The following is a 70,904-nucleotide window of genomic DNA, read 5'->3' as shown; positions in this document are numbered from 1 at the left end:
GGAGGGGATGGAGAACACAGAGCCAGGCTCTTCACAGGGGGCTGGGGGGAGACAAAAGCCAATGGGTGGAAGGGGAAAGAGGGGAGATCAGCCAGGGCATGAGGAAATGAAATGAGTCAGGCTGCTTTCAGCATTTCCTCAACACCAAGAGCAGCCTGACCTCCCTTCTCCATCCACCACTGATAGATTTGCAAATCAGGAATTGTTTGAGCTGTTCTGTCCTCAGTCCAGGACAAGAATCCTGATACAAGAACGTAATTGTGTTTATATCTATCACAGAACCACACTAGTCAAAAATTAATTTTAGTATGCATATCAATTGTTAACAGTGGACTCATTAGACATACTGGGACATTGCACATAGCTCAGGGAAGAGTTTGTAATTGTGTAATTGTTATTTTAATGGTGTAATTTTTATTAAGTTATATCCTGTTCAGCTGTGGTCTGTTGGCTAGGTCCAGTGTGGGCTGGAGGGAGCTCAGATTTGCACAAGGCTGCTCTGAGTGCCAGCCTTGGATGTGGAAAATGGTGGGGTGGGGGTAGGGACAGAGTCTGATTGATTGTCAGCCATGAAAGGTCCTGATTTTCATACCCAGTCAAACTGCATGAGGAGGTACTTGGATTCAATGTCAATTGGAGATTGCACATTTCAATGAATTACTAGTAAAAAAAAAATTACAGGACCTAAAAAAATATTTTCTTGCTGTTTTTTTAAATTCAGGGTATTCACATTGAATTGGCTTCTGAAATCTGACTAATTAACCACACATTTGATTTCAACGCTTAAATCAAATTATTCCGAGAAGCTTAGCTTCTTTAGCTGTTCTGAATGTTAATGAGCCCTGGGACACTGAATTCCTGCACTGAAGAGCTGAAGGCTGAACAAGCCTCTGCAGCAGGAAAATTCAGCAGCAGCCTCCAAGGTGCTGAGGATGTCAGCAGCCCCCACTGAGGCCATCCTTGCCCAGAGACCATGGGGGAATGGGCAGACAAGGAGAGCGTCCCTGGGGCTGGGGCAGCACAACTCAGAGGCACCAGCGGCTCCAGCTGGGAAATGGAGTGTGGAATGTGGCTGGGAAAGCCCTGCCTGGGCTGTGCCAAGCAGGGCACTCAAGCCCTGACTTCCATCCAATAGAAAACTCTGTCAAGGAGATATTTAAAAGGAATTACAATTGTTTCTGTATTCTGAATTGGACTTCCTGGAGAAATACCAACAAGAGATCCTCAGGAGCTCAAAACAACAAAACAATCTTTACTGGTAACTTTGGAAATCCAGAGAATTTTTGGCAAAAGGTTTAATATGACATTCAATCAACAAAGAACACTTCTTAAAGCACTGACTTGGCCCATTCAACTACACAAACACTAAGCTATTTGAATTTTACATTACACAAATTTGCAAAAGGACCAAAATAGAAGAAAAGCACAGAAAGAGAGAGAGGCAAAAAGGATACAGAGGAGCATACACAGACGTACCAACTCCTGGATTCCAGTAGCGTTCAGATGGAAATTCCAAGAGGAGGTAGGGTCAAGATGAGTGCTTGTCTTGTGGTCAGCCTTCAATACCCCTTGGTCTTCCTGGGCCCTTCCCCCAGGTGGGCCTTGGGCTCATTTGGTCCCTCAGGAGCTGGGCTGGGGGCTGCAGAGGTGGCTGTGGAGCATTGCCTGTGCTGTGCCAGGGACTGGCAGACACTGCTGGGCTGGGATAGAGGCTCTGGGGGGATTGGGGTTCCAGGGCAGGGCAGGGCTGGGGTTCCAGGGCAGGGGAGGGCTGGACCTGCCCCTTCCTCCCCTATTGGAATAAGATCCCAATATTACCATGTAGATTGTGCCTGGGCTCGTCTGACCCCGGCTCCTGGGCCAAAGGCGGCAACTGTGGTGTTTCACCTCAGAGACACTTTTGGCTGGCTGGATGGTGCAGCTGAGCGCCGAAACAAGTCCAGGCTTTTAGAAACTCAGTTTGCCTCAGGTGCGAAGGTTTCAGGCTAAGGTGAGGAGGAAAAGGAGACAGATTCTGCTGGAGGGTTAATATCAAGAGTTTATTCCATGGTCACAGACATCTGAATCTTAGGTAACATCTCCAACAGAATCCTCACCGCATGGCCTGAGTGACTTTTTAAGCTCCGGGGGGAGGGGCAGGGAAGGGACAGGTGAGCCACCAACCAGGTGGGAGGGGCAGGGTCTCAGGAAACGATGACACCCAGACAGACCAATGACCTCTGGGCACAGGGGCATCTATTGAACCTCACCAACCACACGATGGCCTTGCTGGAATGTTAAGACTGATTGACAGCCCCGCAGGGGGCGAGGGGGAAGGGGAAGAGAGATATCGCCACACCTGGGAAGGGGCTGGGAAGTTTAAAACAGGAAATTGCAACACACTGCAACACTCCCCACACATGAAATGTCTTGAGCCAAGAAACTCCTCCACTCTGTCACAATAGGGAATACTGGAGGTGAAATCCCAATTCTGGCCATGGGCACCTAGATAAGGACAGTTCTTTTCCTTAGGAATGAAAGCCCCAGTTCTCAGTAAATTTCTGGTTTGATTGTTTGTATTCTGTTTGGTTTTGTTGTTGCTTTGTTTCATTGTTGTGCCTGAAGTGTCCAGTCACCAGCAGAGTGACTCTTGCCAAGGAACTTTGTGCTGCTGTCCCTTAATATTCAGTCTGGTTTTTGCTGCTCCCTTGCTGGGGATTTCTTCAGTGCTCTCAAGGCCTCGTTCATAACAGGGTGAAGGAGCCCTGGCCCAGGCTCTGGCCCTGGGGGACACAAGGACGCTGCTGGGGGGTCCCTGTCCCCCTGTGCCACCCCCAGGGCCCTGGCCCCCCGTCCCCGTGTCAGGCTCTGGGGTCGATCTCGTGGAACATCCTCTGGGGGAGGCTGCGGGGCTGGGAGCGGAGGGACCCAGGGGGACAGGGGACCCCGCTGTGCACGTGCAGGTTGGACTGCTCTGGGGGGAGCTGTGAGGGGGGCCGGGGCAGAGTGACCTCCCCAGGGATATCACACTGCCCCCGTGATGTCACACAGACCCCGTGATGTCACACTGCCCCTGTGATATCACACAGCCCCAGTGATGTCACAGTGCCCCTGTGATGTCACACATCCCCTGTGATGTCACACTGCCCCTGTGATGTCACACAGATCCCTGTGATGTCACACATCCCCTGTGATGTCACACTGCCCCTGTGATGTTCCAGAGCCAACTCTGAGACGCCACGCTATGATGTGATACAGCTGCTCTGTGATGTCACAGAAGTCTCTGTGATGTAAGAAAGTCACTTTATGATTTCACAGTCTCTACTGTGATGTCACAGCCTGCTCTGTGATGTTACACAGCCACCCAGTGTTGTCACAGCCCACTCCCTGATGTCATAGAGCCACCTTCTATGATGGCAGGATCTGCTCTATGGCCTCACACCCTAGTCTATGATGTCACAGCCAGCTCTGTGATGTAAAAACCCCCCTCAGTGATGTCACAAAACCCTCTCTGTGATGTCATACTGACACTCTGTAAGGTCACAGCACATACTTTGACCTCACTGCCAGCTCTATGACATCATGCAGCCATGCCATGATCTCACAGCCTGTTCTGTGATGTCACAAAGTCCCCTCTATGACGCTGTAGCTGCTCAGTGACCTCACACAACAAACTCTGTGATGTCACAGCCCAATCTGTGACCTTACACAGCTCACTCTGTGCTGTCACACAGCCCCTGGCTGACATCCCAGCTGCTCTGTGCCTCTATGACACAGCCACAGAGGTGCTGCTGTGACACAGCCCTCTCTGGACCATCCCACAGCCCCTGCCAGTGCTGAGCCCCTGTCAGCTCTGTCTGTGCCCTGCTGGTGTCCCTGAGGGGCCCTGGCAGTGCCCCAGCCCTCCTGGGCTGTGCACAGGAGCTGCTCCTGGCCAGAGCTGTCTCTCTGCAGCGCTGCCCTTGCCAGGAGCTGCCTCTGGGCCAGGAGCCCAGCCCAGCTCAGCAGCACAGACACAGCACAGGGACTTTAATGAGCCTCTGGGACTTTGCTGCTCTTTGCATCAGACTCAGTCCCTCAAAGTGTGCTCCAAAAACCTTCTCAGGGACTCAAAAAGAAGGTGAAACACTGAAGTTTCTCATACTTTAAATAGATCCATCTGAGAGACAGGACTGAGAAAATGTCCCCAGGTTCCAGGTAGAGAAGAACACTGGTGGCAGTGATGACAGATGGGGACAAGCAAGGGAAAGGTGTCTCTGCTGCTGAGCAAACCTTCGCCTCTGTCCCTGCAGGCTGTCAATATCCCCGGCTGCCCCACCTGGCTGGGCCCTTCCTTTGCTGACAGCTCTGCCTCCTGCCTGCCTCTGCCTGCCCACACAGAGCCTGGGGCTGCTCCAGGCTCCTGCTGGGGACATGCTGCACCACAGCCCTGCTCTGACAAGGAAATTCCTTTCTGCTGGTGTTCAGTCTGGACCTCCCAAGCTGCACTTGGTGCTATTAGGTCTTCTTCAGTCTTATTCCTACTATGAAGAAAAGCTCCAGCCTCTCTGAAACCACCCATCCATCCCTCCCAGGCTATTCCCTTTCAGTCCTCAGTCTCTACACCACTGACCACAGAGGCCGCAGACTCTCCCTGCTGGTTTTGTGATGAGGCCTCCAAACCCCATTCTGGGAGATTTTTGAGTCCTCTCCAAGGTCTGTGAAAAGGTAAAAATAGCATTCGAAGTTATTTTCTCCTAAATCCTACCGTGACAGGAAATGGGTCAGTATCTTTAAACTGAATGGGGACAAAATAACATTTGTTAGAAGGAGGAAATATTTTACAATTAAGAAAGTGGCAGGAAACTGCAGCTGTTTTTCCAGAGAACTGGATTCCCCATCCCTGGAATTGTCCAAGAGCAGGAGCTTTGTGCAACCTCTCCCATTGAAACCCGCTCATGCCCAGTGACAGAATTCCTGCATTGTGGGTTCTCTGATGTGCTGGGTGCCCTCCCAGAGCTTCTGGCCAGAATGTCTGCTGAGGGCAGCCAGGCTGCTGCAGGGGCAGTGACCTCACAGCCATCACCATGGCAGCCCTGTCCCCTGGGCCTGGCTCTGCCCTTTCCTCTGCCCCTGCCTTGGCTCTGCTGCCATGAAGAGTTTTGTCATTAATATCTTGTCCCCAAGGTGCTGGGGCCAATGGCTTCCCAGTCAGGCTCCTGGGGCAGAAGTGGCTTTTCAGAGCCCAGCCAGGAATGAGCCCTGAGGCAGCAGCTCTGCAGTGGTGGCCACCAGGTCGGGCTGCCAAGGGAGGCTTCTGGCCATGGCCTGCAAGCAGCTGCTGCCGCCAAGGTGCCTTTGGTGCCTCAGGCTCTCCCTGGCACAGCTCCCAGCATGGCGCTCTGCCCTTGTGCCCGAGCCCTTCCCTATGCTGGGGCTGGCCTGGGGCTTTTCCTGCAGCGGGACCTGCCCTCCTGATGGCACAGGAAAGGCAGTTCCTGCTGGAGCAGGAGGCTCTGCCTGCAATGGGCTCCAACAACTCCAGCAAGGTCCTGTTTGCAAAGCCCCCAGTGGGAAATGAAGGAGGGGAGTCACACTGCTTTGGGGGTGAATAATGCTGAAACCAGCCTGACTCCTCCATCTCAAAATTCAACATCCTCAGAGGGAGCTGAAGCTGTGGCAGAGCTGGAAAAATCCCCAGAGAAAGGAACAACCAAGTGACACCACTGAGAGCTTCTGCAGAGCTGCTGAGCTGGCCCAGGCTGGGCACATCTGACTGACAGGGAAGCACCTCAGACTGGAAAAGCCCCATCCCAAATTTTAATGGCAGCATCTCCTGACATTTCCCTTCTTGAGGGGTGTGGGGATTCCTCCCAGTGGTGGGGACACCCTGAAGGTCACTGCTCCAGGCTGAGCCAAAGGGAATTGCCCATGGTCATTGGTCTGGGGGAGTGACATAAATCTCTGCTTAATTACAGATTTTCCTTAATACAGTTGCTTTGAAATAATTTCCTAGTGCTCTGTATAATATATTTTACGTCTCTTGCATCCTGGCATGAATATTTCTGATTAAGGAAATTTTGTCTAATCATTACCATAATAGAGAAAATATATTTATATAAATATATCTGCCCATGACAGGAACCCTGTGAGTGTCTGGGACATCCCGGCTCTTTGGCAGCCTGAGGACTCCTGGGATGTCACCGTGGAGCCCCTGTGAGTGCCTGTGACAGATCGGTGCCTTTGCAGCACAAGATCCCCTGGGATGTCACCATGGAATGGCTGTGACTGCCTCTGACCACAGGGCTCTTTACCATCCCAGAAAGCCCTGGGAAGTCTCCATGGAGCCCCTGTCTGTGCCTGTGACATTCCAGCTCTGGAACAGCCTGGAGACTCTTGGAAGGTCTCCAAGGAACCCCTCTGAGGGCCTGTGACAAATCTGATCCTAAGCAGGAAACGATCACCAGCCCCCTGTTGCTATGGGCAGTTTTTGTGGCAACCATCACCAGCCCCCTGTTGCTATGGTCAGTTTCCATGGCAACCATCCCCAGCTCCCTGTTGCTATCGTCAGTTTCCATGGCAACCATCACCAGACCCCTGTTGCTATGGGATGTTTCCATGGCAACCATCACCAGCCCCCTGTTGCTATCGTCAGTTTCCATGGCAACCATTCCCAGCCCTCTGTTGCTATCGGCAGTTTCCATGGCAACCATCACCAGATCCCTGTTGCTATGCGCAGTTTCCATGGCAACCATCCCCAGCCCCCTGTTGCTATGGTCGGTCCCTTGGAAGCTCCATGGAGACCCCATGCCGGGGTGGTTGCCATGGACACCAGCTCAGGCCTGCAGCCACAGCCCGTTGCCATGGCAACCATTGGCAGCCCCATCCCCAGGCTCATGGGATCCCAGAACCACAGAATTGGCTGAGCTGGGAGGGACCCATCAGGATCCTCCAGTCCAACTGCTGGCCCTGCCCAGAACACCCCAACAATGCCAGCCTGGGCCTGGCAGCGCTGCCCAAACGCTGCTGCAGCTCCGAGAGCCCTGGAGCTGGGACCCTTCCCTGGGGAGCCTGGGCAGGGCCCCAGCAGCCTCTGGGCAAAAACCTTTTCCTGACATCCAACCTGAGCCTGCCCTGACTCAGCTGCAGCCGTTCCCTCCACTCCTGTCCCTGGGCACCAGAGGGAAGAGGTTCCCACAGCCCCAACCAGGGACCCGCTCCCAAGGCTGTTGCCATGGCCACCAGGGCTGGGACCAGCTGGGATGCTCGGTTTCCAGGGGCCAGGGTTCAGGAATGGGATTCCCCAATTTCCTGCTCTTGCTAAAACCGCGCTGCCCTCACTGCCCTCCCGCCTCCCATGGAAAGCACAAAGGCAAAGATCCCGGTCTGGGATAAGAACAATTTATTAGGAACAGGAACAAGATAAAGGACAAACAGAACTGAAACAATATTGATAACAGAAGGGATAAATTAAACAGTATACTGGGAAAACTAAAACACAACTCACTGGGTCTTCCTGGCCACAATTTCCCCTGTCTGGAAAGGACACCCTTCTTCTCAGGGAGAGAGAGAGTGAGTGTCCCTTTTCTGCACCTGGAAATTCTCTGAGGTGGGAGTGAATGTAATGACACAGCCATGGTAAGACCCTCATGTTTTTCAATGCTGCATCATGACACTGGTAGGGGCAGGGAAAGGGACAGGTGTCTTCCCAGCATGGATCATGGGGAACATGGATCAACACGGCTCTTCCCAATGTGGGTTCTCCCATGGGGGATGAAGCTGGAGTGGTGGATGAAGCTGTTCCTGCATTTGTGGCATTTGCAGGGATCCCTTACTGGTGGCTCCATTGGTGTCTGGTCAAGTGAGAGCTGGTGTTGAAGCTCTTCCCACACTGGGGACACTCGTAGGGCCTCTCCCCTGTGTGGATGCGCCGGTGGATGATGAGGATGAAGTTGTGCTTGAAGCCCTTCCCGCACTCAGGGCAGTGGAAGGGCCTCTCATCTGTGTGAATCCGCTGGTGCTGGAGGAGACTGGAACTGGTCTGAAACCTCTTCCCACATGTGGCGCACTGGTAGGGCCTCTCCCCAGTGTGGATGCGCCGGGGCTTGATGAGGTCGGAGTTGTGCTTGAAGCCCTTCCTGCACTCAGGTCAGAGGAAGGGCCTCTCCTCTGTGTGAATCCGCTGGTGCTGGAGGAGATTGGAGCTGGTCTGAAACCTCTTCTGACCCTGGGGACACTCGTAGGGCTTCTCCCCAGTGTGGATGCGTTGGTGGGTCACAAGGTTGGATCTGTAGCTGAAGCCCTTCCCACACTCCCCCCACTCGTAGGGCCATTCCCTGGTGTGGATCCTCTGGTGCCTGATCAGGTGGGAGCTCCACCTAAAGCTCTTCCCACACTGCAAGCACTTGTGGGGCTTCTCCCCATCATGAAGCTGCTCATGGACCACCAGCTCTGAACTCTGGCTGAAGCTCTGCCCACTTTCCTGGCTCAGGGTGGCTCTTTCTTCTTCAGAGCACCCTGGGCTGGGTTTGGAGCCCCTCCTCATGGGGGATGTCTGAGGTTTTTCTTCCCTGTTGGATTCCTGTGCGTTAGAATCACTCAAAACGGACTCTTTCACAAGGTTCTGCCATGCAGATTTTTCCTCCCTGGTCTCCATCCTCAGTTCCTTCCCTGGGGAAGGAAGGACAAGGACAGGATGGGATTCGCCTCCATGCCAGAGGGAAGGGGAAGGAGATTCCCCCAGTGCATCCCCGGCAGGATGGCTTTGGCAGCAAGGTTGTCCTGCAGCCAGGGGCTGTGCTGGGCTGGGAGATAGAGCAGGAGAGAGAGGGATATAGGAACTGACTTCCTCCTCACCTATCTGGGTGTCCTGGGGATCCTTCCTCTTCCTCACAGCCTCCTTCTCCATCCAATCAAGGTTTGGGAATGGGAAATCCTGTTCTGGGAAGAAAACAAAGGGTGCACACATTGTCTTTTGTACTGGTTTGAAGGCAAACCTGGGGAGGGTCAAAACCAGAATTACAATTTAAAAGAAAATGAAGATCAAGGCAATGATACAGAAACACTGCCTTAAACTGACAGAGTCAGGATATAACCTGACACCCTGTTATTCAGGGTAGTGGCAGCAGTCCCAGTAAATGGTGGCTGCAGTCCTGTTGGAGAGATGAACACGATTCTGTCGAAGCAGTGATCCTGTAGAAGGGTCTGGTCTTCCTATGGAGGTCCAGTGGTGGTTAGGGAGTTCTTGTCCTCTGGCAATCCAGTAGGCAAACTGCTCCTGGTGTAGCAAAGTGTCAGCTTATATCCAGGTACGAATGCTTGGATCCTCCCCCTGGGCGGAGCATCCCACAATGGGATGATGGAATTTTATCAGTCCTGCAGTGACACTCAATGGCCCATTCACAGGAGATATCTCCCCTGGAGGGCGTTATCAGGGCTGAGTCATGGAAGAGATAAAGAACACTGCCCCACCTGTTTATAACAGTTGCTGAAGGTGGGGATTGAAAACATGCATTTGGTTACATCTTGCATGGCAACCTGAAACAGTGGGGTAATCCCTGCTTGGGTGGGTGACCACCCCCCTTACCCAAACTGGCTCAGCTGTAAAACCCCCACCCTGGGAAGGCCACACACACAGGGGACAATGTCACACTTTGCCCCCTCCAGGGGAGGTCTCGTCCCTGTCACGCTTTTTCACAGGCTGGGCGACTTTGCCAAATGTTAGAATAATTTTTCTCTTTGTCCCTGTCACCTTTGTGACAGCTACACAGAGCTTCCCCTTCCTTTTCATATTCTGTATTGGGCCTAATTTCCACTTTTCTTTTATTGGAACCTGCCAGCAGCTGAGCTGGAGCTGTGCAGGACCAATAGAATTTAGATTTGCCACAAAACAGCTTCTATTGTCAGTTTATAAAATTTTGGGATTTGTTTGCGTTTTCATTACGTGACTTGTGGGAAAAGCAAATATTCATTGAAGTATTTTATGCAGAGTTAAGTTTGATTTCTGCAAAGTTTATTTTGTCCGGTGCCCAGGGGACGCTCTGTGCCTCTAACCCTGGGGGATGCTTGGAAGGGGCTGGGGAGGGTCCCTGTCCCTGTCACCCCAGGCCATTCCCCAGGCGTTTGTCCTTTTCACCCCAGGCCATTCCCCAGAGGGTCTCCATCATTCTCACCCCAGGGAATGCCTGGGGGGTCTCCCTCCCTCTCACCTTGTACCAGGGGTGCTCGGGGCAGTCTCTGTCCCTCTCAGCCCAGGGGATGCTCGGGGCAGTCTCTGTCCCCTCCCTCTGGGGGATGCTCGGGGGGTCTCCATCCCTCTGGCCTCAGGCAATGCCTGTGCAGGGCTGGGGACCAGGGGCTCTGTGTCCCTCTCACCGCTGAGGGTGCTCGGGGCTGGGGGGCTCTCCGACGTTCTCACGCCTGAGTGAAGGTGCAAATGACACCGTGAGAACGCAACCTGTCGATCTGCTCGAACTCGGATTGTACTGAACAAGAAATGGAAAGGAGCGAGGGAGAGAAAGAAATCAGAAATGTTCTCAGAGCGAAAGGAAGAGGAAAAAGCCCCAACCCGGACTCCGCAGCTCTCGGGGACACCCGCAGGGCGCAGCGCCTTTCAAAATTCCAGCCAATCAGAAGAGGCGCTAACCAATTTCCAGCCAACCAGAGCATTTCTCGCCGATGACTCACCGGTTGCCAGGCGGGCCCGCAGAGCCCGGCGGCCCCGGAGCGGAATTCGGGGCTCGGGCCGGGGGACGGATCCGCCCCGGGGGGGTCCCCGAGCCCCTGCCCAGCCCTGGGGCCGATCGGGGGCTCCCCCACCCAGCAGCCGGTGCTGCGGGGCCGCGGGGCAGAGCGGTGGGAAAGGGGGGTCCGGGCTGGCAGCGGAGGAAATGCGGGAGGAAGAGGAGGGAGAGGAGGAGCAGGAGCGGGAGAATCGCGGCGCTCGCAGCGCCCGCACGCCGAGCCTGCAGCACCCCCTGCCCCGGGAGCATCGCCCCCAGCCCCGAGCCGCAGGGGAGGGCGGAGGCCGAGCTCGCCCCGGCTCCAGCCAGGGGTCTCAGGGAGGATTTTTTGGAGAGTGTTCGGAGCCGGCAGATCCCGGACTCGAGCCCCGGATATCCCCGGGCTCCCCAAGAGGAGCTTTTTCGCGGGGAGAGGAGCCGCAATCGCCCCTCGGAGGGTCCCGGGGGTCCACGTGGGGATGGCCCGGTACCGACGGGGCGGGACATTGGTTTTGGGGATTCCCGTGAGAGCCGGGGCTGTGGAACGGGGGACCCCCGGGGCGGGGAGAGGGGAAGGGGCGATACCGGAGCTGGGGGACCCCCGGCAGCCCGGAGATGAGGCGGGGACGGGACCCCCTGACCCTGAGAGGGGTGTCCTGGGGTGACTTCATGATGCTCGTACCCCATCAGTCTGTTTAGCCCAGAAATGAGTTCTGCACCTTTAAGTTTGATTCTGAGAGCGCAGGGGAGAAGGGAGAAGCAGTAGTTTGTTTTCATACACTGCACTCACTCCTCCACATTCCTGCTCCTGGACTGTTGTGATGCCTTAAGGAGCTGGAACAGTGGCCAGATGGAGCTGATAGGAATAAAGTGGATTTTTACTGAAATGCTTTCAAAGGCCACACCCTGGCAGTACCGGAGGCACAGCTGTGGCTCTGCCTGGATGGCTCAAAGATGGGAGCAAAAGAGGGCTTGGTCATGAGATCTGACATTTTTATGAGTTTTAGTCTATTTGCATATAGGAGTTCACTGCCCAATTAATAGCTTCAAATTATGAAGTTTAATCCTCCTTGCTTGCTTGCCCGCCCTCCTCTTTTCATGTGGTTTATGCTTTGGGCCTGAAGTTTGAAGAGATTGTCCTTGAGTCTCCAGCTAGAAGATGATTGTTTTGTCTTCAACACTCTGTGAAAAGATCCCAGTAACACTTAATATAAAGCTAAAAGCTGCACACCAAAACAGAACAGAAAAACTTAAAACCTAAGGTATCAGTTGTCTGCTGACAGACAGCAGGACAGAGCTCTCCTTTGCTTTTCGTTAGTTTTAACTCTCCGAGGCAGAGAAGTTCCCTGGAGTATGGTTTTTCTTTTTCTTTGGAGCTGTTTAAACCTGCTCTGGACTGAACACCCAGAACACCGCTGGCAGCTCCCACCTGTGGCCCACCAGGCTGAGCCTGGGCCGCAGCATTTCCAGCAGTGGAAGGACTGACATGAGACTGATAAGAGACTGAGTGAGCAGAGCTACAGCCCACAGAAGGACTTTCTGAGATTGTCATCTCTTTTGTAGCGGCAAGAGGTTTTATTGTTTAATGTTGTTCATTTTTTGTGCTGATGAATGCTTTGCCTGTTAAATAAAGAGGTTTTTTCCCCTTTTCTCCGAGGAAGTCTTTTCCTGATCTGGTTGGGGGAGTGGCTGCTTGAATTTGCTTTTTAGAGAAAACCCCTTTGGAGGTTTTCTCCCAAATTTGCCCTAATCCAGGACAGGGTGGTGGGAAGAGGGGAGACCCCCAAGTGACTGGACTGGGGGGAGGCTGGAGTGGGGGACCCTGAAATCCCCCAGCATCCCTAAGCAGGACCCTGGAGAGAGGGATCCCCAGGACCCATGGGATCCCCAGCAGCCCTGAGACAGGGGACCACCAGAACCCCAGAGGGATGAGACTGGAAATGGGATGCTCCTGGTGGCTTTTTTTAATTCACTCTTGATTTTTGGAAATTTTTATGGGCACCAGATAACTTCTGGAGATGGATTTGGTTGGGAGGAATTCCCAATCCAAGGATTCACACCTTGTTTTACCCCAAACCAGGATTTCCTATTCCCAAACCTTCACCTGATGGAGGAGAAGGCTGCGAGGAAGAGGAAGATGCCCCAGGACACCCAGGCAGGTGAGGAGGAAGTCAGTGCCCCTTTCCCCCTTTCTCCTGCTCCATCTCCCAGCCCAGCATGGCCCCCAGCTGCAGGACAACCCTGCTGCCAACGCTGTCCTGCCAGGGATGCACTGGGGGGATCTCCTTCCCCTTCCCTCTGGCACGGAGGCAAATCCCATCCTCTCCTTGTCCTTCCTTCCCCAGAGAAGGAGCTGAGGATGGAGACCAGGGAGGACAAATCCCTGCACCAGAACCTCGAGGAAGAGGCTGTTTTTAGTGGTGCCACAGTGCAGAATTATAATGGGGAGGAAAAGTTCCAGAGATCCCACAAGAGGAGGGGCTGCAAACCCAGCCCAGGCTGCTCTGAGAAGGAAAGAACCGCATTGAGCCAGGAAGGTGGACAGAGCTTCAGCCAGAGCTTGGAGCTGGTGGCTCATGAGCAACTTCATGATGGGGAGAAGCCCCACAAGTGCTTGGAGTGTGGGAAGAGCTTCAGGCGGAGCTCCCACCTGATCCGCCACCAGATAATCCACACAGGGGAATGGCCCTACGAGTGTGGGGAGTGTGGGAAGGGCTTCAGCTGCAGCTCCACCCTCATCACCCACCAACGCATCCACACTGGGGAGAGGCCCTACGAGTGTCCCCAGTGTGGGAAGAAGTTTCAGACCAGCTCCAATCTCCTCCTGCACCAGCGGATTCACACAGAGGAGAGGCCCTTCCGCTGCCCCAGCTGTGGGAAGGGCTTTAAGCACAACTTTACCCTCATCAGGCACCGGCACATCCACACTGGGGAGAGGCCCTACGAGTGTCCCCAGTGTGGGAAGAGCTTCTCAGACCGCTCGTTCTTTACCCAACACCAACGGAGTCACTGGTAAGGGCAGCCCTGTGAGTGCCCCAACTGCAGGAGGAGCTTCATGCACTGCTCCAGCTTCATCCCCCATGGGAGGACCCACGTTGGTCAGAAACCTTGCACTCTACATTCTCTGTGATGCATGTTGGGAAGACACGGGGCTGGTTATTCTTTTGTTTTGGCCCTAATTTTCTTTGCATTCATCTTCATCCCTTTAAAACAGAGAAAATTGGGGTAAAAATCAATAAATTCATCAAAGGCATCTAAAGGCTCACTTTTTACTTGTGTTTCAGGGGAATCTGGGATTCAGGGAGATAATTGGGAGAATTTGGAGGTTTTGGGGGTATTTGGTGTACTTGCTTCCCTTTCTTGGCACTGAAAGAGACAAGAGGGTTCAATCTGTCACCTAAATGCCACTGAAAACTACTCAATCCCACCCCAAAATTCCTCGATTCCACAACTCTTTGGTGTGGAATGGTGTTGGAAGGGGATTGAGCAAAGTGGGCTTCAAATCAGGAGGGTTGAGATGGGCATTAGGTGGGGCAGGATGGGTGGGACGGGGTTTGGGAGGTAGGAAATGGGGGAAATATGCCTTGGGAAGGGGGTGTTGATGTTCAGGAGTGGTGGGATGTGTCAGGGTTGGGATTGGGGAGGTGGGTTGGGGTCTGCAATGAGACAGCCAAAGTTTGAGGATGATGAAGGGAGGGGGAGCCTATTACTGAGTGAGTTTTTTATTAATCCACATTCCTGAAGAGATTTTTAGGTATCTCATGTTTCTGAGGCAGTTTTGGGGCACTCCTCAGCTTTCAGGGGCTTTCCTGAGAGCAGCTCCATGGAGCCCCATTGCCAGGGGTGGTTGCCTTGGGCCAAGCTCAGAGCTGTAGGCAGAGTCCATTGCCTCAGTGCTGGAGAGCAGAGAAATGATGAATGGCCCCAGACATCTCCAGTGTGTGTTTGGGGCAGGGAGAGTTCTGCATAGGTGGGGTGGTCACTGCCCCACCCCAGCCACTGCAGCCTCTGGCCCAGCCCCAAAGTGGCTGCCAAGCCCCTGGCACCCCAAAAACCCCACCTGGGAGAGGGACCTGAGCAGGTCAGGCTGTGACAGGGGTGTGACACTGACACATCCCATGGCCCTGGAGCTCACAGCAGCTGAGATCCAAGACTGACTGTGGATCTCTCTATCCCTCTCTCTCTTCTCCTGACTTCCTCTTCTCAAAATCTGGATAACTTGAAGTTGGACAGGTTAGAGTTTGAGAAGTCAGTGCTTTGTCAAGTGATTTTCTGTAATTCAATGCTGTTTAAGATTTCCCAAGTACCTCATTCTCTGAAGTTTGCAACTAAAAGTTTGTTCTCCGCCCTCCTGAGAAGTTTGTTTTTTTCTCCCCTTGGCCATGTGTCCTGCAGGCTGTGCCCCCTGTGCATACTGCTCCTCTGCCCTGGCCGGCTGCACTCGCCCATCTCGCTGTGCCCCAGCATTTCTCACCCAGCGTGTCTGTGCCCTCCCTGGGCTCCCTGCACCCAGCGCTGCCGGGTCCTGGCACACAGAGCCAGGGCAGGAGCCCACCCTGCCAAGGGGCTCTGGAGCAGGGCGGGGGCTGCGATGGCTTCTGAGCTCAGCAGCTGCTCCTGGCATGGTTCCATGGGGATTGAGCACAGCAGCGCTGCTGAGCATTGTCCCTGCTGAGGGTCACACTCTGCCGGGGCACATTCCCTGCCTGCAGGATTGCTGAGCATTGTCCCTGCTGAGTGCTGAGGGTCACACACTGCCGGGGCACAATCTCTGCCTGCAGGATTGATGAGCATTGTCCCTGCTGAGGATCACACACTGCCGGGGCACATTCCCTGCCTGCAGGATTCGTGCCCGACCCAAGCACTGCACTGATGGCTCCAGCATTGCTTTCCAACAAAAACGGGAAGGCAAACTGTGTGTAGCTCATGGTATTTTAGAGTGTCTAAAACTCACCAAGTCATCGATCTTAGAGGTGAGATCCATTTGGAATTAACTGGATGGGAAAGTATTGCAAGATGGAAAAGGGGAACATGGAAATAAAGAGAGGAAAACATTTCAGATGGTTTCTTTCCATTTTCATTGCACTTCTGGAAAGCTGTTTCAGTTTTCCAGGAATCTTCTCCACAGTCCTGTCTGCTCTTTTCAAGAACCTTTCCTAGCAAACGAGGTTAAGCTCCTGTCACAAGCTGTGTCCCCAACTGCAGCTTCTCTTGGCTTTCAGCACTGTGCGTGCAGCAGGATTCTTGCAGCAAAGCAAGACAAAGCGTTTAGAGAACTGGACAATTTGTCCTTTCTTTTCCTGGTGGACTGGGGAGTTGTGCTGTTGGTGAGGTTTTCATTGTGACTGTTCCAACCTTGGAAAAAAGGATGTGGTACCAAGACTTGTTGGGGAATGCAACCCTGACTGAATTCAGAGAAAGAATCTCCAGAAGCTGCAGCCGGAAATGGAGAGTTGTGTGATAATCATTCACACATCTCCACAGACACCTGGAAAGTGATCTAGAACATGAAAATTGGTTGTCAGAGGCAGTTTCTTTCTGTTTTCAGTTTAGATGATTGTACATCTCTTGTGCTGGTATAAATCAAGAGCATGAAAACAATAGGTTCATGATAAGCAGCAGAACAAGCTGCATCTCCCAGAGTAGAAGACTGAAAGGATCTGAAAAGGAGAAATGAAGGGAATGACTTGGTGAACCTTGCCTCTAAGAAGGGTAATTTTTTCTAAGATTTTCCAATCCATTTCCTTTTGCTTTTCTCCTTCTTAATATGGCCATTTCCATCTCAGACTCACCATGAAATGAGTAGCCTGACCTTGTGGAAGTGCATGAAAAATGCCCTGTTCCTCTGCAGGGACAGTCAGGGTGGAACAGGAAGCAGTTTTGATATAATTGTGTGATAGATGAGTAATGCGATGGTTGAGTCTCACAATTAAAAGGCAGATATTATGGATATGTTAAGACAAGTTTTATAGATTTACAATTATGTTTTACACCTCCTTGTGTTGTTATCACAAGGTTACCTGGTAGTTGGGGTATTTGGGAGGGTTGGCTTGTTACTATGGCAACACCTGACTGTCAATCAAGATGTAAGGACATGACCTCCACCACTGGACAACAAAGAAAGAGTTGATTAACAAGATTTGAGAGGGGCTAAAGGGTTAAAAGGTGAAACATCCATTGTGTGGACAAGCACATAGTGGGAAAAAATCCTTTGCTCCCAGTGCCGTAATATTTTCTGTATTCAGTCTTCTGTTGTATTTTTTGAGAAGGTTTTAATAATCCTTTTAAATTTTTGGAAGTGAGCATCATTTCTCACAAATGGGGACTTGTCCAGGAAATACACCTGGTGGGCTTAGGAGTTTTCAAAAGGGGCGCCCCCCGCTACAGATTGGGCGTAGTCTGTCGGACTCTCCCAGTTCCACCAGTGGTTGCAGGCTGTAAGCCCCAAGACATCAGGAGACTGGATAATGAAAAGAGGGGAAGAGCGGTGGGTACCATCCACATAACTGATTCTGGCCAGATTGTGACTCTGTAATTCCAGTGTATGAAAGTGAGCTTCATATTAGTAATATACTGGATCCATCCTGGTCCCTTGAAGCATCAGGATATTGGACAGTAGAAAGGAAAAAGGAACAGTGGCATGCATGGCGGGGAGGAAAGCGGGGATCCCATAGACAAGGACCCCATGGCCGGCAGGACACGTAAGACTGAAGGGTTTGTGGGGACTTGTGAATGGGGTTCACCCATTGGGGAAACCGTGTTTGTGCCAGGACGGGGACCCACAGCGGGATTCCCAGCCGGCACACACCACGGGAGCCAGTGAGCTCTGTTGTTACCATATTTCTAGAGTCCGGTACCTTATGGGTGGTTTCCTCACAAGCAGCCCTTCACAGCAGTGTTGTTTCTGCTTCTTCATCAGGGCTCCTCTAAGGCTCTCCCTGACCGGCCAACCAACCCTTTTATCCCAGTTATCTTCATTAGCCACAGCTGCCGCCCATTTAGAACAACTAGGATCGGGGCAAAGCCACTTATGCAATACATATATTTTACTAGGATTCAAAGGCCACCTATACAATACACACTAAGATTCAATGGCCACCTATAAGCTCCACGTGACACTGTGGCTCGCACGGTGCTCAGAGCGGGGGCAGCCTCTGGGGTGCAGCCAGTGCTGTAATTTTCAGGGCCAGACAAAGCTGGGCTGGAAGCAGGGTGATCACCAAGGGGTTTGCTGCAGGGGATCACCCAGGAGCTGGTGCAGCAGTTTGTGTGCTGCTGAGCCAAGGGGGTCGGGGCAGCCTGGCCACCAAGCCAAGTCGCGTCAGGGCAGAGCTGCCAAACCGAGGAGGTCAGGCTGGGCCGGCTGCTGAGCCGAGCCAAATCAGGGCAGGCAGAGCCGCTGAGGCTGAGCCGAGTCAGGCCAGGGGCAGGACCGCAGCTGCCGAGCTGAACTGGGGCGGGCAGAGCCTCTGAGTTGAATTGGGGTGGAGAAACCACTGAAAGCTGAACCAAGTTGGGTCAGAAGTTGGATGGAAGCTGCTGAGTCGAATCAAGGCAGGCGGAACCACCAAAGCTAAGACAGGTCGGGCCAGGGGTGGGACTGCAGCTGCTGAGGGGAATTGGGCCAGGGGCAGGCCATAACCGAGCTGAGCCAGGCGGGACAGGGAGCAGAGTGTTACTGTGAGACCGGAGCATTGAACCAAGGAGGAGAGGAAGGGAAGGGACCAATCCGCTGATGCAGAAGCCCCTGGATCGTAAGTTTTTTAATTTTTATTTGTCAAAAGAGAAGTACAGGTTTTTGCTTGTTTTCTCTCTCTTCCCTTTCCTTCTCTTTCCTCCTTTCCTTGTTTCTTTTTTTCCCGCCCCCCTTTCCTTTTCCCTTCTGGGAGAGGCAGGCTCTGTCCAGAGGGCCTGTGGTTGGAAAGGTGAGCTCTGTCAGGGCAGGGCCTGTGATCACCAGTCAGGATGGGACTATGTGCAAATAGAGAATCCCCAAGGGGAGGAGTAGAAATTGAAGAGGTACCAATAGGTATACCCCCAGATGGCCCACTGGGAAGGAAACTAGCCCAATGGAAATATGACCCAAATACCAGAGACAAGGATCAGCTCAAAGTGATTCACTATTGCATGGTAGAATGGACCAGAAGGGAAATTAGGAGCAATCATGTATACTGGCCGAGATACAGGTCAGATGAAGGGTGGATGTGTCAGGCATTAAACATCCATGTAAGAGCTAAGAAACCATTCAATCAGGAAGAGAGTGACTACGCTGCCTGCTGTGGGAGGGGGAGACCTCACCCTCAAAGGTGAACATGTTTAAGGTGTCGTGGTCCACCCGAGTGAACGGGTGACGGATGATTTTTTTGTGCAAAAAAAATAACCAGCAAGGCACAGGGGCTTTGCTGTAACAAATCAACAAAATGCAATTTTATTGAAATAACCACAGCTGATATGCGTTGGTGAGGGAATCTGGGGAAGAGAAGGGTAAGACCAGGGAAGAGGGAGGAAAGGAGGACAGGTAGGGTATAGCTACTGAAACGAGTTGTTGTCCTTCGGGGGTCCAGCTGTCAAAGCTCACTGGTGCACGTCACAGGGAGATCTCAAAGCACAGTCAGATTGCACCCCAAAATATACCATTTTTCACTGGGGGAAGGGTAGCCGAAATAAGGTTTCCAAGGAGGGGAAAAGAATAGGAACAGAAAGAGGGGGGTTTATTCCATTGTTTTAATGGCCGAATGCTCGCAGGTGCATTTATTCTGGGCAGTATTCCCCTCTTCGTGCACACTTTCCCCCTGAGCTGGGGGGGTGTTCAGTCCCAGTCTCTGGAAGAGGGTGCCAAGGAGGTTTCTTGTCTTGTCTTGGTTCCTTGATGAGGGGATTCACATCTCTGTTTGTCTGTCACGGTGGTTGAAGGCAGGCAAGAGGGGTCTTCTCTTTGAGGGGGAAACCACGCCAGAGCTCAGACCAGCCAGGTCAGGAGGTAGGGAGAAAGTCCAGATCTATTGTTCAGAAAGGGCAGCATGCCCCTTTCGAGTTCAGCATGGCATGTTCTGCAAACAACCCCTGTGAACACACTGAATAAGCATAAGATTTTCTTTCCCAACTGGCTCAACAGTTTTTAACCTTTCAGTGGTCTTTTCTCTTCATGACAATCGTGAGGCAAAAATGAAAGATTTTCGGATAGACTCTCACATAAGGTATCAGAAAATAAAGAATGGGAGTCACTTACCCCCTCCACCTCCAATAGCTGCAGATACATCTCCCCTACCCCCTGATGGGCTTAGTCAAAACACCAGAAACAGAGTGGCACAATGAGAGGAAAGCAGATGAGGGGATGAGAACCAAGCAGCGGGATTATATGCCCTGAGGGAAGTACCCCTGTGTGGGATGCAGGGAGGAATTAGATTTGCAGTTGTGACTCTCAGCTCTTCTGATGTGAGAATGTTCATAAAATAATTGAAAGGATTACTAGAGGACCTCACTGGGTTAGTGGAACAGTTAGACGGGTTTCTGGGGCCCAATATTTATACATGGGAAGAGATGCAATCAATAATGACCATTCACACCAGAAGTAAGGCACATGATCCGGGCAGCTGGGATATGGATATGGGAAAGGGGGCATGTGCAAGGACCTCCTGGGGATCTGAACCTCCCCATAATGTGCCCCACCTGGGACCACAACAGCGCTGGGGACAGGCGAGACATGGAGGAATATGGAACATTGATTATAAGAGGTATCAAAGAGGCAGCTCCCTGTAATTAAAATGCTCATAAAGCTTTCAATGAGCAACAAAGAAAGAAAGAAACTATGACAAAGTGGCTAGAGAGACTGAGAAGGAATATGAGGCAATATTCAGGGGTTGACCCTGGAACAGTGGCCAGACAGATCTTACTAAAGATAAATTTTGTCACTCATGCCTGGCCAGATATATGGAGAAAGTTAGAAAAGCTTGATGGTTGGCAAGAAAGGAGGTTAGAGGATCTTCTAAGGGAAGCACAGAAGGAGTATGTAAAGAGGGATGAAGGTAAGACCAAGGTAATGCCAACTGCCATTAGGGAAGGAAACCAGCACATGAAGAACAACCCAGGTAAGGGAGGGGGATTCTAGTGTGGGAAGACAGAAGGAGGGGAGATGCAGCTCCTTGGAACTGGGCACAAAAAGGTGAGTTTGGGAAACAGGGGAACTTAGGACCAGTCTGCTTTTACTGTAAAGAGAATGGACATATTAGAAGGAATTGCCCCCAGAAGGAAAAGGGTCTATGAGACTGGGCAAAAAGGAGAAGTGGAAGACTAGGGGTGTCAAGGGCTCTACTTTCTCATGACAGACTACTATCAGGAGCCCTTGATAACTTTAAAAATAGATTCCAGGAGAAAGAATTTGAATTCTTAGTAGACACGGAAGCTGAAAGAACTTGTGTTTGTAGAATCCCAAAGGGGGCAAGTAGTAGGTGCAAAAGGAGAGGAGTTCAAGGTCTCAGTTTTAAAGGAAGTAAAGTTTGAAGGGGCAAATAAAGTAGGAATCAGGGATGTTCTATTAGTTCCAGAGGCAGGGTGCAATCCATTACGGCAGGATTTACAGGTGCATTAGCAGTTAAGCACTGGAATACTCTCAGAGGAAGGAAAAATGGTAATTAATCTTCTCCCATTAAGGGAAGAGGATGAGGGCAAAATTCATGAGATGATGTGGGCAAAACTGAAGAATCAAGGCAAATTGAACATGAAACCTATAGTAATAAAATGAATTGATGAGAGCCATCCAGTCCAGGTACAACAATATCCACTCTCCCTGGAAGGGAAATGAGGACTACGGTCGGTGATCCAGGACCTACTTGAGGACAGGACCTTAGAACCTTGTATGTCCCCTCATAATACACCCATATTGCCAGTAAAGAAGTCAGATGGGACTTACAGGCTTGTCCAAGATTTGAGAGAAGTGAACAAAAGAACTCTGAATGGATGCCCAGTAGTGCCTCACCCCTATACACTACTATTATCCCTACAGCACACCAGTGGTTTAGCATGACAGACCTAAAAGATGCTTTTTGTGTGTGCCCACTGGCAGAGGAAAGTAGGGATATATTAACCTTTGAATGGGAAGACCCTGATTCTGGGAGGAAGCAACAGCTTCAGTGGATTGGGTTATCCCAAGGGTTTTCTGAATCCCCAAACCTCTTTGGTCAAGCCCTAGGAGAAATAATACAACTCTTTTCCATTAAACCTGAGATAAAGCTCATCCAATATGTAAATTATTTGCTTTTCTCAGGATGGGAAGAAAAAGAAGTTTGGGAATCCACCATAGTGTTGTAAATTTTCTGGGGAACCAGGGACTTTGGGTATCAAAAGGTAAACTCCAATTTGTGGAGTGGGAAGTAAAATTCCTAGGACATGTGATTTGTCAAGGGAGCTGGTGGCTGAACCCTGAGAGAATTACAGGGATAGTGTCACACCCATGGCCAAAAACTAAGAGAGAAGTCAGAAGGTTTTTAGGCCTGTTGGGATATTGTAAGCTATGGATTGAAGAATACACACAGGCCATCCATTTCTTGCATGAAAAGTTCGTTGAAGAAGAGATTAGATGGGAAGAAGAACAAAAGTTTGAAGCTTTGAAGCAAAAATTAGTCAGTGCATTGGCACTGAGTCTTCCTGCCTTAGACAAACAATTCTATTGTTTGTCGATATAGAAAAATGGGTAGCACATGGAGTGTTAGCCCAGGACTGGGGAGGATCCAGGAAACCAGTGGCCAATTTATCAAAATTACGAGACCTTGTCAGCTGGGGGTGGCCAACCTGCATTCAGGCTGTGGCAATGACTGCCCTGCTCCTAGCAGAAAGCAAAAATTAACTTCTCGGGGAAAATTGAAGATATATATCCCAAACTCAGTAAGGAGTATCCTGAGCCAAAAGGCTGAGAAATGGCTCACTGATTCCTGAGTGCTAAATTAAGAAGCCGTCTTAATACCAAATGGTTTAGAGCTAATATTGAGTAACAAAATCAACCCTGCCCAGTTTTTGTATGGAGAACCTGATGAGAAACTAATACATAATTGCCTAGAGGTTATAAACTATCAAACTAAAATAAGAGAGGACCTAACAGATCAACCACTCCAAGGTGGAAAACAATTGTACATCGATGGATCTTCCCGGGTAATAAAGGGGCACAGGGTATTGGGGTACGCTATAGTGCATGAAGGGTTGGTGGCCGTAGAAAAGAGAAAGTTACTTTCCAACTGATCAGCCCAAGGTGTGAGCCATATGCCCTAAAGTGAGCTCTGGAAATATTAGCATGGAAATGGAGAACAATATATACAGACTCAAAATACACTTTTGGCATAGTGCATACCTTTGGAAAAATTTGGGGAGAGAGGGGTCTATTCAATTCAAAGGGAAAGGGACTGTTTCACGAAAAATTTATTTTACAAGAGTTAGAAACCTTACAATTACCAGAGGAAGTAGTGGTGGTTTATGTTAAAGGACATCAAAAAAGGGAGCAAGGGAACAACTTAGCCAATTTAGAAGCTAAAAATGCAACTGAATCAGAGACAGAAAAACTAATAATAGTACTAACACCCATGAGAGAAATGCAAAAAGTCCCCATATTCAGTGGGACATAAAAGGAAGAACTCCTCAAAATGGGAGCCAAGAAAAATAACAAAGGGAAGTGGAGATTAGCGCATGGGAGGAAAATGTTGAACAAAGCCTTTGCCAGGAAAATACTAGAATGCATACATATAACAACACACTGGGGTACACAAGTGCTAAGTGATCAATTTCTAAGGGATTGGGAATGCAAAGGAATTTTCAGAATAGCTAAGCAAGTAAGTGAATGGTGTGTGATATGTCAACAAGTAAGTAACAAAATTATGAGGAGAACACCCAGGGGAGGGTGATAAGTAGCCTTAAGGCCCTTTCAAAACAACCAAGTAGACTTTACTGAGCTTCCCCAGGTACAATGGTGGAAGTTTTTGCCAGTGATAGTAGAACAGATGACTCACTGGTAGAGGTGGTACCCACTGTGAAAGCCAATGCCAATGTTGTGAGTGAAACCCTTCTAGAATCAATCAGTCCCCGATATGGAATGGCAAACAGGATTGATTCAGACCAGGAAACTCATATGACATCGAAGATATTGCAGAAAGTTGTTCAGACTCTGGGAGTAAAATGGGAATTACACGCTCCATGGCATCCACAGAGTTCCGGTCAGGTTGACAGAATGAATGAAACTTTTAAAAGAGCTCTAGTTAAGCTAATGATTGAAACCAAAATGTCATGGATAAAATGTCTCCCTTTGGCCTTTTTAAGATTTAGAACCCGGCCTCAGTCAGGTCTGGGGGTGTCACCCTATGAAATGATGTTTGGGTTACCCTTCCTGACCTCACCCCAGAAGGTTGCCACATATGAGGAAGGGGAAACCAATGCCAAGAAATAAGTTATGTCCATAGCACAAACCTTAGAAGGGCTAAGACATAAAGGGGCAATTCCTCAAACTACCACCCTGGATTTCAGAATCCGTAATATTAATCCTGGGGATTGGGTGATGATTAAGTCATGGAGAGATCAGCCTCTAACTCCTCAGTGGGAAGATCCCTTTCAGGCACTGCTCACCACCAAATCAGCCATGTGAACTACAGAGCAGGGATGGACTCATGGCAACATCGTCAAAGGCCCAGTAGAAGAGCCCAAAGAGTGGACTGTAACATTCAGGCCAGGTGAAACAAGATTGACTCTCAAGCAGAGACTGAAAGACAACCAGAAAAACACCAAGATGCCCAAAAAGTGGAGTCAAGCTTCCACCAGATACCTGTTTTCCTGTTTTCATGGGTGAGAATTACCAGCATCTTTTGGGGAGAAGTACACAAGGGACTGTAAAAGGTAATAGGACAGCTTCTTTAAGAAAAGAAGACAAAGGAAGGAGGGCAAAGCTGGGTTGGCCTCATTGTTTGCTACCAAGAAGGCTCCATAGCCCTGCTGCGGGTAGCAACCCCGTAGGCATGGTAAGGTAGGGACAAAAGGCCATACTGGACCTCTATAATTCCTCAAATGTCTTTTAATTCAACAGGGACTCTTGAGCAGGACCGAGTTGGCCACTGCACTCACCCCTAAGATACACTGACTATGGGTAGCAGCCACATAGGCACGGTAGATGGGAGTCAAAGCCATACTGGACCTCTGGGATGTCCTTTTGTCCATTCCAAATAAGTGTGTCTGAGGAAAATCTGAGATTATTTTTCACCTGTTCCCACTGTCCTTGCCCACATCAACAGATGCTGGTGTGACTCGTTCAAGAGAGAGAGAAAATTTTTTACTTAATTGTTCAAGCAAAATGACTTAGAGAAAAAGAAAAGGGGGGAGTTTTATAGATGAGTGATTGTATGGTTGACTCTCACAATTAAGGGGTGAATATTACATATATGTAAAGAGAAGTTTTGTAGATGTATAATTATCCTTCCCCTGCCCCTTGCATTGTTATCACAGGACGGCCTCAGTAGTTGGGGCATTTGGGAGGGTCAGCTTGTTACTATGGCAGCACCTGACCTCCAATCAAGGTGTAAGACAGTGATCTCCACCACTAGACAGAGAAAAAGGAGTCGATTGACAAGACTTTGGGAGGGGCTAGAGATGTAAAAGACAGAGCATCCATTTTGTAGATGAGCACATGGTGACTGAATTCTTTGCTTCTGGCACTATATTCTTTTCTTTATTCAGTCTATTGTTGTATTTGAAAAGATATGAAAATCAAGACCCTTCTGTTGTATGTTGATAAGGACTTAATAAACCATTGAAAATATTGAAAGTGAAAATCATGTCTCACATGGGGTTGGGGAATCTGAGGCATGGCTGTCCACACTGGACTCCAGTTCCAATGTATAACTCTTCTGACGTGGCCAGACCTCCTTAGGAGCAGCACTACAGCAATATCAGGAACAGAATGCTGCAATCACCTCTTCTCAAAAGAGAAAAGTAATAAAATACAGTCTTTAAAATAGCATTACATATTTCTTAGAAGCTCATTGAAATATTTCTCCGTAACTGTAAAAGGAAATCTTCCTGATGAACTGCTCCAGACCAGAGGGAAATCAAGGCAGAGTCATGGTTTGGCAGGACTTGCCTGATCCTAATGAGCTCTGAGTGCATTTGAAGCTGAGCCCTTGAACCTCAGGGCCTGAGAGGAGATTGCACAAACCTTTCCAGGAGTCAAAGTCAGAGGAAAGACCCAAAGTGTCTCAAAGCATGAATGGGTCCCACTGAGGTCCCTCTCCAACACAGGCTCCTCATGGACTCCTTGGAGGAGAGAATTGGAGGCCAGGATGGCACAAAAACCTCTCAGAGATGGAGAGTGGAGAAAGAAAAATCCAAAGTACCTTAAAACCTTGAGTACCTCAAAGCATTAATGAGCCCCACTGAATGTCAGTACAAAGCTCTCAAGGGACTCATTAAAATAGATAATAGGGGCCATGATTGCACAAACCTCTCACAGAGTCTGTATCCAAAGGGCAACACCAAGTACCTTAAAATAACTGAAGTACCTTGAAGCATTAATGACCCCCAATGAGTGTTGTTACTGACAGAGCCTCTCCAGGGACTAATTATAGCAGATAATTGGAGGCCATGAGTACACAAACCTCTCAGAGACTCCAAGGCAAAAGCCAAACCCAAAGTCCTTTGAAAAACCTGCAGTCCCTGGGAGCATTAAGGAGCCCCCAGGGCCATTCCTGAGCAAGGCTCCCCAGGGACTCCTTCCAGCAGATCCTTGAGGCCACTGGGATGTGGGCTAGGGGGGGATGCTGAGGGCAGGACAAGGGGCTTACAGTGCCTAGCCTGGCTGGGGCTGTGCCAGGAGGCCCCAGTGCCTCAGGACAAGGTGTCTCCTAACAGCCCTTGGTGGCACGGACCCTGCTGTGCCCCAGGGCACCAAGACTTGGCTTCTCTTTGTCCCCACCTGTCATCACTGCCTCCAGTTCTCTGTTCGGCCTGGGGCCTGGGGACACTTTCTCTGTTGTGTCCCTCACTGGGACCCATTAAAAGTCCAAGAAACTTTGGAGTTGGATTCTGACTTGGAGTTCTGGAGACGTTTCTTCAGCTCCCTCTCAGGGACTGATGTTCAGGGCCTGAGCACAAAGCCCCCGAGGCTCATTAAAGTCCTGGTGCTGTGTCTGTGCTGCTGGCTGAGCTGGGCTGGGCTCCTGGCACAGAGGCAGTTCCGGGTAACCAAGCAAAGCTTCAAAAGCACATTTCTCTTGCTGAGCAGCTCTTCTGCCAGCCCAGCAGGGCTGGGGCACTGCCTGCAGCCAGCCCGGGCACAGCACAGAGGCACAGAGAGCTTCAATCAGTCAGGGCTGGGAAGGTTCTGAGAAGTGCCTGGGGCAGAATCACTGCCAGCCCTTGGCACAGGAACCTCTGGCTGCAGGACAATGCAGCTGCAGCTCCTGGAGCCATCTCCTCAAGCTGGAACATCCCAATGCCTACAGAACCTGTGAGTACTTTCTCTGATTGTCTCTTGTGCAGAGCAGCCAGGGGTGCCCAGGGCTGTCTTGCAGAGCAGGGTCCTGCAGCCCAGGGCGCTGTGCTGGGGCAGGGACTCTGCTGCCTGCCAGGGAACGCTCTCAGCCAGCCCTGGCAGCTATTCCCAGCACTGGGGGACAAGATCTGGGTGGGAGGTGACAGCTGGTAAGGCTTGGAAGTGTTCTCCTTGTGTGGGGAGGATGCTGCATTGTTCAGGGCTGCTCTTAGCATGGCATTTAACTGCAGCACATTTCCAAGTACATTATACAGGGAGCACAGCAAGGCAGGGGCTGCATAAAAGGGAAAATCTTGCTTTTTTAATATATTGCTCTGGGTTGCCTGGATGGAGCCTATAGATTTTCATCTCTCAGTTCAGAATGGAATAATAAAAACATTTTGTCTCAGATCTGAATAAAGCAGGCAGTGACAGATATCTGCACAGGGCCCCTTTGAGGCAGCATCAGTATCGCTTTTCCAGCCTCCTCAGGGTTGCTCGGACATTCCTATCAGAGCCTGCAGAGCCAGAGCATCCCCTGGAAAGCGCCAGAACTGGGAGGGGTCTTCAGGGCAGAGCTGAGCCCCCAGGGCTGGGCTGGGCTCTGGCAGCACTGGCAGGGCCCAGCCCTGGGCACAGGGAAGCAGCTGCTGGCAGGGACAGCTCCAGGCAGCAGAGCCCTGGGCAGGCAGTGGGGGGAAAGTGACCCCAAGCTGTGCTGGGATATTTAAAGTCCTCTCCAAACCCAACTATTCCATGATTACTTTTCTTACAGATCGCCATGCCAAGACAGCTCAAATGTCCAACAGCAGCTCCATCAGTCACTTCCTCCTTCTGGCATTGGCAGACACACGGCAGCTGCAGCTCCTGCACTTCTGCCTCTTGCTGGGCATCTCCCTGGCTGCCCTCCTGGGCAACGGCCTCATCATCAGCGCCGTAGCCTGCGGCCACCACCTGCACACACCCATGTTCTTCTTCCTGCTCAACCTGGCCCTCAGCGACCTGGGCTCCATCTGCACCACTGTCCCCAAAGCCATGCACAATTCCCTCTGGGACACCAGGAACATCTCCTACAAAGGATGTGCTGCACAGCTATTTCTGATTTACTTCTTCCTTGGAACAGAGCTTTCTCTTCTGACCATCATGTGCTACGACCGCTACATGTCCATCTGCAAACCCCTGCACTATGGGACCCTCCTGGGCAGCAGAGCTTGTGCCCACATGGCAGCAGCTGCCTGGGCCAGTGCCTTTCTCTATTCGCTGCTGCACACAGCCAATACATTTTCCTTGCCCCTGTGCCATGGCAATGTCCTGGGCCAGTTCTTCTGTGAAATCCCACAGATCCTCAAGCTCTCCTGCTCAAATTCTTCACTCAGGGAACTGGGACTAATTGCAGTTAGTGCCTGCTTGCTATTTGGTTGTTTTATGTTCATTGTTTTCTCCTATGTGCAGATCTTCAGGGTCGTGCTGAGGATCCCCTCTGAGCAGGGACGGCACAAAGCCTTTTCCACCTGCCTCCCTCACCTGGCTGTGGTCTCCCTGTTCATCAGCACTGTCATGTTTGCTCACCTGAAGCCTCCCTCCCTCTCCTCCCCATCTCTGGATCTGGCTGTGTCAGTTCTGTACTCAGTGGTGCCTCCAGCCCTGAACCCCCTCATCTACAGCTTGAGGAACCAGGAGCTCAAGGCTGCTGTGAGGAGACTGATGACTGGGTGCTTTCAGGAACATTAAACTGCTGGTCAATTTCTGCAAATCACTTGTAATAAAACTAGTTTTTGATACTTCTTGTTGGTTCATTTTGGAGATTTCTTTCCTTTGTTTTAGTTTTTCCATTCTGTCCACAAAGAAACATCATTGCTTGTGCCATTTCTCATTTCGTTTCTCTCCACCTTCCCCATTGACTGTGTCAATTGGGGACTGCACTCTTGGTGTATTTAAAGGAAGTAAAGGATGTCCCAGCAAAGTTTTCTGCAGAGATGCCCTTTTGTTGCCTTCTCTGGAGCTGCAGCAGCAATGTCTGTGTGCAGAGCTGGGGGCAGACCAGTGCTGGCACATCAGCCCTGCTCCTGCTGGCCACACCATTCCTGAGCCAGGCCAGGAGCCATTGGCCTTCTTGGCCACCTGGTCACACTGATGGCTCATGTCCAGCCTGCTGTCCATCAGTCCCTGCAGGTCCCTTTCTGCCTGGCTGCTGTTCAGCCACTCCATCCCCAGCCTATAGCACTGGGGCCAAATTGCAGGGCCGGGTACTTGGATTTTTTAAACCTGAAATTGCTGGATTCAGCCCCTCAATCCAGCCTTTCCAGGTCTCTCTGCAAAGCCCTTCTATGCTCCCACAGATCAACACTCACATCCAGCTTGGTGTCATCTGCAAAGATGTCCTAGGTTCCAAGGGGCCCCTCAGTGTCACAATGGCCTCTTGGTAACACAAGGCCATGCACTGTCACACTGTTCTCCTTGGGCCCATGAGACCATGCAGAGCAACAATGGTCTCCTTGGTTCCATGGGGCCCCAAAATATGACAATGGACTCCTTGGTTCCATGGGGCTTCACATGTTCTTGTTGGTGCTGCAGTTTCACAGTGGCCCCTTCGTTCCATGAGGCCCCAGAGTGTCACAATGGCCCCATGGGTACATGAGGTCCCACACTGTCACCATGGTCTCTGTAGTTCCACAAGTCCCCTCAGTGTCACAATGGACTCCTTGTTTCTACGAGGACACACAGTGTCACAACGTTCTTCCAGATCCTCTGAGGCCCCCTCGTGTCACAGTGGCCCCTTGGTGACACAGGATCCTGCACTGTCACAATGAGGCCCCACAGTGTCAGAAAGGCCCCTTGGTTCCACTGAGCCCTGGAGTCTCCCAATGGTCTCCTTGGTGTTCTAGTGTCAAAATGATGAAACCCCTTGGTTACACAAGGCCCTGCAGTATCACAATGGCCTCTGTGGTTCCACAAGGACCCAGAGTGTCACGGTGCACTGCCTGGTTCCATTTCGCCTCAGAGCACAACAGTGGACCCCTGGTTCTATGGGGCTGCATGGTGTCACCATGGTCCTCTCAGTTCCATGAGGCTTTGCAGTGTCACAATGGCCCCAGAGTGTCCCAATTATCACAGAATGACAGAATCAAATAGGCTGGAAAAGACCTTTGGGATCATCAAGCCCAACCAATGCCCTCATACTGCCTTGTCACACAGACCATGGCGCTAAGTGCCACTGAAGAGGGACAGGGACTCTGCCACCTCCCCCTGGCCAGCCCATTCCAATTCTCACTCACCCTTTCTGTGAAGAACTCCTTCCTATTGTCCAGCCTGAACCTCCCCTGGTGCAGCTTAAGGCTGTGTCTTCTTGTCCTGCCCTCCAGCAGATCCACACTCACACCCAGCTTGGTGCCATCTGCAAGTTGTGAATGGTGGACTCGATCCCCTCACCCAGATCACCAGTGAAGATATTAAACAGGACTGGGCCCAGCACAGATCCCTGGGGGACAGCACCAGTGCCTGGACACCAGCTGGGTGCAGCACCATCCCCACCACTCTCTGGGCCCAGCCTCCAGCCAGCTCTTAAATCTCCCAGCAAGGAGGGAACCTGCCCAAGCCGTGGGCTGCAGCTTTTCCAGGGAATGCTGTCAGAGACAGCATTAAAGGCTTTGCTGAATTCCAGGCACACAACATCTACAGCCTTTCCTGCATCCACAGGTGGGTCACCTGGTCATAAAAGGAATCACATCACTCAGGAAGGACCTGCCACTCCTAAATCCACGCTGGCTGGCTCTGACCCCTCGGCCATCCTGTGGGTGCCCTGGGATGGCACTCAAGGTGATCTGTTCCATAACCTCACTGGAAACCCAGGTCAGGCTGACAGGCCTGGAGGTCCCCAGATCCTCCTTCCAGCCCTTCTTGGGGATGGATTCACACTGGCACCTCAAGTCCTCTGGGAGCTCCCTGCTGAGCCAGCACTGATGGTAAATGATGGAGCGCAGCCTGGGGAGCTCATCCACAGCTCCCTCAACCTCCTAGGATGGATCTCATCCAATCCCATACACCTGTGAGCATCTGAGTGGCTCAGCAGGTCACCCACTGCTTCCACCTGGATTCCAGGGGCTGTTCTGCTGCCTGTGCCCATCTACCAGCTCAGGAGAACACTTGTCCTGTTGGCAACCTGTCCTAATATTGAAAATTGAGACAAACAAGGTGTTAAGTAGTGTAGGCTTTTCCTTATCTTTGGTTACTATATTCTCCACTGCATCCAATAAAGTGTAGAAGTTCGCCTTATCCCATGTTTTGCTAATAGTTCATTTATAGAAACATTTCCTATTTTTTTTGACAGAAGTGGCCAGGTTAAATTCTAATTGACCTTTCACATCTCAGCTTTTCATTCTGCATGACCAAACGACATCCTTAAACACTTCCTAAGTTGCCTGATCTTCTATCCAATGTTGATGCTTCCTGCTTAACATTACTTTCTTCAAATGTGTCCATCCTTCCTGGGCCCTTTTTGTTTTTAAGGGCTGTTTCCCTTAAAGCAATCAGTACCTGATTAGGTATTCCCCAAATCTGCCTCCTAAACAGGCCAAAGTCTGCCCTTCCTAATTCCAGTGCAGAAGTTTTGTTGCTGCCCCTCCCTCTTTCACAGAGCATTGAACACTTCATTATTTCATGGTCACTGTGCCCCAGGCAGCCTCTGAGCCCCACATCTGCCACCAGCCCTTCTCTGTTTGTGAACAGCAGCAGACAGAGCTTTCCTTGACAGTGGGAGTGTTACCAAAAATTCAGTAAAACAGAAAATTCCTTAATCCCAATGTAGCATTAAGAAGCAGCATTCTTTATTCAGCTGGATGCACGGGGGAGAGCTCCTCCCAAAGCTGTGCATGCTGAGTACAGGAAAGTTTCTGTTTATATTCTGTATTTTGCATACATATTCATTGATTGTCCTGGACTAAAAATACATATGATAATCATTTCCCCAAAATCATTAATATATTTCCCCTCCCCTTCACCCATGCATTCTCCTGTCCTGGAAGTCTCCCTGGTCATCCCTGGTGGTCGTGGACCCCAATGTTCCCATGGGCCTGGCAGAGCTGGCAGGACACTGAGGCTGCTGAACTTCCAGTTCCCTTCTCACACAATGGGCACTGTGTGGTTTCCACAGGCCTGGGGTTATGGAGAACAAGCTCCAGGTGTGAGCTCACCTGGTGAAGACAATTTATCATCTGGTACCATGTGGTCACAGAGTGGGCTATGACATCACAGAGTGGGTTAGGTGAGGTCATTGAGCAGCCATGGCATCATAGTCTGCCTCTGTGACATCAGAGATCCAGCTGTGACATCACAGGGCAGAGGTCTGATATCACAGTGCAGACTATGGCATCACAGACTCTGGTGTGACATCAGAGACCAGCTGTGTGACATTAGAGAATGGGCTGTGACATCACAGAGGGGCTGTGACATCCCAGAGGGGCTGTGTGACATCCCAGCAGGGCTGTGTCAGGTCACTGGGTTGGTCACTCTGCCCCAGCTCCCCCTCACAGTTTCTCCCAACAACTCCAATGCTGTCCATGCCCAGCAGGGTCCCTGTCCCCCAGGATCCCCCCGGCCCACCTGGAGCCACAGCCTCCACCAAAGGATGTTCCACAGGATCCACCCCAGAGCCTGACAGGGGACAAGGGGCCAGGGCTGTCTGACCAGGACAGCAAGGATGGGGATTATCCAGGTCACTGTGGCCTGGGTTGGGTTGCCCAGGGCAGGAAAGATGTCTGGCAGCTGGAGCAGGATCTGGGAAGGGCCTCCAAGGTGGGGCTGGAGCCCTTGGGCTGTGAGCAGAGGCTGAGGGAGCTGCGCTGGTCCAGCCTGGAGCAGGGAAGGCTGAGGGGCTCCCCATCCCAGCCTGGCAGTGCCAGCCAGGAGGGGATGGAGAACACAGAGCCAGGCTCTTCACCGGGGGGCTGGTGGGAGACAAAAGCCAATGGGTGGAAGGGGAAAGAGGGGAGATCAGCCAGGGCATGAGGAAATGAAATGAGTCAGGCTGCTTTCAGCATTTCCTCAACACCAAGAGCAGCCTGACCTCCCTTCTCCATCCACCACTGATAGATTTGCAAATCAGGAATTGTTTGAGCTGTTCTGTCCTCAGTCCAGGACAAGAATCCTGATACAAGAACGTAATTGTGTTTATATCTATCACAGAACCACACTAGTCAAAAATTAATTTTAGTATGCATATCAGTTGTGAACAGTGGACTCATTAGACATACTGGGACATTGCGCATAGCTCCGGGAAGAGTTTGTATTGGTGTGATTGTTATTTTATTGGTGTAATTTTTATTAAGTTATATCCTGTTCAGCTGTGGTCTGTTGGCTAGGTCCAGTGTGGGCTGGAGGGAGCTCAGATTTGCACAAGGCTGCTCTGAGTGCCGGCTTTGGATGGGGAAAATGGTGAGGTGGGGGTAGGGACAGAGTCTGATTGATTGTCAGCCATGAAAGGTCTTGATTTTCATACCCAGTATAACTGCATGAGGAAGTATTTGGATTCAATGTCAATTGGAGATTGCACATTTCAATGAATTACTAGTAAAAAAAAAAATTACAGGACCTAAAAAAATATTTTCTTGCTGTTTTTTTAAATTCAGGGTATTCACATTGAATTGGCTTCTGAAATCTGACTAATTAACCACTCGTTTGATTTGAACGCTTAAATCAAATTATTCCCAAAAGCTTAGCTTGTTTAGCTGTTCTGAATGTTAATGAGCCCTGGGACACTGAATTCCTGCACTGAAGAGCTGAAGGCTGAATAAGCCTCTGGAGCAGGAAAATTCAGCAGCAGCCTCCAAGTTGCTGAGGATGTCAGCAGCCCCCACTGAGGCCATCCCTGCCCAGAGACCGTGGGGGAATGGGCAGACAAGGAGAGCGTCCCTGGGGCTGGGGCAGCACAACTCAGAGGCACCAGCGGCTCCAGCTGGGAAATGGAGTGTGGAATGGGGCTGGGAAAGCCCTGCCTGGGCTGTGTCAAGCAGGACACACAAGCCCTGCTCCCATCCCTGAAACAAATCTCTCACTGAGACATTTGAAAGGAATTACAATTGTTTGTGCGCTGTGAGTTGGACTCCCTGGAGATATACCAACAGGAGATTCTCAGGAGCTCAAAACAACCAAACAGCTTTTACTGGTAACTTTACAAAATCAGAGAAACTTTGGCAAAAGGTTCTTTATGACTTTGTAGTGGTTTTGGTTTGTTAATTCAAGATTTTTCTAATCTTGAGATTTCTTAATTAATGGATTTGTGAATGTGGTGGTTTTTATTGTTGGTTAATTATTTATGTATGTATTTTGTTGTAAGATAGGATTACAAGAAAGGTAAAGTAGGCCTAAAATTTAAAAAGGGTATAAAGAAAATGTTATTAAAAGTAAATTAAAAACGAAAAAAAGTAGAAAGAATTAAAATAAACTCTTTATTACACTTTTTTTGTCTTTACAACTTTTTACTTACAATGTGGAGAAACTAAACTTAAAATTTCTAGTTAGTTTACTATTTCTAGAATAGTGGTTTTTTTAGATTACCTTGAGAGAGAAGTTTTGGTGTTAAGCTTATGGAGATTTTTTTACAAGAGGAAAAAATAGGGCTTTTGTGGTTCTTTATTTGGTCATGGATAGCAGTTGCTGGTGGAAGTTAGTTATTGTAAAAGTTGTTTTTATTGCTACAAGCTTTTTTACAGTTTGCTGATGGGCCATGTTGACTTATGGGGTATTGTTTAAAAGATGAGTTGTTTAAAGGTAAAAGTTTTTATTATTTACTTTTAAAATTATTTTTATCTCTGGGAATAGAGATTTTCTCTTGAGGATACTGGACTTTTTTTCCTGTTTAAACTTTTGATGAAATTCCAGTTATTTTAACATTTGTTTATTTTAGTATGGAGGTGTTGGTTTGATATTATTTTGAATTTATTTTTTTTTTGTATTTTAAAGAAAAAGAGTTTTTTTCTTTATAGTTTATAAGAGGATTATAGTTTTTAGATTTAGGTAATTTTTCTTCTTCTTTTATTTGGGATTTATTTTCTTGTTTACTGGCTTTGATGGTTTCATATTGTTTTTTATATGCTTATATTTTGCTTTTTTCCTTTACTCAAGGGAGGATTGACGTTTTGAAAGGACTGACACCTGACCTGCCAGTAAGTTGTGGTGGAAGTTGTGGTTTGGCTGTGTTAGGATTGGTTTTATGGTTTGTTTTTGACTTTTTTTTTGTGTTTCAGTTTTTAGTTGTAGGGTTATTTTTTCTGGGTTGTGGGTTGTAGGAGTTTTTGGTTTGAGTTGTGTTGGAGGAAAGGGACTTGATGGTAAGATTTTAATAGCTGTGGCTAGCTTTGTTTTGGTTGGGGTTTTGTAGCCTCTTTTGTTTTCCTGTTTGGTAGTTGTTGGGGTTTGGTTTGGTTAGAATGGGGCTGATGGGGGAAGTGGCCTGGGGATGGGGGAAGGGGCTCAGCCCATGGCAGGGTTGCTTGGTGTTGTATTCACATTGCTGTACAATTATATTTCCTGAGTCCCATACCTTCTCTCGATGGTCTTCTCACGGCAGATCTTCACAGCAGTGGTGTTGTTGCTTCTCGGTCAGGGCTCCTCTGCCAGGCTCTCCCTGACCACCCCGCCCCCTTTTATCTCAGCTACCTCCATGGGCTACAGCTGCTGCCCAATCAAGGACATCACAGCTGCAGCCCATTTACAATAACCAGAATCAGGGCAGGGTCACTAATACAATAGATCTTTAACTGCCATACATATATTTACAATACATAAGTTAACTCAGGCCCCCACATTTCCCCCTTTACTTTTACCAATTTTACAATTACCATAGACATTTTTGTCCCAGCTCTCAGGCTGCCACAGCTCGCAGCTGTCTAGTCCCAGCTCTCTGGCTGCCACAGCTCATACATAGAATATATACATATCCTCCTTTTTTTTTTTTTTTTCTTTTTTTTTTTTTTTTTCTTTTTTTCTCTTTTTTTCTTTTTTTCTCTTTTACTTCTAGCAACCCTACAACTACAATACACATATCTGTCCCAACTCTCAGGCTGCCATACACATATCTGTCCCAGCTCTCAGGCTGCCACACACACATATCTGTCCCAGCTCTCAGGCTGCCACAGCTCGCAGCTGTCTTTACCTCTATAGTCCCAGCTCTCAGGCTGCCACAGCTCGCAGCTGTCCTTACTTCTATAGTCCCAGCTCTCAGGGTCCCAGCTCTCAGGCTGCCACAGCTCGCAGCTGTCTTTACTTCTATAGTCCCAGCTCTCAGGGTCCCAGCTCTCAGGCTGCCAGAGCTCGCAGCTGTCTTTACTTCTATAGTCCCAGCTCTCAGGGTCCCAGCTCTCAGGCTGCCACAGCTCGCAGCTGTCTTTACTTCTATAGTCCCAGCTCTCAGGCTGCCACAGCTCGCAGCTGTCTTTACTTCTATAGTCCCAGCTCTCAGGCTGCCACAGCTCGCAGCTGTCCGGGGGATTCCATACCTTCTTTCCTTGGCTGCGTGTTCGAATCACGTCGGGGTCACCAGATGTTGTATTCACATTGCTGTACAATTATATTTCCTGAGTCCCATACCTTCTTTCCTTGGCTGCGTGTTCGAATCATGTCGGGGTCACCAGATGTTGTATTCACATTGCTGTACAATTATATTTCCTGAGTCCCATACCTTCTCTCGATGGTCTTCTCACGGCAGATCTTCACAGCAGTGGTGTTGTTGCTTCTCGGTCAGGGCTCCTCTGCCAGGCTCTCCCTGACCACCCCGCCCCCTTTTATCTCAGCTACCTCCATGGGCTACAGCTGCTGCCCAATCAAGGACATCACAGCTGCAGCCCATTTACAATAACCAGAATCAGGGCAGGGTCACTAATACAATAGAGAGATCTTTAACTGCCATACATATATTTACAATACATAAGTTAACTCAGGCCCCCACAGCTTGGTTTGGTTTGGTTTGGTTTGGTTGAGAACGGGGCCAGGGCCAGGGCCTGCTGCTGCTTTGTTGACTGGAAAAGAAAGAGGAGGTTCCTGGGTTTTTTTGTCTTTAACATTTGTGTTTAACAGAGACGTGTTCAGTATCTTAGTGGTTTAACAGATTGTCAGTTACACAAAAAGTGTTGTATTACTTTTTAAAATTCTTCTCATGTCAAACTACGACAGATAATCAGTCAACAAAAAACACTTCTGAAAGCATTGACTTGGCCCATTCAACTTAACAAACTCTAAGCCTGTTCAATTTTAAGTTACTCAACATTTCCAGGAGCACAGAAACAGAAGAAGAAGACACAGAAGAAACAGAAGAAAGAGAGAAAGGCAAAAAGGATACAGAGAAGCACATACACAGGTACCAGCTCCTGCATTCCAGCACTGGTAAGATGGAAATTCCAAGAGGAGGTAGGGTCAAGATGTGTGCTTGCCTTGTGGTCAGCCTTCAATTCCCCTTGGTCTTCCTGGACCCTTCCCCCAGTTGGGACTGTGGGTCATTTGGTCCCTCAGGAGCTGGGCTGGGGCTGCAGAGGTGGCTGTGGAGCATTGCCTGTGCTGTGCCAGGGACTGGCAGACACTGCTGAGCTGGGATAGAGGCTCTGGGGGGATTGGGGTTAAAGGGCAGGGCAGGGCTGGGGTTCCAGGGCAGGGCAAGGCTGGACATGCCCCTTCCTCCCCACATATGAAATGTTTCCAGCCAACAATCTCCTCCAGTCTATCAGAATAGGGAATGTTGGAGGTGAAATCCCAATTCTGGCCATGGGTGCCTAGAGATGCAGGACAGTTCTTTTCCATAGGAAGGAAAGCACAGAGCCTAATGTTTGTAAGGCAGGTGAGAGACTCACTAGGCCAAGGCCAGCCAGACTTGTCAGGAATGGTAGATTTTGTCTGGTAGCAGTCTTTGGATTATGGGAATTTTGGAGGTGGAAGCCCAATCTTGGCCATAGGCACCTGGAGAAGCAGGACAGTTCTTTTCCATGGGAAGGAAAGCATGGAGCCTAACCCAGTGGTTTGAGGACAGATGGGAAGTGACCCTTGTGAAACCACTGCAAGACAGACTTCTCCTGGCAATATTCCTATTGGAACAATCACTGGATATAAGGAAATTCGGAGGTGAAATCCCAATTCTGGTCATGGATGCTTGGAGGAGGAGAGATCATTTCCATAGGAAGGAAAACATGGAGCCCCAGTGTTCCAGCAGCAGAAGAAAAGAGACCCTCAACATGCTAAGGTCAGCTGAACCAGTCAGATGGTCCCTGGGAGGCTGAACCAGTCAGATTGTCCCTGGGAGGCCAAACCAGCCAGAGCTGTTCTGTGTTCCCTTGTTTTTATGGGGTCATACAAACAGTGCCATAATGGTGACTTGTTTCCAAGGGGTCCAGCAGTGTCACAATGGCCCCTAGGTTTCATAAGGCCCTGCAGTATCACAATGGTCTCCATGATTCCATGAGTCCCCTCAGTGTCACAATGGCTCCTTGGTTCCATGAGGCTGTGAAGTGTCTTAATGGTCTCCCCATGGTTTCATGAGGCCCTGCAATGTCATAATGGACCTTTGGCTCCATGGAGTCCCACAGTGTCCCAATGGCCCCTTGGTCCCATGCCACCCCAAATTGTCACAATGGTCTCCATGGTGCCATGAGGCCCCTTGGTGTCACAATGGACCCTTGGTTTGATGGAGCCTCCCAGTGTCACAATGATCCCTACATTCCATGGAGCCACACAGTGTCAGTACAGTCCCCTTGGTTCCATGAGACCCAGCAATGTCACAGTGCTCTCCATGATTCCATGAGGCCCCACAGTGTCACAATGGTCCCTTGCTCTCACAGGGCCCCAGTGTCACAATGGTCTCTTGGTTCCATGGGCCCTGTGCTGCTGCATTCCCCCCTCCCCTTCTCAGGCCGCCCTGCCAGCTCAGAAATGCTCCTTGGGCCTTGGTCTTGGCCAACAGCCCCTGGGCTCAGCTCCTCTGCAGCTCATCACAAACACTGTCTGCTCCAGGCAGTGTGCTGCCCAACCAGCTCCTGGGTCCTTAAGCAGCAGCCCTGGGACCTGTTTCTGTTCCCTCAGTGGCAGAAGATGCCTGTTCTCACACTGCCAAAGAAAGCTGTTGGTGCCAAGTGTGGCCGGGATGAACCATTGCTGGAACTGAAGCGCCTCTCTTGGGGCCCTGCAAACAGTGCTCCAAAAGGAGCCCTTGGAGCTCTCCTGGGCCAGCGACTCCCTCTGAGTGGGGCCTCTCCCAGCCGGGAACTTTCGGAGCCTGGGCCGATCCCCCCACTCCTCCAGGCTCAACCCTTTTTCCTTTGTTGGGGAGATGCCAAAGGATCCACAGTGAGCATTTCCTGCCCTCAGGGGAATTGCTCACAGGTGCCTTACACTGACTCTTGGTGTCTGTGTGCGCAGGAGTGCCTGTGCTGGGGAAATGTGGCAGAAATGCTGCTCTCTGAGGGGCTTGAATGCCTTGGATAGCTGAGTCAGTCAGATATCCAGATATCAGTAAGTAAGGTTGAGTCACAAGGTCTAAGCTAAATTAAATGCTGCTAAGAGTTGTTCTTTTGCTAAATTGTTACATTTTATTTAAGTTATTGGTTAAGTTAAATATTGTTAAGTGTTATTCCTCTGTTAAATTGCTAAGTCATAGGTTATAAGTTAGGTTAAAAAGTGTTAAATGCTATTGTTTTGCTAAATTTTAATGTTTAAGGTATCAGTCACATTTAAGGTATAAGTCCTGTTAGGTGTGAGGCCTGTTAAGCCTTTGGGCGGTATTCCTTTTATCTGTAGCCTCACTTGTGTCACACACACACAGGGACATTTCTTGGTTAATTTCTGGTTTGATTGCCTGGCTTCTGTTTGTTTTTGTTGTTGCTTTGTTTCCTTGTTGTGACGAAGTGTCCAGTCACCAGCAGAGTGACTCTTGCCAAGGAACTCTGTGGTGCTGTCCCTTAATATTCAGTCTGGTTTTTGATGATCAATTGCTGGGGATTATTTCAGCGCTCTCAAGGCCTCGTTGGTAGCAGGGAGAAGGAGCCCTGGCCCTGGCTCTCGCCCTGGGGGACACGGGGAGGCTGCCGGGGGGTCCCTGTCCCCCTGTGCCACTCCCAGGGCCCCGTCCCCCCGTCCCCGTGTCAGGCTCTGGGGTCGATCTCCTGGAACATCCTCTGGGGGAGGCTGCGGGGCAGGGGGGACCCAGAGGGACAGGGGACCCTGCTGTGCATGAGCAGGGTTGGACTGCTCTGGGGGAACTGTGAGGGGGGCCGGGGCAGAGTGACCTACCCAGGGACCTCACACAGCCCCCATGATGTCACACAGCCCCTGTGATGTCACACAGCTCCTGTGATGTCACACAGTTCCTGTGATGTCATACTGCCCCTGTGATGTCACACTGCCCCTGTGATGGCAGAGAACCAACTCTATGTCACCCTGTAATTTCATACAGCAGTGCTGTGACGTCACAGAAGACTGATGTCACAAAGTCACCCTCTGATGTCACAATCTGTTCTGTGATGTCACAGCCTGCTCTGTGATGTTACACAGCTACCAGGTGATGTCACAACCCACTCTCTGATGCCACAGAGCCACCCTCTATGATGGCAGACTCTGCTCTATGGCCTCAGCTCCTACTCTGTGATGTCACAGCCAGCTCTGTGATGTCACAACCCGCTCAGGGACGTCACAGGACCCTCAGGGGCTCAGTTCTATTGAAACCCTGAAGTTTCTTGTGTTATGAATAGATCCCTGTCAGGGACACAAGTGAGAAAGCGTTGACAAGTTCCAGGTAGAGCAGAACACTGGAGGCAGTGATGACAGCTGGGGACAAGCAAGGCAAAGGTGTCTCTGGTGCTGACCATACCTGAATGTGTGTCAGGAATGCAAAGGGCCCAGGCCTGAGCCCCAGCCCCTGGCCAGGCAGATCCTGTCTTTCCCTCCTTGCTCCGGGGTCTTCCCGGGATGGGCACTGGCATGTGGGCATGAGCAATGCCAGGGACAGGAGCATGGGGCGGCCCCTGCCAGGCTGCTGAGCAGGGACAAGGAGGCAATGAGGCCCCAGCCCTGCAAGGGTCACTTGTCCCCTCGTGGCCTCAGGCCCAAGCCCAGCAGCCATGGCCAAAGTGCTGCCCAAGTTGGCTCTGGCAGGGCTGTCTTGCAGCTGCTCCCCATCCCTGTGCCCTGTGCAGCCCAGGCTGTCCCACGGTGTCCCTGCCCTGTGCCTCTGTCCCTGCAGGCTGTCGGCATCCCCCGGCTGCCCCACGAGGCTGGGCCGTTCCTTTGCTGACAGCTCTGTCTCCTGCCTGCCCCTGCCTGCCCACACAGAGCCTGGGGCTGCTCCAGGCTCCTTCTGGGGGACGTGGTGCAACACAGCCCTGCCCTGGGAGAGAAATTTCGCTCTCGTCCTGTTGCATCTGGGCCTCCCCAGCTGCTCTTGGTGCCATTGTTCCTTTCTCTGGCTGTTTTACACAATGAAGAAAAGCTCCAGCCTCTCTGAAACCACCCTTCAATCCTTCCCAGGCTATTCCTGTTCTGTCCTCAGTCTCTACACCACTGACTACAGGGGCCGCAGACTCTCCCTGCTGGTTTTGTGATGAGGCATCCAAACCCTATTCCGGGAGATTTTTGAGTCCTCTCCAAGGTCTGTGAAAAGGGAAAAATAGCATTTGAAATTATTTTCTCCTAAATCCTACAGTGACAGAAAACAGGTCAGTATCTTTAAACTGAATGGGGACAAATTAACATTTGTTAGAAGGAGGAAATATTTTACAATTAAGAAAGTGGCAGGAAACTGCAGCTGTTTTTCCAGAGAAGTGGATTACCCATCCCTGGAATTGTCCAAGAGCAGGAGATTTGTGTAGCCTTGCGCATTGAAACCCTCTCATCCCTAGTGACAGAATTCCTGCATTGTGGGTTGTCTGATGTGCTGGGTGCCCTCACAACGCTTCTGGCCAGAATGGCTGCTGAGGGCAGCCAGGCTGCTGCAGGGGCAGTGACCTCACAGCCCCCACCATGGCAGCCCTGTCCCGTGGGCCTGGCTCTGCCCTTTCCTCTGCCCCTGCCTTGGCTCTGCTGCCATGAAGAGTTTTGTCATTAATATCTTGTCCCCAAGGTGCTGGGGCCAATGGCTTCCCAGTCAGGCTCCTGGGGCAGAAGTGGCTTTTCAGAGCCCAGCCAGGAATGAGCCCTGAGGCAGCAGCTCTGCAGTGGTGGCCACCAGGCCGGATTGCCAAGGGAGGCTTCTGGCCATGGCCTGCAAGCAGCTGCTGCTGCCAAGGTGCCTTTGGTGCCTCAGGCTCTCCCTGGCACAGCTCCCAGCACGGCACTCTGCCCTTGTGCCCGAGCCCTTCCCTGTGCTGGGGCTGGCCTGGGGCTTTTCCTGCAGTGGGACCTGCCCTGCTGATGGCACAGGAAAGGCAGCTCCTGCTGGAGCAGGAGGCTCTGCCTGCAATGGGCTCCAACAACTCCAGCAAGGTCCTGTTTGCAACGCCCCCAGTGGGAAATGAAGGAGGGGAGTCACACTGCTTTGGGGGTGAATAATGCTGAAACCAGCCTGACTCCTCCATCTCAAAGTTCAACATCCTCAGAGGGAGCTGAAGCTGTGGCAGAGCTGGAAAAATCCCCAGAGAAAGGAACAACCAAGTGACACCACTGAGAGCTTCTGCAGAGCTGCTGAGCTGGCCCAGCCTGGGCACATCTGACTGACAGGGAAGCACCTCAGACTGGAAAAGCCCCATCCCAAATTTTAATGGCAGCATCTCCTGACATTTTCCTTCTTGAGGGGTGTGGGGATTCGTCCCAGTGGTGGGGAAACCCTCAAGTTCACTGCTCCAGGCTGAGCCAAAGGGAATTGCCTGTGGTCATTGGTCTGGGGGAGTGACACCAATCTCTGCTTAATTACAAGTTTTGCTTAATACAGTTGCTTTGAAATAATTTCTTAGTGCTCTGTATAATATATTTTACATCTCTTACATCCTGGCATAAATATTTCTGATTAAGGCAATTTTGTCTAATCATTACCTAATGATTACCTAATGATTACCATAATCATTTGTCTAATCATAATAGAGAATACATATTTATATAAATATATCTGCCCATGACAGGAACCCCTGTGAGTGTCTGGGACATCCTGGGTCTTTGGCAGCCTGGGTACTCCTAGGATGTCACCGTGGAGCCCCTGTGAGTGCCTGTGACAGATCAGTGCCTTTGCAGCACAAGGTCCCCTGGGATGTCACCATGGAATGGCTGTGACTGCGTCTGACCACAGGGCTCTTTACCATCCCCAGAAAGCCCTGGGAGGTCTCCATGGAGCCCTGGTCTGTGCCTGTGGCATTCCAGCTCTGGAACAGCCTGGAGACTCCTGGAAAGTCCCCATGGAGCCCCTCAGAGGGCCTGTGACAAATCTGATCCTTAGCAGGCAATCAGGATCCTGTTGCTATGGTCAGTTTCCATGGCAACCATCACCAGGATGCCCTGTTGCTATGATCAGGTTCCAGGGCAACCATCACCAGCCCCCTGTTGCTATGCGCAGTTTCCATGGCAACCATCACCAGGCCCCTGTTGCTATGGTCAGTCCCTTGGCAGCTCCATGGAGACCCCATGCCAGGGGTGGTTGCCATGGACACCAGCTCAGGCCTGCAGACCGAGCCCGTTGCCATGGCGACCATTGGCAGCCCCATCCCCAGGCTCATGGGATCCCAGAACCACAGAATTGGCTGAGCTGGGAGGGACCCATCAGGATCCTCCCTCCAGTCCAACTGCTGGCCCTGCACAGAACACCCCAACAATGCCAGCCTGGGCCTGGCAGCGCTGTCCAAACGCTGCTGGAGCTCAGAGAGCCCTGGAGCTGGGACCCTTCCCTGGGGAGCCTGGGCAGGGCCCCAGCAGCCTCTGGGCAAAAACCTTTCCCTGACATCCAACCGGAGCCTGCCCCGACTCAGCTGCAGCTGTTCCCTCCCCTCCTGTGCCTGGGCACCAGAGGGAAGAGGTTCCCACAGCCCCAGCCAGGGACCCGCTCCCAAGGCTGTTGCCATGGCCACCAGGGCTGGGACCAGCTGGGATGCTCGGTTTCCATGGGCTGGGCTTCAGGAATGGGATTCCCCAATTTCCTGCTCCCACTAAAACCACGCTGCCCTCACTGCCCTCCCGCCTCCCATGGAAAGCACGGAAGGCAAAGATCCTGGGCTGGGATAAGAACAATTTATTGGGAACAGCAATGAGATAAGGAACAAACAGAAACAGTAATAATATTGATAGCAGAAGGGATAAGTAAAACTGTTTACAGGGAAAACCAATACATCAACAACAGGCTCTTCCTGGCCATGCATTTCCCCTGCCCGGAAATTTCACCCTTCTCCTCAGAGGGAGAGAGAGAGTCCCTTTCCTGCCCCTGGCAATGACCTGAGGTGGGAGTAAATGTAATGACACGGCCATGGCCAGACCCTCATATTCTTCAATCCCACATCATGTCTTTGCAAGGACAGGAAAAGGGACAGGTGTCTTCCCAGATGGATCACAGGGAAAATGGATCACCAGGGATCTTCCCAATGTGGGCCCTCCAATGGGGGATGAAGCCAGAGTGGTGCATGAATCTGTTCCTGTGTTTCTGGCATTTGCAGGGCTTCCCTTACTGGTGCCTCCGTTGGTGTCTGGTCAAGGCAGAGCTCTGGGTGAAGCTCTTCCCACACTGGGGACACTCGAAGGGCCTCTCCCCAGTATGGATGCGCCGGTGGGTGATGAGGGTCGACTTTTGCTTGAAGCCCTTCCCACAGTCAGGGCAGTGGAAGGGCCTCTCCTCTGTGTGAATCCGCTCATGCAGACGGAGATTTGATCTGGTCTGAAACCTCTTCCCACACGTGGGGCACTCGTAGGGCCTCTCCCCAGTGTGGATGCGCTGGTGGATAATGAGGTCAGAGCTGCGCTTGAAGCCCTTCCCACAGTCAGGGCAGGAGAAAGGCCTCTCCCCAGTGTGAATGAGCTGGTGCCTGAGGAGATCGGAGCTGGTCCAAAAGCTCTTCTGACAATGGGGACACTCGTGGGGCCTCACCCCAGTGTGGATGCACAGGTGGGTGACGAGGGCGGATCTGTAGCTGAAGCCCTTCCCACACTCCCCACACTCATAGGGCCATTCCCCAGTGTGGATCATCTGGTGGCAGATCAGGGTGCTGATCTTCCTGAAGCTCTTCCCACACTCCAAGCACTTGTGGTGCTTCTCCCCATCATGAAGCTCCTCATGGACCACCAGCTCTGAGCTCTGGCTGAAGCTCTGTCCACCGTCCTGGCTCAGGGAGGGTCTTTCCTCCTCAGCGCACCCTGGGCTGGGTTTGGAGCCCCTCTTCCTGCAGGATCTCTGGGGATTTTCCTCCCCATTAGAATTCTGCACTGTGGAGTCAATCAAAACAGCCTCTTCCATTTGGTTCTGCCAAGGAGATTTTTCCTCCCTGGTCTCCATCATCAGCTTTTTGTCTGGGGAAGGAATGGCAAGGAGAAGATGGGATTTGCCTCCATTCCAGAAGGAAGGGGAAGGAGATTCCCCTAGTGCATCCCCGGCAGGACGGTCTTGGCAGCAGGGTTGTCCTGCAGCGGGGGGCTGTGCTGGGCTGGGAGATGGAGCAGGAGAGAGGGGGAAAGGGGCACTGATTTCCTCCTCACCTGCCTGGGTATCCCAAGGCTCCTTCCTCTTCCTCTCAGCCTCCTCCTCCATCCAATCAAGGTTTGGGAATGGGAAATCCTGTTCTGGGAAGAAAACAAAGGGTGCACACATTGTCTTTTGTTCCGGGATCTGTGCTGGGCTGGGAGATGGAGCAGGAGAGAGGGGGAAAGGAGCACTGACTTCCTCCTCACCTGCCTGGCTGTCCCGGGGCTCCTTCTTCTTCCTCGCAGCATCCTCCTCCATCCAATCAAGGTTTGGGAATGGGAAATCCTCTTCTGGGAAAAAAACAAAGGGTGCGCACATTGTCTTTTGTTCCGGGATCTGTGCTGGGCTGGGAGATGGAGCAGGAGAGAGGGGGAAAGGAGCACTGACTTCCTCCTCACCTGCCTGGGTGTCCCGGGGCTCCTTCTTCTTCCTCGCAGCATCCTCCTCCATCCAATCAAGGTTTGGGAATGGGAAATCCTGTTCTGGGAAGAAAACAAATGGTGCGCACATTGTCTTTTGTTCTGGTTTGAAGGCAAACTTGGGGGAGAGTCTAAGTCGGAGTTACAATTTAAGAAGAAAATTTAGATCAGGGCAATGATACAGAAACATTGCCTTAAACTGACAGAGTCAGGATATAACCTGACACCCTGTTGGTCAGGATGGTGGCAGCAATCACATTAAATGGTGGCTTCAGTCCTGTTGGAGTGATCAACGTGATTCTGTCAGAGCAGTGATCCTGTAAAAGGGTCTGGTCTTCCTCTGAAGGTCCAGTGGTGGTTATGGAGATCTTGTCCTCTGGAAATCCAGTAGGCAAGCTGCTCCTGGTGTTGCAAGGCTCAGCTTATATCCAGGTAGGAATGCTTGACTCCTCCCCCTGGGCGGAGCATCCCACAATGGGATGATGGAATTTTATCAGTCCTGCAGTGACACTCAATGGCCCATTAGCAGAAGATATCTCCCCTGGAGGGCGTTATCAGGGCTGAGTCATGCAAGAGATAAAGAACACTGCCCTGGCTTTTTATAGCAGTTGATGAAGATGGGGATTGAAAACATGCATTTGGTTACATTTTGCATGGCAACCTGAAACAGTGGGGTAATCCCTGCTCAGGGGTGAATAACCCCCACCCTGGGAAGGCCACAGACAGTGGACAATGTCACACTTGCCCTGCTCCAGGGGAGGTCTCTGTCCCTGTCACTCCCTTGCTCTCTCCCCCTTTTCTCTTTCTTTCCATCTCTCTCTCTACCTCACATTTACTGTTCAATAAAATGCATTTTGGATTTGGTCTCATTAGCACCTTCCTGGCTGCAGAGGCATCTCTCTAATAATTTTCTTAACCAGATCGTGACATTGTTTTGGCACAGTGAGTTTAGGCACTATTCTCTGACTCCAAGTGCATTTAACAACAGCATGGTTCCCTCCACTTAGGATGGTTGTGGTTCTCTCTGGAAGAACTCTTGGAAACTTGGATGCAGCTTCCTCTGAACGACTTATGGGAGAATTGATGAAGAAAATAGGTGTTGTGGGTGGCACGTGTAAAGAAAATATTTTGTTGTCCTTCCTTGAAAAGTTTGTTAAAATTGCTGGAGGAAAGGGAGCAAATGCTACCAGCCAGACTGACAAGGTTCATTCACCCCACGATGAGGAACACAAGGCTGCAGAAAGTCCCACAAGAACTCCAGCTCAAGTAGCTAAATTCCAGAATAACTTCTGAATTCACAGGCTTGGGGGCTTTGCCAAATGGGAGAATAATTTTTCTCTTCATTCCTGTCAGCTTTGTGACAGCTACACAGAGCTTTCCCTTCCTTTTCATAATCTGTATTGGGCCTGGTATTGAGGGACAGGGTGGGAGCACCTGGATCTTGGAGCACCCAGCTGCTCCTCATGTTTGGAGGTGCCTGAGGAGGGCTGGGACGATGCCAGGGACATCCTGCAGTGACATCCCTCTGTCCTGTTCTGGGTGAGCTCAGTCCCAAACATGACCCTGACCCTGGTCTCAATCTCACTCCATGTTTAGACACACTCACAGTTCTGTATTTAATCTCATCCCAGTGCCAGACTTGTCTAGCCCCAGACCCAATCCCAACCCCAGTCATAAAGCCAATCCCATGTGTAGCCTTAACCCCAATCCCAGCTCTAATCCAAATCTCAGCCCCAACTCCAACCCAGCCCCAATTCCAGCCCCTTCCTTAATCCTCAGCCCCAAACCAAATCCCAGGTTCAGCCCTTCTGGGGCTTTGGGGGTGTCTCTGTCCCTCTGACCCCGATGATGTTTGGGTGGGGTCACAGCAGGGCTGAGAGGGACAGAGACCCCCCCGGCCTCCCCAGGTGTGAGAAGGTCGGAGAGCCCCCCCAGCCCCGAGCACCCTCAGCAGTGAGAGGGACACAGAGCCCCTGGTCCCCAGCCCTGCACAGGCATTGCCTGAGGCCAGAGGGATGGAGACCCCCCAAGTATCCCCCAGGGCAAGGGGACAGAGAGCCCCAAGCATTCCCTGGGCTGAGAGAGACAGAGACTGCCCCGAGCACCCTTTTCAAGGAAGGACAACAAAATATTTTCTTTTTCACTGGTCAGTCAGGACAGCCATTTTCTTAATCATTTCTCCCATAAGTTCCCCAGGAGGAAGGAGGGACAGTTTCCAAGTCCTTCCAAGTTACCAAGAATTCTTCCAGAAAGAACCACAACCTCAACAGAGAAGGGAACCATGCTGTTGTCAAAGGCATTTGGAGTCAGAGAACAGCGCCCTGATCTCACTGTGCCCAAATAATGTCACAATCTGGTAAAGAAAATTATTAGAGAGATGCCTCTGCAGCCAGGAAGGTGCTAACGAGACCAAATCCAAATGGATTTTATTGAACAGTAAATGTGAGGTAGAGAGAGAGATGGAAAGAAAGAGAGAAGGGGGAGAGAGCAAGGGACAGAGACCTAGCCTGGAGCAGGGCAAGTGTGACATTGTCCCCTGTGTGTGTGGGCTTCCCAGGGTGGGGGTTTTACACCTGAGCCAGTTTGGGTAGGGGGAGGGTTATTCACGCCCTGAGCAGGGATTACCCCACTGTTTCAGGTTGCCATGCAAGATGTAACCAAATGCAGGTTTTCAATCCCCATCTTCATCAACTGCTATAAAAAGCCAGGGCAGTGTTCTTTATCTCTTGCATGACTCAGCCCTGATAACGCCCTCCAGGGGAGATATCTTCTGCTAATGGGCCATTGAGTGTCACTGCAGGACTGATAAAATTCCATCATCCCATTGTGGGATGCTCCGCCCAGGGGGAGGAGTCAAGCATTCCTACCTGGATATAAGCTGAGCCTTGCAACACCAGGAGCAGCTTGCCTACTGGATTTCCAGAGGACAAGATCTCCATAACCACCACTGGACCTTCAGAGGAAGACCAGACCCTTTTACAGGATCACTGCTCTGACAGAATCACGTTGATCACTCCAACAGGACTGAAGCCACCATTTAATGTGATTGCTGCCACCATCCTGACCAACAGGGTGTCAGGTTATATCCTGACTCTGTCAGTTTAAGGCAGTGTTTCTGTATCATTGCCCTGATCTAAATTTTCTTCTTAAATTGTAACTCCGACTTAGACTCTCCCCCAAGTTTGCCTTCAAACCAGAACAAAAGACAATGTGCACACCCTTAGTTTTTTTCCCAGAACAGGATTTCCCATTCCCAAATCTTGATTGGATGGAGGAGGAGGCTTTGAGGAAAAGGAAGGAGCCCTGGGACACCCGGGCAGGTGAGGAGGAAGTCAGTGCCCCTTTCCCCCTCTCTCCTGCTCCATCTCCCAGCCCAGCACAGACCCCTGGATGCAGGACAACCCTGCTGCCAACACTGTCCTGCTGGGGATGCACTGGGGGGATCTTCTTCCTCTTCCGTCTGGCACATAGGTAAATTCCATCCTCTCCTTGTCCTTCCTCCCCCAGACAAGAGGCTGAGGATGGAGACCACAGAGGACAAATCTCCTTGGAAGAACCTCATGGAAGAGACAGTTTCGAGTGACTCCACAGTGCAGAATTACAGTGGGGAGGAAAATCCACGGAGATTCCAAAGGAGGAGGGGCTTCAAACACAGCCCAGGTTGCTCTGAGGAGGAAAGACCCACTCTGTGCCAGGAAGGTGGACAGAGCTTCAGCCAGAGCTCAGAGTTGGTAGTCCATGAGCAGCTTCATGATGGGGAGAAGCGCCACAAGTGCTTGCAGTGTGGGAAGAGCTTCAAGCAGAGCAGCAGCCTGATCTGCCATCAGATGATCCACACCAGGGAATGGCCCTACGAGTGTGGGGAATGTGGGAAAGGGTTCAGCTGCTGCTCTGTCCTCATCACCCACCTGTGCATCCAGACTGGGGAGAGGCCCTACGAGTGTCCTGAGTGTGGGAAGAGGTTTTGGACCAGCTCCCATCTCCTCCAGCACCAGCAGGTTCACACCAAGGAGAGGCCTTTCCTCTGCCCTGAGTGCGGGAAGGGCTTCAAGCAAAACTCCCACCTTGTCACCCACCGGCACACCCACACTGGAGAGAGGCCCTACGAGTGCCCAACCTGTGGGAAGAGATTTCAGAGCAGCTCCAATCTCCTCCTGCTCGAGTGGATTCACATGGATGAGAGGCCCTTCCACTGCCCCAACTGCGGGAAGGGCTTAAAGCAAAATTTCACCCTCATCATCCACCGGCGCATCCACACTAGGGAGAGGCCCTACGAGTTTCCCCAGTGTGGGAAGAGCTTCACCCGGAGCTCTCACTTGACCAGACACCAATAGATTCACTGGTAATGGAAGTCCTGTAAATGCTCCAACTGCAGGGGGAGCTTTATCCCCAGTTCCAGCTTCATCCCCCATGTGAGGTCCCACATTGGGAAGAGCCATGGTGGTACATGTTCCTTGTGATTCCGTCTGGGAGGACACCTGTCCCTATTCCTGCCCCTGCCAATGACGTGATATGAGATTGAAGAACATGAGGGTCTGGCCACAGCCTTGTCATTACATTCACTCTCACCTCAGGTCATTGCCAGGGGCAGGAAAGGGTCTCTCTCTCTTCCTGAGGAGAAGGGTGTCCTTTGCAGACAGGGGAAATTGTGGCCAGGCAGTCCCTGTGAGTTGTGTTTAACTTTTCCTTGTAAACAATTTTATTTACCACTTTTGTTATCAATATTGTTTCTGATCCATTTGTTTCTTATCTTGCTGCTGTTCCCAATAAATTGTTCTTATCCCAGCCCGGGATCTTTGCCTTTTGTGCTTTCAATGGGAGACAGGAGGGCAGCGAGGGCAGCAAGGTTTTAGCAGGAGCAGGAAATTGGGGAATCCCATTCCTGAACCCCGGCCCGTGGAAACCAGGCATCCCAGCTGGTCCCAGCCCTGGTGGCCACGGCAACAGCCTTGGGAGCGGGTCCCTGGCTGGGGCTGTGGGAACCTCTTCCCTCTGGTGCCCAGGGACAGGAGTGGAGGGAACGGCTGCAGCTGAGTCGGGGCAGGCTCAGGTTGGATGTCAGGGAAAGGTTTTTGCCCAGAGGCTGCTGGGGCCCTGCCCAGGCTCCCCAGGGAAGGGTCCCAGCTCCAGGGCTCTCTGAGCTCCAGCAGCGTTTGGACAGCGCTGCCAGGCCCAGGCTGGCATTGTTGGGGTGTCCTGTGCAGGGCCAGCAGTTGGACTGGAGGGAGGATCCTGATGGGTCCCTCCCAGCTCAGCCAATTCTGTGGTTCTGGGATCCCATGAGCCTGGGGATGGGGCTGCCAATGGTTGCCATGGCAACGGTCTCTGCCTGCAGGCCTGAGCTGGTGTCCATGGCAACCACCCCTGGCATGGGGTCTCCATGGAGCTGCTGAGGAACTGACCATAGCAACAGGGGGCTGGGGATGGTTGCCACGGAAACTGACCATAGCAACAGGGAGCTGGTGATGGTTACCATGGAAACTGACCATAGCAGCAGGGTCCTGCTGATGGTTGCCTGCTAGATCAGATTTGTCACAGGCCCTCAGAGGGGTTCCATTGGCATTTCCAGGAGTCTCCAGGCTGTTCCAGATCTGGAGTGTCACAGGCAGAGACAGGGGCTCCATGGACATCTCCCAGGGCTTTCTGAGGATGGTAAAGAGCCCTGTGGTCGGAGGCAGTCACAGTCATTCCATGGTGACATCCCAGGGGACCTTGGGCTGCAAAGGCTCCAATCGGTCACAGGCACTCGTGAGGGCTCCACAGTGACATCCCAGGAGTCCCCAGGCTGCCAAAGAGCAGGAATGTCCCAGACACTCACAGGGGTTCTGTCATGGGCACAGTGGGAGCTTCAGGCAAAAGCTTTATTTCTTTATTGGAGAAACTCCTGCTGAGTTATGACATGGGGAAAATACACCCAACAGCCACCATGGATCCTCAGAACCCTGCAGGGCCCCCAGACTTCTAAAATTCCTTCAATGAGAGGAGACTGTAAGTGGCTGGATGCAATCCTAGCCCCAGAATTTTTCAAAGATTTATATGTAAAATATTGGACAGATGGAATTGAACTTTAACCAAATTTGTCCCACAGGATTAATAATGGAATCCCAGTTAAATTTATATAAATATGGCTCTAGCTGATTCTGATCATGATTGGACAGAAAGATCTTTACCAGAGTTATTTACTCCACAGTTCAGGAGCTATAACTAATATTAGAATAAAGTGCTCTAGGAAGCAGTTTTGAAGTCAACAGGGCCTGTCTGGAGTTGTTGGAGCCCATTGCAGGCAGAGCCTCCTGCTCCAGCAGGAGCTGCCTTTCCTGTGCAATCAGCAGGGCAGGTCCCGCTGCAGGAAAAGCCCCAGGCCAGCCCCAGCACAGGGAAGGGCTCGGGCACAAGGGCAGAGTGCCATGCTGGGAGCTGTGCCAGGGAGAGCCTGAGGCACCAAAGGCACCTTGGCGGCAGCAGCTGCTTGCAGGCCATGGCCAGAAGCCTCCCTTGGCAATCCGGCCTGGTGGCCACCACTGCAGAGCTGCTGCCTCAGGGCTCATTCCTGGCTGGGCTCTGAAAAGCCACTTCTGCTCCAGGAGCCTGACTGGGAAGCCACTGGCCCCAGCACCTTGGGGACAAGATATTAATGACAAAACTCTTCATGGCAGCAGAGCCAAGGCAGGGGCAGAGGAAAGGGGATAGCCAGGCCCAGGGGACAGGGCTGCCATGGCGATGGCTGTGAGGTCACTGCCCCTGCAGCAGCCTGGCTGCCCTCAGCAGACATTCTGGCCAGAAGCCTTGTGAGGGCACCCAGCACATCAGAGAACACCGAGCACGGGAATTCTGTCCTTAGGGATGAGAGGGTTTCACTGGGTCAGGTTGCACAAAAGTCCTGCTCTTGGACAATTCCTGGGATTGGGCATCCACTTCTCTGGAAATACACTTTCTTATAATTGTAAAATATTTCCTCCTTCTAACAAATGTAAATCCATCCTCATTCAGTTTAAAGATATTGACCCTTTTTCTGTCTTGGCAAGATTTGAGAGAAAATACCCTTAACCACTGCCTCTCCATTTTCACAGACCTTGGAGAGGACACAAAAATCTCTCAAGATGGGGTTTGGAGGCCTCATCACATAAGCATCAGGGAGAGGCTGAGGGGTCTGGGCTCAGTGGTGTGGAGACTGAGGACAGAACAGGAGTAGCCTGGGAGGAATGGAAGGGTGGTTCCACAGATTCTGGAGCTTTTCTTCATGGAGGATATAAGCATGAAAAGGAAAAAGTGGCACCAAAGGAACATAGGGAGGCCCAGACTGGACACCAGGAGAAAGTAATTTCCCTGCCAGGGCAGGGCTATGGTGCCCCACATCCCCAGCAGGAACCTGGAGCAGCTCAAGGCTCTGTGTGGGCAGGCAGGAGGCAGAGCTGTCAGCAAAGGAAGGGCCCAGCCTCGTGGGGCAGCTGGGGGATGCCAACAGCCTGCAGGGACAGAGGCGCAGGGCAGGGACACCGTGGGACAGCCTGGGCTGCACAGGGCACAGGGATGGGGAGCAGCTGCAAGACAGCCCTGCCAGAGCCAACTTGGGCAGCACTTTGGCCATGGCTGCTGGGCTTGGGCCTGAGGCCACGAGGGGACAAGTGACCCTTGCAGGGCTGGGGCCTCATTGCCTCCTTGTCCCTGCTCAGCAGCCTGGCAGGGGCCGCCCCATGCTCCTGCCCTTGGCATTGTACATCCCCACATGCCAGTGCCCATCCCGGGAAGAGCCCTGAGAAAGGAGGGAGGAACAAGATGTGCCTGGCCAGGGGCTGGGGCTCAGGCCTTGGCCCTTTGCATTCCTGAAACACAGCCAGGTTTTGCTCAGCATCAGAGACACCTTTGCCTTGTTTGTCCGCAGCTTCCATCACTGCCTCCAGTGTTCTGCTCTACCCGGAACCTGGGGACACGTTCTCATTTGTGTCCCTGAAAGCGATCTCTTCAAAGCACAAGAAACTTCAGTGTTTCAATGTCACTGAGTTCTTGAGTGTTCTATGAGATCACAGAGCTGGCTGTGATGTCACAGAGTAGGGTGAAATGCCATAGAGCAGAGTGTGCCATCATAGAGGGTGGCTCTGTGGCATCAGAGAGTGGGCTGTAATATCACCAGGTGGCTGCATAATATCATAGAGGAGGCTGTTACATCACAGATCAGACTGTGAAATCACAGTGTAACTTTGTGACATAGAAGTCTTCTGTGACATTGCAGCACTGCTGTATGACATCACAGGGTGACATCATAGAGTTGGCTCTGTGACATCACATGGGCTTTGTGTCACCTCTGGAGGCTTTGTGACATCAAAGGGGCAGTATGACATCACAGAGATGTCCATGTGACATCAAGGTGGGCGTTGTGATGTAACAGGGGTAGTATGATATCACAGAGATAGCTATGTGACATCCCAGGAGGCGATGTGACATGACAGGTGGTTCTATGACATCACAGGGGCAGTGTGACATCACAGGGGCTGTGTGAGGTCACAGGGGCTGTGTGAGGTCACAGGGGAGGTCACTCTGCTCCAGTCCCCCCTCACAGCTCCCCCCAGAGCAGTCCAACCCTGCTTGTGCACAGCGGGGTCCCCTGTCCCCCTGGGTCCCCCCGCCCCCGGCCCCGCAGCCTCCCCCAGAGGATGTTCCACGAGATCGACCCCAGAGCCTGACACGGGGATAGGGGGCCAGGCCCTGGGGGTGGCACAGGGGGACAGGGACACCCGGCAGCGTCCCCGTGTCCCCCAGGGCCAGAGCCTGGGCCAGGGCTCCTTCACCATCATGAATGAGGGCTTGAGAGCACTGAAAAAATCCCCAGCAAGGGATCAGCAAAAACCAGATTTAATATTAAGGGACACGGCACAAAGTTCCTTGCCAAGAGTCACTCTACACCTGAGTGGACACTTCAGGCACATGAAAGAAACAAAGCAACAACAAAACCAAACATAATCCAGGCAATCAAACCAGAAATGAACCCAGAACTGTCCCTGTCTGTGTGTGTGACACAAGCACAGTAAGGGCAAGGATAAAAGGAATATGGCTTAAAAGCTTAACAGACCTCAAGCTTAACAGGACTTATCTTATACCTTATATTTAACTGATACAGTCAAGTTCACAATTTAGCAAAAGAAAAGCACTTAACAGTATTTAACCTAACTGAAAACCTATGTTAGAAATTTAACATAGGAATTACACTTCACAATATTCAACTTAGCTTATAAGTTATATTAAACATAACAACTTAGCAAAAGAACAACTCTTAGCAGCATTTGACTTAGCTGAGACTTCATGACTTTACCTTACCTACAGGCCGGACTGACTCAGCTATTCAAGGCACTCCAACTCCTCAGAAAGGAGCATTTCTGCCACATTTCCCCAGCACAGGCACTCCTGTGTACACACAGACACCAAGAGTCAGTGCAAGGCACCTGTGAGAAATTCCCCTGAGGGCAGGGAATGCTCCCTGTGGATGCTTTGGCTTCTCCCCAGCAGGTGAAGGGTTGAGCCTGGAGGAGTGGGGGGATCGGCCCAGGCTCTGTGGCTGTTCAGGATCCCTGAGTGCAGCAAACGGGAGAGTTCCCGGCTGGGACAGGACCCACTCAGAGGGAGTCACTGGCCCAGGAGAGCTCCAAGGGCTCCTTTTGGAGCGCTGTTTGCAGGGCCCCAAGAGAGGGGCTTCAGTCCCAGCAATGGTTCATCCTGGCCGCACTTGGCACCAACAGCTTTCTTTGGCAGGGTGAGAACAGGGATGTTGTGCCACTGAGGGAACAAAAACAGTTCCCAAGGCTGCTCCTCCAGAAACCAGGAGCTGGTTGGGCAGCAGCAGTGCCTGGAGCAGACAGTGTTTGTGATGAGCCGCAGAGGAGCTGAGCCCAGGGGCTGTTGGCCAAGGCCCAGGCCCAAGGAGCATTTCTCAGCTGGCAGGGCAGCCTGAGAAGGGGAGGGGGGAATGCAGCAGCACAGGGCCATGGAACCAAGGGACCATTGTGACACTGTGGGGCCCTGTGACACCAAGGGAGCAATCTGACAATGTGGTATCTCATGGAATCCATGGAGACCACTGTGACATTTCTGGGCTTCATGGAACTGAGGGGGCTGTACTGACACTGTGTGGCTCCATGGAGTTTAGGAATCATTGTGACACTGAGAGGCCCCATCAAACCAGGTGTCCATTGTGACACCACGGGGCCTCATGGAGACATGGAGACCATTGGGACACTTTGGGGTTTTATGGAACCAAGGGGCCATTGTGACACTGCAATACTCAATGGAGTCAAAGGTCCATTGTGATGTTTCAAGGCCTCATGGAACCATGGAGAGACCATTAAGACACTTCACAGCCTCATGGAACAAAGGGGCCATTGTGACACCGTTGGGCACCATGGAACCAAGGAGATCATTGTGACACTGAGGAGACTCATGGAATCATGGAGACCATTGTGAAACTGAGAGGACTCATGGAACCAGTGAGACCATTGTGGCCCTGGGAGTCCCCACAGAACCTAGAGGACCATGGTGATACTGTGGGGCCTCATGAAACCAAGAGGTTTTTGTGACACTGCAGGGCTGCATGGAACCAAAGCTCCAGGGTGACACAGAAGGGCCTCCTTTCATCAATGGTCCATTGAGACATTGTGGAGCCAAAGGAGACCATTGTGACACTGCAAACCTCCAGGGTCCAAAGGTCCATTGTGACATTGCAGGGCTCATGGAACAGAGGAGTCATATGACATTGTGGGGCCTGGGGAACCACGGAGACCATTGTGACACTGCAAGGCCTCATGGAATTGCTGGGACCCCCAGGGTCATTGAGGGGCTGTATGGAATCAAGTGGCCATTGTGAAAATACGGGGCACCATAAAACCAAGGGAACACAGAACAGGTCTGGCTGGTTTGGCCTCCCATGGACTGCCTGACTGGTCCAGCTGACCTTGGCATGTGAAGGGTCTCTTCTCATCTGCTGCTATGACACTGGGGCTCCATTCTTACCTTCCTATGGAAAAGATCTGTCATTCTCCTCCAGGCACCCATGTCCAGAATTGGGATTTCACCTACAAATATCCTTATTTCCAAAGATTGTTTCCATAGAAATATTGCCAGGACAAGTCTTTCTGGAAGTGGTTTCTCAAGGATCACCTCCCATCTGCTCCCGAAACACAGGGGAAGGCTCCATGCTTTCCTTTCTATGGGAAAAAATTGTGCTGCTTCTCCAGGTGCCAATGGCTGAGATTGAGATTCTACCTCCAAAATTCCATAAATCTAAAGACTGCTCTCAGACAAAATCTGCCATTCCTGATAAGTCTGGCTGGCCTTGGACTAGTGAGGCTCTCACCTGCCTTCCAAACACTGGGGATCTGTGCTATGGAAAAGAACTGTCCTTCTCCTCCAGGTGCCCATGGCCAAATTTGGGTTCCACCTCCAACATTCCCTGTTGTGACAGACTGGAGGAGATTGTTGGCTACAAACATTTCATGTGTCAGGCAGTAAGGGGCAGGTCCAGCCTTGCCTTGCCCTGGAACGCCAGCCCTGCCCTACCCTTGAACCCCAATCCCCCCAGAGCCTCTATCCCAGCCCAGCAGTGTCTGCCAGTCCCTGGCACAGCACAGGCAATGCTCCACAGCCACCTCTGCAGCCCCCAGCCCAGCTCCTGAGGGACCAAATGACCCACAGTCCCACCTGGGGGAAGGGCCCAGGGAGACCAAGGGGTATTTAAGGCTGACCACAAGGCAAGCACACATCTTGGCCCTACCTTCTCTTGGAATTTCCATCTGAACTGTGCTGGAATCCAGGAGTTGGTAACTCTGTCTGTGCTTCTCTAAATCTTATTTTTATTTTCCTCTTTCTAATTCCCTCTTCTTGCAAATTTTTATTAACTTAAAATGCAACAGGCTTAGAGTTTGTGAAGTTGAATGGGCCAAGGTAATGGTTTGAGAAGTGTTTCTTGTTGATTGAATGTTGTATTAAACCTTTTGCCAAAATTTCTCTGAATTTCTAAAGTTCCCAGTAAAGGCTGTTTTCCTCTTTTGAGGTCTTGAGAAACTCTTGATAGTATTTCTCCAGTGAATCCAAATCAGAAGACACAGACAATTGTGATTTCTTTTAAATGTCTCCTTGAGTGAGTTGTTTTGGGAGATGGCAGTCAGGGCTTGACTGTCCTGCTGGGCACAGCCCAGGCAGGGCTTTCCCAGCCACATTCCACACTCCATTTCCCAGCTGGAACCCCTGGTGCCTCTGAGTTGTGCTGCCCCACAAGGGACACTCTCCTTGTCTGCCCATTCCCCCATGGTCTCTGGGCAGGGATGGCCTCAGTGGGGGCTGCTGACATCTTCAGCACCTTGGAGGCTGCTGCTGAATTTTCCTGCTCCAGAGGCTTGTTCAGCCTTCAGCTCTTGAGTGCAGGAATTCAGTCTCCCAGGGCTCATTAACATTCAGAACACCTGAAAAACCCGAGCCTCTGGGAGTCATTTGATTTAAGTGTTCTAATCTTTTGTGGTTGATTATTCAGATTTCAGAAGCCTATTCAATGTGAATACCCTGAGATTAAAAAGACAGCAAGAAAATATTTTTTTAGGTCCTGTAATTTTTTTTTCACTAGTAATTCATTGACATGTGCAATGTTCAGACTGAATCCCTGTACCTCCTCATGCAGTTTGAATGGATATGAAAATCAAGACCCTTCATGGCTGACAATCAATCAGACTCTGTCCCTACCCCAACCCCACCATTTCCCCCATCCAAGCCCTGGGACTCAGAGCAGCCTTGTGCAAATCTGAGCTCCTTCCACTCCACACTGGACCTAGCCAACAGACCACAGATGAACAGGATACATTTTAATAACAATCACACAATTAAAATAACAATCACACAATTACAAAGTCTTCCCTGAGCCATGTGCAATGTCCCAGCAGGGTCTGATGAGTCCACCGTTCACAAGTGATTTCCATACTAAAATTTATTTCACACAAACATGGTTCTCTGATGCATATAAACACAATGAAGTTCTTGTATCAGGATTCTTGTCCCGGAGTGAGGACAGAACAGCTCGAACAATTCCTGATTTGCAAAGCTGTCAGTGGTGGATGGAGAAGGGAGTTCAGGCTGCTCTTGGTGTTGAGGAAGTGCTAAAACCAACCTGACTCATTTCATCTCCTCCTGTCCTGGCTGATCTCCCCTCTTTCCCCTTCCATCCATTGGCTTTTGTCTCCCACCAGGACCCCTGGTGCAGAGCCTGGCTCTGTGTTTTCCATCAGCTCCTTGCTGGTACTGCCAGGCTGGGATGATGAGTCCCTCAGCCTTCCCTGCTCTGGGCTGGACAAGCCCAGCTCCCTCAGTCTCTGCTCACAGCTCCAGACAAAATTGGTACTTCTTCCAAGTTCCCTACATGCAAGGGTTTCTCGTGGACAAAAGCTGCAAGGACAGACAGGCCTGGCTCAATTTGGCCTCTGGTGGTTGCCTACAATCTGCCCTGGAAACACTGGGGCTCTGTCCTTTCCTTCCTGATGAAAGAACTGGCCTTCTCATCCAGGTGCTCATGGGCTGAAATTGGGATTCTTCCCCCAAAATCCCGTAAATCTGAGATACAGAATAGTTATATCTGAGATACAAGATATTTATTCTTTTGCTCCCAGATGAAAGCTGCCAGGACAGACAGATCTGGCTGGCCTTGGCCTCTAGTGGCTGCTGTTTATCAGCTCCTGGAAGACTGGGGCTCCATGCTTTACTTCCTGTGGAACCATGGTGGCATTTCAGGGCTTCATGGATCCAAGGGACCATTGTGACACTGTGTGGCCTCGTGGAACCAAGGACATCATTGTGGCTCTGTTGGGTTGCATGGTCCCGAGGGGCCCATGTGAAGCAGCAGGGCTTTGTGGAACCAAGAGGCCATTGCTGCATTTCAGGCCCTTGTGGAGCCAAAGGACTGTTGTGATTCTGCAGGGCACCAGGGATCAATGGAGAGCATTGTGGCATTGCAAGGCCCCATAGAATCATGGAGACCATTGTGACACTGTAGGGCCCCAGGGAACCAAAGGGCCACTGTGATTCTGCAGGGCCTCTTGGAAGCACGGGGCCATTGTGACACTGCAGAAGCAAGGAGAACATTGTGATACAGCAGAGCACCATGAAACCAAGGGAACATGGAACAGATCTGGCTGGATTGGCCACCCAGAGCCCACTTGACAGGCCCAGCTGATCTTGGAATGTTGAGGGCTGCCTCTCCTCAGCCCCTGGAGAGCTGGAGCCCAGTGCTTTTCTTTCCTATGAAAAAGAACCATTTGTCCTTCCAGGTGCCCACAGCCAAAATTGATACTCCCCTCGAAAATTCCCTGTATGCAAGGGTTGTCCCAGAAAAAAGCTGCCAGGACAGAGAGCTCTGGCTGGCCTTGGCCTCTGGCGGTCACCTCTCATCTCAAGGAAACCCTGAGGAAAGTATGTGAACAGGCTTGACTGTTGGAACATCAGTGAGTCTCACACTCTCAAAAACTCAGATGCTCTTCTGATTATGTGTCTTTTCTTTCTTATTGTGTATTATGTGTGAATTATTATTTTCAGCAAAAAATATTATTCTTATCAATTTACCCAAGTTATCTGAAACAAAACAGCTCATCTACATATGACTCCAGGTCACCTTTATAAGCAAACGCAAGAAACAATCCAGCAGGAATTATTTGTCCCTGCTCCCATCTATCACATCTCTGGAGCTGGAGGTGCAGCCCCAGCACTTGGCAGGGCTCAGAGGCTCACAAGCTCAGCTCCCACAAAGAGAACTTGTAGACCCTGGGCTGCTCTTCTTGGCCCCTGCACGCTCAGCCAGGCTGAGATGGACACTGATGGTTTCTGGGCCAGGCTCTCTGAGCCCAGCCCAGCTCCCTGCAAGCTCTGCCAGCTGCCCTGAGCTCTGGGCAGCACCAAGGGCCTCTCCCCAGCCCAGCCCAGCCGGCTCTGGCCCCACAGCTCTGCTCAGGCCAGGCTGCTCTGGGCACTGCCCCACGGCCTCAGCCCCTGGCAAGAGCACAGCAGCAGCTGCAGCTGCCACAGGACTCAGCCCCAGCCATGGGGGAAGGTGCTTGGCCAAGGCCAAAGGAGGCTCCCTGGCTGCCCTGCTCCCCTCGGGCTGAGGTGCTGAGAGCTCTGTTGCCATCCCATCTACCCAGGGCAGCACAAGAGCCTTGGGGCCCTCAAGAGCTGCTCCTGCTGCAGGCCCAGGGCCCATGTCAAAGCTGGGGCAGCCACAAAGCTGTGCCCATTTCTGTTCATTGCTGCTCTGATGGGGATGGATCCTCATCCACTTGGAGGTTGCTGATGGATTTTATTACTCCAAAGGCCTCTTCTCTCTTGAGCTGTTCAGGAATTTATAGGAAAAGTTCTTAAATGTTTGTTCAAATCACACAAAAAAGAAAATCCCTTGAAAATAATGCAAGATTTTTATTCTACTGTTAATTAGACGGATTACAAAAGTGTATTCAAAGTGAATATACTGTATTGAAAACAATGCAGAGATAACTGTTTTGTCCTGTGTTCCTGTTTATAGGTTGGTATCAGCAATCCCCAGTTGATATTGGCCCCCAGTTCCTTCTAATGCAGTCTGACTAGATATGAAGATCAAGACCCTCCATGGCTGACAATCAATCACACTTTGTCCCTATCCCCTCCCCACCATTTCCCTAACCTAACCCCACCATACCCCTATCCCTAACCCTTGGAACTCCTGTGGATCAGAAATGGTGCGTCCAGAAGGACCAGGGCAGTGATTCTTCCCCTGTGCTCAGCACTGGTTTGGCAGCACCTCAAGTGCTGTGTCCAGTTCTTTGCTCCCCAATTTAGGAAGGCCATGGAGGGGCTGGAGCGTGTCCAGAGAAGGGCAGCAAGGCTGGTGAGGGATCTGGAAAATGAGTCCTGTGAGGAGCAGCTGAGGGAGCTGCTGGGGCTCTTTATCCTGGAGAAGAGGAGGCTCAGGGGAGACCTCATCACTCTCTACAACTTCCTGACAGGAGGGTGCAGCCAGGTGGGAGTTGGGCTCTTTTCCTTGGGAACAGTGACAGGACAAGAAGAGACAGCCTTCAGCTGAACCAGGGGATGTTTAGGCTGGACATTAAGAAATAATTCTTCACAGAAAGGGTGGTTGGGCATTGGAATGGGCTGCCCAGGGAGGTGGATGAATCAGCGTCCCTGGATGTGTTTAAGGAAATACTGAATGTGGCACTCAGTACCGTGGTCTGGGTAACAAGATGGTGTTGGGTCCCAGGTTGGACTTGATGCTCTCCATGGTCTTTTGCAGCCTGATTGATTCTCCGATGATTGTGACCCTGCAGGGCCCTGGGAAAACAAGAGTCCATTGTGACACTGCAGGGCCTTGTGGAACCATGCAGAACATAGTGACAGAGCAGGACCTGGTGTCATGATGGGGCCATTGTGACACAGCAGGGCCCCATGGAACCAAGGGGCCAGGGCTGCTCCACAGGGACAGATGGAATGAAGGAAACATGTTTGACACCATGGTGGCCCTTGGGACCAAGAGGCCACTGTGTCGCTGTGGAAACAAGGAGAGCATTGCTGCACTGCCAGACCTCATGGAACCAAGGATCAATTGTGACACTGTGGGGCCTTGAGGGACCACAGTGCTATTGTGACACTGCAGGGCACAAGGATCCAAGGGACTTTGTGACAACAAGGGGTCCCATGGAACCAAAGGGACAACGTGACACTGGGAGGCCTCATGGAATCATGGAGACTATTGGGACATTCCAGGGACTCATGGATGCATGGTGTCACCAAGCTGTGTGAGTGTAGATCTGCTGTAGGGTAGGAGGGCTGTGCACAAGGCCCTGTGTTGTGGTGTGCTGTAGTGTCCCATTTTGGCCTTCCAGGTCATTTCCCCAAGTGTGCCTATACCTCTCTCCCTTCCCCCTTGCCCCCATGCTGAGTGAGTCCTGTCAATCAGGCTTAACATTCCAGCAAGGCGTCGTGTGGTTGGTCAAGTTCAAAGGATGCCCCTATGCCCAGAGGTCATTGGCCTTTCTCGGTGTCATCTTCCCCTGAGACCCTGCCCCTCTCACCTGGTTGGTGGCTCACCTGTACCTCCCCTCACCCTGTCCCTGAGCTTAAAAAGGCGATCAGACCATGCGGCGTAGTTCTGTTGGAGCAGTTCCTCACATTCAGACCTCTGTAACCATGGAATAAACCTCTGGACATTAAACCCTCCAGCAGAATCCTCTCCTTTTTCTCTTCACCATCGCCTGAAGCTATTCCTCCTGAGGTAAACGGGGTTCTTAACAAGCCTGGACTTGTTCAGTGCCCAGCTGCAACCACCAGCAAGCCAAGGTATCTCTGGGGTGATACACCGCAGTTGCTGCCTTTGGCCCAGCAGCGAGGGTCAGACCGGCCCAGGCACTACATAACTGGTAATATTGGGAGCCTTTTTTTTCCAATAGCCCTGGAAAGGCTGGATCCAGGAACCAAATCCAACAAGGTGAGGTTTAAAAAGTCCAAGTGCTGGGTCCTGCACTTTAGCCACAACAACCCCTGAGGTGTTTTGGGGCTGGAGAGCAGTCAGGCAGACAGAGGGGCTGGAGAGCAGTCAGGCAGAAAGGGACCTGCAGGGACTGATGAAAAGCAGGCTGGACAGGAGCCAGCAGTGTGCCCAGATGGCCAAGAAGGCCAATGGCTCCTGGCCTGGATCAGGAATGGTGTGGCCAGCAGGAGCAGGGCAGGGATTCTTCCCCTGTGCTCAGCACTGGTTGGGCAGCACCTCGAGTGCTGTTTGCAGTTCTGGGCCCCCAATTTAGGAAGGACATGGAGGGGCTGGAGCATGTCCAGAGAAGGGCAACAAGGCTTGGGAGGTGTCTAGAACACAAGAGCTGTGAGGAGCGGCTGAGGGAGCTGAAGTTGTTTACCCTGGAGGAGAGGAGGCTCAGGGGAGACAAGGTGGTGTCAGGGCACAGGTTGGACTTGATCTCCATGGCCTCTTCCAACCTTGCTGATTCTGGGATTCTCTGAAACCACCCTTGGAGTAGTTGCAGGATGAGACCTGGGCCCCCTCTTCAGAAGCTCCAGCAGCCCAGGTTCTCCTGGCAGCCCCAAAGCCCATCCTGTCAGTCCTGCAGAGCCTCTGCAGCTCCTCCTCACTGCCCAGAACAGGGAGCCCCAGAGCCAGACACAGCAGCCCAGATGTGTCCCCCTGGCCTGGGGTGCCTCTGGCAAGGGAGCAGCACCAGGCAATGCAGGAGCCTGCAGACAATTCCTGCATCACTTGTAGGATGATCCTGCTGCCCAAGGGACATTCCCATGGGGGCAAGTCAGGAACTGCAATGGGGAGTGGGGCCAGAGAGGAAAGGGCAAACAGGGATGGGCTGTTTGCAGGGGAGGGAACAGGGGTGGGCAAGAGGTAGAAATTTGTATCAGGGAGAGTAAAGAAAGCAAAGATGAAGCCAAGGAAATGCTGAGGGCAGTTTGGGGGTGGCTGCCAGGCAGCCTTGGCTCTGAGCAACAGTGTCTGCAGTGGGACAGGAAAGTCCCAGCTGATGGGAACAAACTTTCTGGCTGACTGCAGAGGCCAGGACAAAGCTGAGTGCTTTCCCTTGTGTCCCCCAGCCCTTGCTGGCCCCAGGGGCTGATGGCATTTGTGCTCCCTCAGGTTCATGTCCCCACACGAACAGCATGGGGGTGCTCCTGCCTGCTCTGTGCACAGCAAACAGGGGCTGCTGATCCCGTGCTGCTGTGTCTGTGCCTGCAAGGATGGGGCACCTGTGTGAGCTGGGGGAGAGGCCAGGGCTGCAGAGGGGGGATGTTGTTGGCAGCTCCATCAGGACGCTCTGGGATGCTGCCCTGGGCTGTCCAGTGCACTGGGGATGGATCAGCCCCTGCTCTGCTGCTCCTTCCCGGTCCCCCAGGGCCCTTGCAGAGCCCCAGCCATGCTGTTTGCCCCCAGCCTGCCCAAGGCCAGCCTGGGGCTGCTCACAGGGGTTTTCTGTGCTGAGCATTGGCCTGGCTGTGTTCTTGAGAGAGCCTGGGCAAGGAGCCTGGAGCCCCCAGGCCCTGGCCAGAGGCGTCAGCGCTGCCCCAGCAGTGCCCATGGCCTGTCCCTGCTGCAGCCCCGGCACTGCCATCCCCAGGACTGTGCCCAGCCCCGAGAGCACTCAGGCCCTACAGGAACACCAGGGCAGCGGGGCAGGGCCACGGCAGCAGCACTGGCAACACCAAGTGCTGCTGCTGCTGGGCACAGCAGCTGTGCCAGCACTGATCTGCCCCAGCTCTGCACATAGACATTGCTGCTGCAGCTCCAGAGAAGGCAACAAAAGGGCATCTCTGCAGAAAACTCTGCTGGTAGATCCATTAGTTAATTTAAAGGCACCAAGAGCTCATTGACACAGTCTGTGGCCACAGGGAAGGTGAAGAGAAACAAAATGAAAAATGGCAAAAACAATTATATTTATTAGTGGACAAGACTAAAAAAGTAAAATAAAAAGAGAAAGAACCTCCAAAATGAACCAAAAAGAAGGATCAAAGATGACTTTATTTCAAGTGGTTTGCAGAAATTGGCCAGCAGTTTAATGTTTATGAAACTATCCAGTCATCAGTTTCCACACTGCAGCCTTGAGCTCCTGGTTCCTCAGGCTGTAGAAGAGGGGGTTCAGGGCTGGAGGCACCACTGAATAGAGAACTGACAGGGTCACATCCAGGGATGGGGAGAAGATCAAAGGGGGTTTCAAGTGAGAAAACACTGCAGTGGTGATGAAGAGAGAGACCACGGCCAGGTGAGGGAGGCAGGTGGAAAAGGCTTTGTGCCGTCCCTGCTCAGATGGGATCCTCAGCACAGTCCTGAAGATCTGCACATAGGAGAAAACAATGAACACAAAAGATCCAGAAAATAAACAGGCACTAACAGCCAGAAGCCGAAGTTCCCTAAGATATGATTTGGCACAGGAGAGCTTGAGGATCTGAGGGATTTCACAGAAGAAATGTCCCAGGGCATTCCCCTTGCAAAGGGGGAGGGAAAATGTATTGGCCATGAGCATGAGAGCATTGAGAAAGCCACTGGCCCAGGCTGCTGCTGCCATGTGGGCACAAGCTCTGCTGCCCAGGAGGGTCCCGTAGTGCAGGGGTTTGCAGATGGACATGTAGCGGTCGTAGCACATGATGGTCAGGAGGAAATACTCTGCTGAGATGAAGAAGAAACTCAGAAATAACTGTGCAGCACACCCTGCACAGGAGATGTCCCTGGTGTCCCAGAGGGAATTGTGCATGGCTTTGGGGACAGTGGTGCAGATGGAGCCCAGGTCGCTGAGGGCCAGGTTGAGCAGGAAGAAGAACATGGGCGTGTGCAGGTGGTGGCTGCAGGCTACGGCGCTGATGATGAGGCCGTTGCCCAGGAGGGCAGCCAGGGAGATGCCCAGCAAGAGGCAGAAGTGCAGGAGCTGCAGCTGCCGCGTGTCTGCCAATGCCAGCAGGAGGAAGTGCCTGATGGAACTTCTGTTGGACATTTGTTCTGTCTTGGAATCAGGATCTGTAAAAAAAGTAATCATGGAATAATTGTGCTTGAAGAGGACTTTAAATATCCCAGCACAGCCTGGAGGCACTTTCCCTCCACTGCCTTTCCAGGGCTCTGCTGCCGGGAGCTGTCCCTGCCAGCAGCTGCTTCCCTGTCCCCTTGGCTGGGCACTGCCAGTGCTGCCAAAGCCCAGCTGAGACCTGGGGGTTCAGGTCTGCCATGCAGATCCCTCCCAGCTCTGGCACTGCCCAGGGGCAGCTCTGGCTCTGTAGGGTCTGATACGAATGTCAGATCAACCCTGAGGAGGCTGGAAAAGCGACACTGATTCTGCCTGTGAGAGGCCTTGTGCTGATTTATGTCACTTATTGGTTTATTCACATCTGAGAGAAATTTTTTCATTATCTTCACCCAAACTAAGAGATTTATATCTTTGGGCAATTACCATCAAGGCAGCCCAGGTCATTAGATTAAAAAAGCAGGATTTTCCCTTTTATGTAGCCCCTTTCTTGCTGTGCACCCTGTATAATCTATTTGGAAATGTTCTGCAGGTAAATGCCATGCAGGGAGGAGTCCTGAACAATGCAGCATCCTCCCCCCACAAGGAGAACACTTCCAAGCCTTACCAGCTGTCTCCTCCCACCCACATCTTGTCCCCCAGTGCTGGGAGCAGCTGCCAGGGCTGGCTGAGAGCTGTCCCTGGCAGGCAGCAGAGTCCCTGCCCCAGCACAGCGCCCTGGGCTGCAGGACCCGGCTCTGCAGGACAGCCCTGGGCACCCCTGGCTGCTCTGCACAAGAGACAATAAGAGAATGTACTCACAGGGTCTGTAGGCATTGGGACGTTGCAGCTTTAGGAGATCACTCCGGCAGCTGCAGCTGCATTGTCCTGCAGCCAGAGGTTCATGTGCCAAGAGCTGGCAGTGATTATGCCCCAGGCACTTCTCAGCACCTTCCCAGCCCTGACTGATTGAAGCTCTCTGTGCCTCTGTGCTGTGCCCGGGCTGGCTGCAGGCAGTGCCCCAGCCCTGCTGGGCTGGCAGAAGAGCTGCTCGTCAAGATAAATGTGCTTTTGAAGCTCTTCTTGGTTACCAGGAGCTGTCTCTGTGCCAGGAGCCCAGCCCAGCTCAGCAGCACAGACACAGCACAAGGACTTGAATGACCCTCAGGGGCTTTGTGCTCACGCCCTGAATATCAGTCTCTGAGAGGGAGCTGAAGAAACGTCTGTAGAACTCCGAGTCAGAATCCAACTCCAAACTTTCTTGGACTTTTAATGGGTCCCACTGAGGGACACGACTGACAAAGTGTCCCCAGACCCCAGGCAGAGGAGAGAACTGGAGGCAGTGATGACAGGTGGGGACAAAGAAAAGCCTAGTCTTGGTGCCCTGGGGCACAGCAGGGTCTGTGCCACCAAGGGCTGTGAGGAGGCACCTTGTCCTGAGGCCCTGGGGCCTCCTGGCACAGCCCCAGCCAGGCTAGGCACTGTAAGCCCCTTGTCCTGCCCTCAGCATCCCCCCCTAGCCCACATCCCAGTGGCCTCAAGGATCTGCTGGAAGGAGTCCCTGGGGAGCCTTGCTCAGGAATGGCCCTGGGGGCTCCTGAATGCTCCCTGCAGGGACTGCAGGTTTTTCAAAGGACTTTGGGTTTGGCTTTTGCCTTGGAGTCTCTGAGAGGTTTGTGCAATCATGGCCTCCAATTACCTGCTGTAATTAGTCCCTGGACAGGCTTTGTCAGTAACAACACTCAGTGGGCTCTATAATGCTTCAAGGTACTTCAGTTATTTTAAGGTACTTGGTTGTTTCCCTTTTGATAGAGACTCTGTGAGAGGTTTGTGCAATCATGTCCCCAGTTATCTGCTTTAATGAGTCCCTTGAGAGCTTTGTACTGACACTCAGTGGGCCTCATTAATGCTTTAAGATACTCAAGATTTTTAAGGTGCTTTGAATTTTCCTTTCTACACTCTGATTCTCTGAGATTTTGTGCCATCCTGGCCTCCAATTCTGTCTTCCAAGGAGCCATTGAGGAGCCTGTGTCGGGGATGGACCTCTGTGAGACCCATTCAAGCTTTGAGACACTTTGAATTTTTCCTCTGATTTCGGCTCTTGGAAAGGTTTGTGCAATCCCCTCTCAGGCCCTGAGGTTCAAGGGCTCAGTTCCAAATGTACCACAGAGCTCATTAGGATCAAGCAAGTCCTCACAAACCATGGCTCTGCCTTGATTTTCCTCAGCTCTGGAACAGTTCATTCAGAATATTTCTTTTTATATTTTTGGAGAAATATTTCAAAAAGCTTCTAAGAAATATGTATTCCTATCTTAAGGAATGTATTTTATTACTGTTCTCTGTAGAGAAGTGGTCATTGCAGCATTCTGTGATTGATTTTGATCCAGGCTATTTCCTAAGGAGGTCTGGGGAGGTCAGTGAAGTTGTACCTTGAGAGCTGACCCAGTGTGGACAACCTTGCCCCAAATTCCCCATTTCCATGTGAGAAATAATTTTTACTTTCAAAATTTTAAATACTTTATTAAGACCTTATAAAAATACAACAGAAGACTGAATAAAGAAAACAATACAGCATTCAGTCACCATGTGTGTATCTACAGATTGGATGCTCTGTCTTTTATACCTGCAGCCCCTCCCAAAGCCTTGTCAATTGACTCTTTCTTCTCTGTCCAGTGGTGGAGATCACTGTCTTACACCTTGATTGGAGGTCAGGTGCTGCCATAATAACAAGCCAACCCTCCCAAATGCCCCGACTACTGAGGCCATCCTGTGATAACAATGCAAGGGGGAGGGGAAGGATAACTATACATATACAAAACTTCTCATAACATATATTTAATGTCCACTCCTTCATTGTGAGTGTCAACCATAGGATTACTCATCTATAATAAACCCCCCATTTCTTTTTCTAGAAGTAATTTTTTTCAAACAATTGATTCAAAAATTTTCTCTCACTTTTGAATGAGTCATACCAGCATCTGTTGATGTCGGCAAAGACATGGGAACAGGAGAAAAAATCTCAGGTTTTCCCTAGACACACTTTTTTGCAATGAACAAAAGGGCATCCCAGAGGTCCAGTATGGCTTTGACTCCCATCTACCGTGCCTATGTGGATGCTGCCCATATTCAGTGTATCTTAGGGGTGAGTACAGAGGACAACTTGGCCCTGCCCTCCAGTCCTTGTTGAATTAAAAGACAATTGAGGAATTATAGAGGTCCAGTATGGCCTTTTGTCCCTACCTTACCATGCCTACGGGGTTGCTACCCGCAGCAGGGCTATGGAGCCTTCTTGGTAGCAAAAAAAGGGGCCAACCCAATCTTGCCCTCCTTCCTTTCTCTTTTCTCTTATTTTCTTGAAGAAGCTGTCCCATTACCTTTTACAGTCCCTTGTGTACTTCCCCTCAACAGATGCTGCTAATTCTCACCCATTGAAACAGGAAGACAGATCTCAAGATGGTTGATGGAAGCTTGACTCTACTTTTTGGGCATCTTGGTGTTTATCTGGTTGTCTTTCAGTCTCTGCTCGAGAGTCAATCTTGTTTGACCCAGCCTGGATGTTGTAGTCCACTCTTTGAGTTCTTCTACTGGGCCTTTGACTCTGTTAGCATGACTCCATCCCCGCTCTGCAGTTCGCATGGCCGATTCGGTGGTGAGCAGTACCTGAAAGGGACCTTCCCACTGAGGAGTTAGAGGCTGATCTCCCCATGACTTAAATCATCACCCAATTCCAGGGATTAATATTATGGATTCTGAAATCCAGGGTGGTAGTTTGAGGAATTGCCCTTTTGTGTCGTATCCCTTCTAAGGTTTGTGCTATAGACATAACTTATTTCTTGGCATTGGCTTCCCCTCCCTCATAGGTGGCAACCTTCTGGGGTGAGGTCAGGAAGGGTAACCCAAACATCATTTCATAGGGTGACATCCCTATATCTGACTGGGCTTGGGTTCTAATTCTTCCTAAGGCCAAAGGGAGACATTTTATCCATGACATTTGGGTTTCAATCATTAGCTTAAATAGAGCTCTTTTAAGAGTTTGATTCATTCTCTCAACCCGAGCAGAACTCTGTGGATACCTTGGAGTGTGTAATTCCCATTTTACTCCCAGGGCCTGAACAACTTTCTGCAATATCTTTGATGTAAAAGGAGTTCCCCAGTCGGGATCAATCCTGTTTGCCATCCCATATCAGGGAATGATTGATTCTAGAA

The 70,904-nt window shown here is 51.2% G+C and overlaps 2 protein-coding genes across 2 annotated transcripts; one reads left to right on the top strand and one right to left on the bottom strand.

The window, feature by feature from the left end:
- Window positions 1-28,353: 28,353 nt before the first annotated feature.
- Window positions 28,354-44,983, top strand: LOC134433377 (olfactory receptor 14J1-like; the record flags this gene model as incomplete). Its single annotated transcript, XM_063182233.1, has 2 exons — window positions 28,354-28,815; window positions 44,972-44,983. Coding segments are annotated over 2 exons (474 nt in total), but the record flags the coding sequence as incomplete, so codon positions are not given.
- A 20,794-nt stretch (window positions 44,984-65,777) lies between these two features.
- On the bottom strand, window positions 65,778-66,527 carry LOC134433443 (olfactory receptor 14C36-like). The gene has a single exon (XM_063182291.1). It carries the CDS (start codon window positions 66,525-66,527, stop codon window positions 65,778-65,780), a length of 750 nt encoding a protein of 249 aa, XP_063038361.1.
- Window positions 66,528-70,904: the final 4,377 nt, after the last annotated feature.

Source organism: Melospiza melodia, unplaced genomic scaffold (assembly GCF_035770615.1).
Source record: "Melospiza melodia melodia isolate bMelMel2 unplaced genomic scaffold, bMelMel2.pri scaffold_18, whole genome shotgun sequence".
NCBI lineage: Eukaryota > Metazoa > Chordata > Aves > Passeriformes > Passerellidae > Melospiza > Melospiza melodia.
The sequence above is the reverse complement of the archived record's forward strand: the minus strand, read 5'-3'. Positions and strand labels throughout refer to the sequence as shown.

What these genes read in the sequence shown, in the direction of transcription:
- LOC134433443 (XM_063182291.1), bottom strand. Translation starts at nt 66,527, where the DNA reads ATGTTCTTCTTCCTGCTCAACCTGGCCCTCAGCGACCTGGGCTCCATC.